The 72,089-nt window shown below is 37.9% G+C and overlaps 2 long non-coding RNA genes across 2 annotated transcripts; both read left to right on the top strand.

Moving 5' to 3' along the window:
• Window positions 1–36,025: 36,025 nt before the first annotated feature.
• LOC132345583 (uncharacterized) lies at window positions 36,026–49,424 on the top strand. Its single transcript, XR_009495037.1, has 4 exons — window positions 36,026–36,142; window positions 38,329–38,364; window positions 45,679–45,936; window positions 49,212–49,424. It is a non-coding gene; the product is annotated as an uncharacterized lncRNA (long non-coding RNA).
• Window positions 49,425–67,361: 17,937 nt separating this feature from the next.
• On the top strand, window positions 67,362–71,539 carry LOC132345582 (uncharacterized). The gene is made up of 3 exons (XR_009495036.1): window positions 67,362–67,528; window positions 69,007–69,067; window positions 70,411–71,539. It is a non-coding gene; the product is annotated as an uncharacterized lncRNA (long non-coding RNA).
• Window positions 71,540–72,089: the final 550 nt, after the last annotated feature.

Genomic DNA, 72,089 nt, shown 5'->3' with positions numbered 1-72,089 from the left:
ACTTATGAGATGTCTATGTTTTGGGGTGACTTTCAGCAGCCTGTATCTTGGAGCTCAGGGCTGTGTTCCTTTGTTGCTGGAGAATTTGCTTGGTATATCTTGCCCTGGAACTTGTTTGCCCTTGTGTGGTGCTTCGTTTCAGTGTAGGTATGGAGGCATTTGATGAGCTCCTGTCAATTAATGTTCCCTGGAGTCAGGGTTTGGACTTAAGCCTCCTGCTTCCAGTTATTGGTCTTATTTTTACAGTTGTTTCAAAACTTCTCCTTCTATACAGCACCACTGATAAAACATCTATGTTAAAGATGAAACGTTTCTCCACCATGAGGGTCACCCAGAGAGGTTCATAGTGTTACATGGAGAAGAGAAGAGGGAGGAGGGAGTAGAGGTGACCCGAATGAGATGAGGTGGATTCAATAGAGGAGAGAGTGGGCTAGCCAGTAATCACTTCCTTATGTGCACTCCACAACTGGACCGCTCAGAGATGTTCATGGAGTTATACAGAGAAGAGAAGCAGGAGGAAATTGACAGAGGTGGCCAGGAGGATAAAAGGGGGGAATGAAAAGGAAGGAGACAGATCCAGCCAGTAATCAGTTCCCTAAGTGTTCTCCACCGTCTGGAACACACAGAAATTCACAGAGTTGGATAGAGTAGAGAAGGGTTAGGAAGGAGACACAGGCGACCTGGTGGAGAAAAAGCAGAGCCCAGAGGGAGAGAGAGCAGTCAAGCCAGTAATCTCGCTCCCTAGTGAAAAATGGGTCCTGAAGATTGGGTTCTTAAAGGTACAAAATTGGTAACAAATACATAAAAGCAAAAATTAAAAATCTAGAGTAGAGTTTGGAATTTCAAAAACCCAATGTTAAAGAAAAGAAGAAGGAAAAGAAAGAGAGAAAAAACAAACAAAAATAAACAAAGTCGCAAAAATTATAAAGAAAATATAGGTACAAAATTGATAACAAATACCAAAAAGCAAAAGTTAAAAATCTAGAGTACAGTTTGGAATTTCAAAAATACAGTGTTAAAAAAAAAGGAGAGAAAAAAAAAAAGACAGGAAAAAAAAAACCAAAACCAAAAACAAACAAATTCACAAAAATTATAAAGAAAGTATAGGTACAAAATTGATAACAAATACCAAAAAGCATAAATTAAAAATCTAGAGTAGAGTTTGGAATTTCAGATATACAATGTTATATAAAAGAAGAGAAAGAGAGAGAGAAAAAAAAAAGTCACAAAAATTATAGAAAAAAAATATAGGTACAAAATTGATAACAAATAATAAAAAGCTAAAATTAAAAATCTAGAGTAGAGTTTGGAATTTCAAAAATACAATGTTAAAGAAAAGAAGAAAAAAGTCAAAAAATTATAAAATAAATATATATGAAGTTTGCTTTGAAAAAAATAGGGTCTTTTTTTTTTTTTTTGCTAATAGTAGGTTATAAAAGTGAAAATTAAAGGAACAATAGAGGCGTTAAAATTCTTTAAAAAATTTAAAAAAAAAGAAAGAATGATCGTAAAAATAGTAAAAATGTATCTAGGACTTTCAGTAGTTTTGTTGTGGGTATTGTGGGTTCAGTTCATTTTCGGCTAGTTCCTTGGTCTGACTTATATTTCTCAAGATCTATAGGCCCCTTTCTATGTAGTTGGTACTAAACACAGGGTTTTAATCTATTGCCTGTAGCTTCCAGGTGGGTCCTTCTGTTATAGCTTCTTCTGTTTGCTGGTCTCTTCAGTATCTGGTTTGCGCCCTGACACAAAGGGGACGGTGGAGGACACTTTTTTTTTTTTTTTAGGCTCACTTGTTCAGTCACACTGTGGGGAGGGAGGGACGCTGCAAACAAATAACACTGGCGTGTGCTCACAGTGTCTCAGCCACACTGGGTCTGCCCCCGTTCACGGCGCGTGTAGCCTCCCTGCCCACACTGCTCAGGCTCTAGGTTGCTCTGCTGGGAACCATCCGTGTCCGGCCCTGGGCTGCTTGCACCTCCCAGGTCCAAGCCACTCAGGTTCAGGCACTCGGGTAGTCCTCAGAGGCACAGACTTGTTTGGGCCTGCGTTTTGTGCCCTTCCCAGGTCCAAGCAGCTCAGGTGATAAGGTGTTTGGCGAGCGCAGTTGCTGTGACTTATTGCCTCCCTGCCACTCAGTTATCTAGGTGTACAACTGGCGCACCTTTTCAGGTGGATGTTGACCGTCCAGACCCCCAAGAAGTTTTAGTTAGCAAAGAAGCCTGCTTACAGTTTTATAGATAATGTCTCTCTGGGGCTGTGAATGCCCCCTTCTGGGTATGGCTGCCTGTCACCGGAGGGGGATGGTCTGTAGTCAGCTATCTCTGTTCAGTCCTTTGTTCCGTGCACAGGCCTGGCGGTATCTTAGGTTAGGGCTGGCTTTTCGCGTGGTAGATATCCCACAGTCTGGTTTGCTAGCCCAAATTATTTCACTCAGAAAGCGCTCGGGGTATTCAGGCCAGGTCCTTACTCTAAGTGATGCAGCCTGTGCCGCGCCTCCCTGCCCAGCCCCCGCTTGCTAGTAGGTGTGCAGGCGTCTGCGCTGCTTCTCCGCTGGGGGAGTTACCATAGGGCTCGTAATCTGAGGGTTTTAATTGTTTATTTATTTTTCCTCCCTGCTACGTTGCCCTCTGTGCTTCCAAGGCTCAGCACAGATTCGGCAGTGAGAAGGTTTCCTGGTGTTTGGAAACTTCTCTCTTTTTTAAGACTCCCTTCCTGGGATGGAACTCCGTCCCTCCCTCTTTTGTCTCTTTTTTTTGTCTTTTATATTTTTTCCTACCTCCTTTTGAAGACTTGGTTTGCTTTTCTGGGTGCCTGATGTCCTCTGCCGGCATTCAGAAGTTGTTTTGTGGAATTTACTCAGTGTTTAAATGTTCTTTTGATGAATTTGTGGGGGAGAAAGTGTTCTCCCCGTCCTACTCCTCCACCATCTTCGAAAAGCTTAGTCTTAACCACTGTATAATACTGCACTTAATCTCTCCTGTGTTTTGTGGAGTATCTTATATTTCAATGACTTGGATGATTTCTGTATCTACTTTCTATCTTGATCTTTTCTAACATCCTTTTGCTATTCTATATTTTCCCTTCAGACTCTTGCAGTTTATCTTTGGGGCTTCCCTGGCAGCTCAGCTTATCTTTAGTCAGCTTTAATTAATAAAAACAATTTCAAACTTTATAATTTTTTCTTGAATTTTCTTCTTTCCTAACATAATTCTCTAGCACTGGACATTTCCACTACAAAAATAGAATCAAGATATTTAAATTTTTTTCATTATACCTTAATGCCCCATTAAAATTAAAAAAATTTTCTTTTTCCTCCATTTTTGTGAGATTTCTAGGTCTTGGCATTATCTCTACCATTGCATACTTTGATCACTGATTACCTGCTTCTATCATAAGTCACTCTCCTGACTTTCACTGAAACAGCTTGTGCTGTGACATTTAGAGATATCTTTCATCTGCTACTTTGAACACAGCACATAGTATCTCTTGATTTCCAATTGTTTTCAAGACTTTCTGCTGTATTTTCTTAATTTTCTTATTTTAACATGTATTTATTTTTTCATGTTTCAGACTATTTATTCATCAGTGTAAACCCAACACAATACACCAACATAATTTCATACATTTAGGGGGAAAATATCTCCTGGTTAAGTGGGAAATTGTGTGGATTGTTTCTGGAAGAGCTTCATTCTAAGCAGCTTTACAGTGACACGTTACATTTAGAAGTTTGGACCTTCTTTCTTCAGTTTCTATAATCTGTATTCAGAGAGTAGAACTTGTACTGATCATTAGGACCGAGCTTGTTCTAGGGTTCTGGGTTATTCTTTCTGTCCCAACTGATATTGGGACTCAACGATGCCAGGAGCATGACATACAATGCAGCTCCAGTACCTCCCACTCCAATGAATATGAAGAGGGGGATCAAGCTAGGATGCTTCTTGGCATGACTGATGATCTGGCAGAGCAGGGCTGTGACAGAAGCCTTGAGTCCAAACTGAGAGGAAAAACTAAGCAGAAAGGCCTGGGATTAAGCAGTCACCCTATTTTAATATTTAGACTTCAGGTGTGGAGTTGGATTTATCACAGCCCTCAGTTCATAGTGTGTTATCATCAATAGTTCATACTTCTTTCAATTTTGTTTGCTATTTTTTCTTTTCTCTCATTTCCTCCCTACTGCAGAAATTCATTTTAATTGTATATTAAATGTTTTTGTATATCCATCCTTAAATAAATGTATGTAATGTTATTTTGTGTATCTATGTGTTTTTAATTTACATAAATGTATTATACTGTAGTTTTAATTGTCTTACAACATTAAAACTTGATACTATCAGATTTAAAAAATTTTTGCTCATCGAAAGGATATGAGTTACTTCATTGTTCTTTTAATTTGCATTACTCTTTAATACTAGCAACATTTGGCATCTTTATATACTTGTTAGTTCTCTGGAGTTCCCATTCTATGAATTGGCTATGTATAACCTTTGTCTATTTTTAAATTAAATACTCGAGTTTTTCATCGTATTTTTGAGAATTGGTTATATAATCAATGTAACTTTCTTTTGTCAGCTTTGGATATAGCACTTATTTCATATTTGATTTACAGAAAAATTGAGCGAGCAATAGGGTACATTGCCATATACCCGTCTCTTGCATACAGTTTTCCCTATTATTGACACCTTGCATTACTGTAGTATATTTGTTACAATTAATTAATCAATACTGATAACTGTTATTAACTAAAATCCATGACCTTATTATATAGTTCTATGTTTTTTGACAAATGCATATGTCATCTAATACCATTACTGTATCAAACAGAATAGTTTCACTGACCTTAAAGTCCCCAGTACTCCACATTTTCTTCCCTCTGCCCTAGTGGTTTAACCTCTAGCAACCACTAATCTGGGCTTCCTAGGATTTAATGGGTAAAGAATCTGCCTGAAATGCAGGAGATGCGAAGGACATGGGTTAGATCCCTAGGTTGGGAAGATATCCTGGAGAAGGACACAACAACTCATTAGATTGTTCTTGCCTGGAGAACCCCATGGACAGAGAAGCCTGGTGGGCTACATCCCACAGGGTCACAAAGAACTGGACACAACTGAAGTGACTGAGCATGCACACAACCACTGATCCTTTTGCTACTCCCATAGTTTTACCTTTTCTAGAATGTCATACAGTTGGGATTACACAATATGTAGTTTTTTTCACTTGAGTGTACATTTAATGTTCCTTTATGTCTTTTTATGGCTAAATAGCTCATTTCTTTTTAGTACTGAGTAACATTCCATTGTATGAATAAACAGATTATTCATTTACTACTGAAGGCCTTCTTAGTTGTTTCCAGGTTTTGCAGGTTATGAATAAAGCTGCTATAAACATATGCATGCAAGTTTTTGTATGTACATACGTTTTTGATTCAATTGTGAAAACACAAGTGTGACTGCTGGATGAAATGGTAAGACTATGTCTAGCTTTCTAAGACATTCCAAATCATCTTTCAAACTGGCTATACAATTCTTCATTCCCATCAGCAATGAATGAGATTACCTGCTGCTCTACATCTTCATCAACATTTGGTATTGGCAGATTTTTAGGTTGTAACCATTCTAACAGGTGGGTAAAGTTATCTTATTGCTGTTTTAAGTTGCAATACCCTAATGACATACAATGCTGATTATTTGTTTATATGCTTATTTGCCATCTATATATCTTCTTTGGTAAGGTATCTGTTCAGAATTTTGATTATTTTCTTGGTGTATTTTTTTGTTTTTCTTGTTGTTAGGTTATACAGGTACATAAGAGTTTTGCAAATATTTTCTTCAAACCTGTGTCTTATCTTTTCATTCATTTAAGAGCATCTTTCACAGAGCAGACATTTTAATTGTATAAAGTCCATCTTATTGGTTTTTCCTTTCATGAATTATGAGATATCCTTTGATATTCTAAAGTCACTGCCAAAATCAAGGTCATCTAGATATTCACCTATTTATCGTCTAGAAAGTTAATAGGTTTGCCTTTTATATTAAGTCTATGATCCATTTGAATTAATTTTTGTGAAATGTAAAGTCTGTGTGCAGCTTCTTTTGCATATGGATATGTAATCATTTTAGCACCATTTGTTGTAAAGATGATTCTATCTTCACAAAATGTTTTTGCTCCTTTGTCAAGGATCATTTGTGTATGCTTATGTGGGCCAATTTATAGGCTCTAAATTCTGTTCCATTGATGTGTCTATTCTTTAATCAATACCACTTACTGTACCTTTATGGTAAATCTTGAAGTTGATGAGCATCAATCCTCTGACTTTATTCTTCTTCATTATTATGTTATCTATTCTTGGTCTTTTGCTTTTCCATATAAACCTTAGAATCACTGTTGACATTCACAAAATAATGTGCTGATGTTCTGATTTGGGACGGCATTAAATTTATAGGTCAAATTGGGAAGAATTGACATCTTAATAATATCAAGTCATCCAATGCATGAACACGGATCTCTATTTTTGATTTAAAAATTTTTCTCTTATGAAATTTTTGTGATTTTCTTCACATATTCTGTACATACTTTCTTATATTTATGCCTAAGATATCTATTTCACTTTTTGTCTTAATGTAAATAGTGTTGTATATTTAATGTCAAATTTCAGTTGTTCATTGATGTTATCTAGGAAATTGCCTTATATTCTCTAACCTTGCTTTAATTGTTTCAGTTCAGTTCAGTTCAGTCGCTCAGATGTGTCCGGCTCTTTGTGACCCCATGAATCGCAGCACGCCAGGCCTCCCTGTCCATCACCAATTCCCAGAGTTCACCCAAACTTGCTCCAATAGGTATTTTTTTGTTGTTGCTACTGCTAATTCTTTGGGGTTTTTCTATGTAGACAATCATATTAACTGTGTAAAAAAGACAGTTTTATTAACATTTTTCAACTTTCTATACATTTTACTTTTCTTGTTTCCTTGCATTATCTAGGACTTCCAATACCATATTTAATAGGAGTAGAGAAGGGGCTTTGTTTCTGATTATAGGAAGAAAGCACCTGGGTTTTCAGTATGAAATGCGATATTAGCTGTAGGTCTTTGGTAGATGCTTCCTGTCATGTTCACAAAGTTACCCTTTATTCCTGGTGTGCTAAGAGTTTTGGTTTTTTTTAATCATTGATTTTGGATATTAACAATTTTTCTTCATCAATGACAAAATCATGTGCTTTTCTTCTATAACCTGTTGATGTGATGAATTATAACAATTTTCAAATGTTTAACTAGCCTTGCCTATTGGGAATAAATTCCACTTGGTCATGGTGTATTATTCTTTTTACAGTGTTGGATTAAATCTGCCAATACTTCATTCTGAAGTTTTTCATTTATGCTCATGAGAGATTTTGGTCTTGAGTTTTCCTTTCTTATAATGTCTCTATCTGGTATTATGGTAATGCTGGTCTCATTGAATGAGTAGTAAGTTCTCCCTCTGCTTCCACCTTCTGGAAGAGATTGTAGGGAATTTGTATAATTTCTTCCTTAAATCTTTGGTGGAATTCAATAAAGAAATCATTGGGATGGTGCTTTCTTCTTTGGAAATTAATTATTGATTCAATTTCTTTGAAGATATAGGTCTATTCAGATATTTTTCTCCTATATGAGTATTATCGACTTGTCTTTCAAGGAATTGGTCCATTTAATTCAAGCTATCAAATTTGTGATAAAGTTATTCATTGTTGTTGTTCAGTAACTCATTCATGTCCTATTCTTTGCAACTCCATGGACTGCAGCACACCAGGCTTCCCTGTCCTTCACCATCTCCCAGAGCTTGCTCAAACTTATGTCCATTGAGTCAGTGGACATAATCCACCTATAATCCAATCCCATCCTCTGTCATCCCCTTCTCTTTTTGCCTTCAATCTTTCCAAGCATCAGGGTCTTTACAATGCACATGAGCAAATGATGCAAATGAGCCAGCTCTTTGCATCAGGCGGCCAAAGTATTGGAGCTTCAGAGTTATTCATAATACTTTATTTATCCTTTTAATGTCAATGGATCAATAGTGATGATCTCTGCTCCATTTCTGGTATTAATAAACTGTGTATTTTCTCTTTCATCTTAGCCTTTCTAGAAGTTTGTCAATTTTACCATTTTTTTTCCAAAAAAGCTTTCATTTTTATTTTATATTATTTTTTAATTCTCAATCTTTTGGGTGATATCACCTTTAACATTTTTTTTTCTTTTTTAACTTTACAATATCATATTGGTTTTGCCATATATCAACATGAATCTGCCACAGGTATACAACTGTTCCCCATCCTGAACCCTCCTCTGTCCTCCCTCCCCATACCGTCCCTCTGGGTCGTCCCAGTGCACCAGCCCCAAGCATCCAATGAGGTACCATTTCACACTAGTCAGAATGGCTGCGATCCAAAAGTCTACAAGCAATAAATGCTGCAGAGGGTGTGGAGAAAAGGGAACCCTTTTACAGTATTGGTAGGAATGCAAACTAGTACAGCCACTATGGATAACAGTGTGCATATTCCTTAAAAAACTGGAAATAGAACTGCCTTATGACCCAGCAATCCCACTGCTGGGCATACACACTGAGGAAACCAGAAGGGAAAGAGACACGTGTACCCCAATGTTCATCGCAGCACTGTTTATAATAGCCAGGACATGGAAGCAACCTAGATGTCCATCAGCAGATGAATGGATAAGAAAGCTGAGGTACATATACACAATAGAGTATTACTCAGCCATTAAAAAGAATACATTTGAATCAGTTCTAATGAGGTGGATGAAACTGGAGCTTTCATTTTTATTAATTAAAACCTTTTCTGTTTTCAATTTCATTGATTGCTGCTATAATTTATATTATTTTTCTTTGTTTTGTTTTAAGCTTATATCACCCTTTCTTTCTCTAGTTTCCTAATAGGAAAGCTTAGATTATTGATGTTAGATTTCTCATCTTTAGAAATATGTGTATTCAACACAGTCAGCCAAAGAATGGCATATTTACAACATTTGACTAATTTGGATGAACTCAGTAGAATAATTGCTTTCTATAAGATTATGTAGCATTTGATTCTAAAATTAAGTACAGACATCTATTTTCACCTTAAGATATTCCACCTACTACACTGGATGATCCTGAGATTTCAAATTATTTGAGTCATATTTATACCATATTCTGAAATCTGAATTTTCTATTGCTTTAGCTTAAATGTGTTAATGGTACTTTTGTGATGTTGTGTATGATGTGGAATTCACTGCCTTTTCTTCTTTTTTCTATTTTTGTTTCATGAACTATAATCCACCAGCATAGTAGAATTCTATTACAAATAGTTGATCTGTAGTCCCTGAATATTCTTACCTTTGTACAATGGAATGTGGAAATAATTTGAAATTGAAATTATTATTTCTAATCTACAATTTAGTATATGAAGCTAAGTAGCCTGTTTTTAAATCAAATACTATAATTACAATTATATATTTCAAAATAATAAAAATTATTTTCAACTAGTGGCATGTGTACGTAATTTTAACTTAGTACATAACATAAATAGGCAAACTATTTAGCACAAATAGAAACAGTAGAGGACAGGGAAGCCTGGCATGCTGTGCTCCATGGAATTGCAAAGAGTCAGACATGACTTAACTACTGAACAACAATATTTAGTGAAAAGAGAAATGTTTTTTTCCATCTACTGTCAGTGATATGCATCTTTCAACTAAGATTCTTTCTAGATGGTGACTTAACAATTGATTGAAATGTACTATTTTATAAAGTTAATGAAAAGTTATTAGTTATATATTTTTCTTATTAGGCAAAACTTTTTGAGGAATTAATTCTTCATTCTATTTAAGCGCTGAGAGATACATTTACTTATGAATAGAGTCTAAAGAGATAATTTCCTTGCAATACCATTCAGAGATCAGAGTCAATTGACCATTTTGCCAGCGTTGATCTAAAGGGCAAGTTAAGAGGACAGAATGAACCAAAACCTTACCTTTCTTTTTTTTTCCCTTTCAGTGTGTGTGTGCGCAGTCTGTTGATTATGAAGTTAGCATAAGAGTAAGGTGCAAAACAGGACACATTGAAGAGGCTGATGCAAGAAGACACTAAAATTATTCTCTGCATCTTAAGAGCATCATCTTGAAAGGGCTTAAGGGCAGTGTTGATGTTGTTCCTGAGAAGAAGCAGTAGCTGTTCTTTTGAATTCACACTGTTGCTTTCTGGAAGATTTTATGAGCATGTATAAGGGTACTACAAAAGTACCCTCTGTAGGGGAAATTGCTTCTAGCAAGAGGCAAGGGTAGCAGATGTATAAAGCATCTTAAATCTGTTTACTCACAGGGTCACTGGAAGATCAAAACTGATTATCCCATTAGGAAGTCTAAGTTCATCCAGGAAATACCCAAACACTTTCTTGAATAATTGATTTTGTTAAATACATGACTACATTCTGTTCAATTTACATATATACCAGTAACAAATTTTGTTAGTGGTCATTGGAAATAACATTATTTATTTACCTGTTGCACAGTATCTGGAAGGGTGGGTAGACAGAATTTATTGGCAAAAATAAAAATAAAACTGTGCTGCCGCTGCTGCTGCTAAGTCGCTTCAGTCGTGTCCGACTCTATGTGATCCCATAGACGGCAGCCCACCAGGCTGTGCTAGAAATCAATTAGAAACACATAAGAATTTTCAGTGGTTGATACAAAATGAATTTTTGCTCTTTTGGTGGTAATATTACAGTCACCTTGGATGGATGCTTGATTCTCTGGAGTTTCTTTATCATCTGGCCTCCTACAGTCTCTTATTCCTAGTACCTTTTCTGAAGTTCTCTGATCCCTGGAGTCTTCGCTGCTTCTGAAGATTGTCCTTCCTGCTGGATTTGTCTTAGGATGGCAATAGTGAATCTCTTTGGACAATAATCATCACAATCTCCTATAATAGTTGATTCTGTAGAATGGGACATCTATAAGACAAGTTTTTATTTACCAGTGTTTACTTCCTTTCATAGGAAACTATCAATATAAGTTTGTACTAGAAGATCCCACTTTCATCACACATAAGGAGAGAAGAAATAAAAGGGGTGAGATACAAAAATTTCTATTCTGTTACAATTTTTAAAGAAGACCTTAGAAAGAAGATTGTCATCATAATCTGTAGCATTTTACAATATTCATATATAAGGCATTTGTCAAGGTATGGGTTTTGTGGAACAATAAAAATTTATTACCATCCTTTTTTGACCCAATAATGTATGGAACTCAAAATGTTCCTAGGAACCAGATATCATATAGAAGTAAAGACAATGACTAAAGCAAGTGGGAATCGAAGAGACCAAGCATTTTTCAAAACTGTGTTATGTAGATAACATATTTCAGAAATAAAATATTTTATAATGGTAGATCCTATAGATAAAGCTCTCAGGGACAAGATCCTTTTTTGAGATTTTAGTTACTAAATACTCTCTATGCATAGCACTTTTCTGTGATATAAAAGAAAATGCCAGCCCCTCCTCTCCCATTTTTTTTTGTGAGTAATATAGATACATATACTCTCAAATACATGAATTTAAGAAAGATGAAATGTGTCTTTAGGTTTGTTAACAAGCACTGTGGTTAGCTACTTTTTTATTGTAACAGTGCACATATACTGGAGAAATGTTGAAAAATGGAGTGGAGGGAGGGGGTCAGAGGTAAATAAGAAAGACTTTATAGTCAATGAAAAAAATAAATTTTAGCATCTCTTTTTAAACATTGAAAACTTTGCTCATAAAACAATGAAAGTGAATATGAGGCATATTATTATGATACATTAAACATTAAGAGATAAAAATGGATAAAGCAAGGAAAGCTCTCCTTAGCTAAATGGTTAATTCATTTAACTGCTGAAGATGCAGTTTGTTAATGAGTAGCTGAGATGAGACATAACTGCATAAATCCCAATCTTATTGGTATGTACAGCTGATGGTCTCATTAAGAAATGGTCCCACAGGGTCACAGAGGTGAATGTATGAGATCGAAGCAGATAACTCCATTAGTTCACTATGCTTTTCACAGATTATGCATGTCAAAACAGTGTGAACAAAATGATCCTTTGCTTAATGAATGCTTATGGGAAGGAGAGGAGAGTTAGGATAGCTTACATTAGAAAACCTAGGACTCTTTAGGAAAAACTTCAGAACTATAATGGGAATCATACTAAAGAATGTTTCAAAAATAGTTTTTTTTTTTTTTTGGTTAAGCAGTTAAAAATGGCAAGAGGCATTTAGTAAGTTGTAACAACTCTTATAAGAGTCTCTTTTGTACTGTTAGACTAGTAAGCATCTTGCTCACCCAGGATTACAATTAGCTTTACCTTACCACTTAGGACTAAACAATAACAGCAACTACTTAAGATAATAACTGGTGAAAAAAAATCCATTGGAGAGAACATAATGTAGATAAGTAAGCTTAAAGTTGGCTATGAGTTGGTAGTTATGATAAAGTAGGTTCTACCTAGGGAAAGAGCTTGCCCTAATTCTGATAGAGCAAAGACAAGCTAATTATTGACTGAAACCCATCGTTTCCACTCCTTCCTCCCTCCTCCCTGAATACACAGGCTGCCCACTCTTCCCAGCCTCCTTTGTAGTTAAGTGGGACCATGTGATGGACATCTAGTGGTGAAATGTAGGTGGACATGATGTCTGTCATGTCCGGAAGTGGCCCATTTAAATCTCTCACGTTTTTTTCCTATTCTCTCTCTTTCTCCTTCTGGCTAGATGCACACTTACAGGAAAGAAGAGTCCGGAATTTATACTGATCTCTGAACTGCTGCATGGTATAGGACATGCCACTGTTATACACTGAGTTTTCTAGGAGCTAAGAATAAAGTATACTGTATTAGGCCATTGAAAATTTTTTTCATGTAGTTCATATATTTACCCTACTATAACTAGAATCTTCTTTAGTGATTATCTTTTATTTATATACCTGTTGAAGAAGTATTTATTGTATGATCCCTATGTGTCACGGACATGGCTAGCAACTAGGAATATGAGCTAGAAGGTGGCAAATACAGGTGGAATACCAACATTAGAGTTTAGGCATTTCTGCTGTGTTCATGGATCAAGGATTTTGCTCTGAGGTGGTTTGCTTGGGCCAAATTCTTCATCTCCTTTGTATTCAAAGAGAACTGAGCACTTCTTTCCTGTCTAGACTTACTGTTTGTACTATTGATATTGGCCAAAATTTAAGTTAATCTAATCTAATTTAATCTAATCAGAGAACATTGGTTTACACAATAAGAACATTTATTTGCTTTCAGCTTGTTAGTTGGTAAGTCATGTCTGACTGTTTGTGACCCCCATGGACTATAGCCTGCCAGGATCCTCTGTCCATGGGTTTCTCTAGGCAAGAATACTGGAGTGGGTTGCCATTTTCTTCTCCAGGGGTTTTAAGCTTAGGTATACACTAACTAAAGGTTTTTCCTTTTGTAAAATTCACATTATAGAGAACTCTTCTTCTTTGTCTACAAGGCTGTCTTTTCTGACACAACATTATTCAGTTCAGTTCAGTCACTCAGTTGTGTCTGACTCTTTGCAACCCCATGAACTATAACATGCCAGGCCTCCCTGTCCATCACCAACTTCTGGAATCTCTTCAAACTCATGTCCATTGAGTTGGTGATGCCATCCAACCATCTCATCCTCTGTCATCCCCTTCTCCTCCCACCTTCAATCTTTCCCAGCATCAGGGTCTTTTCAAATGAGTCAGTTCTTTGCATCAGGTATTGGCATTTCAGCTTCAACATCAGTCCTTCCAATGAACACTCAGGACTGATCTCCTTTAGGATGGATTGGTTGGATCCCCTTGCAGTCCAAGGAACTCTCAGGAGTCTTCTCCAGCACCACAGTTCCAAAGCATCAATTCTTTGGTGATCAGCTTTCTTTATAGTCCAACTCTCATATCCACACATGATCACTGGAAAAACCATAGCATTGACTAGATGGACCTTTGTTGGCAAACATTATTAACCAGACATAAATGAAACTTTTTATCACTAACCCAGAATCACAATGTTATAAATAGGTTACATCCTTATTCACTATCACTTAGCTTCATTTCTTCCCTTGTTATAACTTTTTTGTGCAAAGACTACCACACAACAATGTAGACTTACAATATTTCTGGTGAAATAGTGACAGAATAAAATTACAGGTGATCTCAGCTATAAAAGCTTCTTTCTTTTTATGGAAGCAAAATCTGTGATAGACAGAGAATAGAAAGCAGAGGGTGCATTTTGTGGGCAGAAGTTTAGCTATTTCCCATCCGTGATATGAATTTTGCATTCAATTGATGGAATGTTCAGATCCAGACTCCTGATGCTAGATTGATGATAAATGTGCATGGCATTTTACTTCAGAAACAGGTGATAATTTAGGAAGTGAAAAACTTACAATAAAAGAAGCTGAAAAACATTTTAAGGGCTAATTCTTCTTGTCATCAAGCAAATGACTTGCTGTCCTGACCATAGTAAATGAAGTCTCCAATAGAATAAATCAATTGCAATTAAATGAGTTTGATTCCTTTAGTCCAGTGATCCAGAAATTTGGGAGAGAGTTAGGGAGCTTTTGAAAATTTGATAAAGGTTAAACATCTCCACCCCAGATAAATACAGAAACACTCTACACTTTATGTATAATTCAGAGGATTCTTGATCTGCCACTGCCAACGGCTCCAAGGTAATAAAGAATCCCTGCTTTTGTACAAATAGGCTTGAAGAATCTGCCTTTCAAACAAGCACAAGACCTCCCTAAGACCCAAACTGAGTCAGTATTTGAAATATCTAATGGTGTATGAAGCAGTAGAACATTCTGCAGCATGAGCCACTTATTTGGTGCTTTTCAAACCTTCATGTACATGAAATCCATTTAGAGATGACTACAAATAAGGCCAGATTTCTGGGCTGCAATTCTAGATATATTCATTAAGTCATTCTGAAGTGGAACCAGAAATCTGCATTTTAAATAATCTTAGTGATTCTGATGTAGATTGCACATGGGCCACAAATTGAGAAATCCTTTCTAACCTTTACTTGGAAGCCCTTCAAACCCATAGCCACCAAGGCAACCACCTCTTTGCCTTCAAGCTTGGAGCTCCTATGTGTCCTGCTTTCCGCAAAGAGCTTGCTTAGGCTCAGCATCATTTCCCCTTCTTCACTCCCCCCAGTGAACAAGATACAATATTCTAATTAGCAAAAGGTCTTTGCAGAGCTAACATGTTTGGCCAAACTAACACAGTCTACCATTGTCAATAACTGCAGAGGATATCATTCTTAATCACCCTGACAAGTTTCTTAATATAATAACTATCAATTACTGTTTGAAAGTAACAGATGACATCAATTAATGGATGGTTTGATAAAAATCTCTGGAGGAAAATGGAAAGACGAATCTAGCCTTTTTAGACATTACTGTTTCTTCCCTCCACATGTGTTTCTTTGAGGAAAAAATTGAAGAAAGGAAGAAAAATCAGTATTTAAACTTGATTGTGGTGAGAAAATGTCCATGGCTAAAACAACAGTTTTCATTTTACCTTCAAATACAGATTAGGATTTCTATTTTCTAACAAAAGTTTCTTTCTGATAATTAAATCTAAATTAGTATTGTGTGTCCAAGACTGTGTGTACATGTCTTTAGGCCTGTCTTTGAATAATAATTCATTAATATATTCATAATTATTCATTTTAGCAATATCAAATATAACTTAGTAGGAATTAATACAGTATTACCATACTATATAGTATTGTGGTATTAAACATTAACAGAACTACAAATGTAGCAATAATATTATTTACACATTAATAACAATAATACATTATTCACTTTCTTCCCATTTTACTTGTTTCATTTGTCATCTATAGAAGAGGCACTTTGAAATAAAAACTAAGCATATAAAGCATATGCTTCATAAGTCTTGAGAGTGGAAACTACAGGGTTCTCTTACACAGAGCTTCACAATCCCAGGCTCTTTCTAAGGAAAGAACTCACCCACAGAATTTTCATCTACTTAATCTCTACCAAGTACCTTGTTGTTGTTGTTTAGTCACTAACTCATGTCTGACTCTTTTGTGACCCCATGAACTGTAGCCCGCCAGGCTCCTCTATCCATGGAATTTCTCAGGAAAGAATACTGGAGTGGGTTGCCATTCCCTTCTCCATGGGATCTTCTTGACCCAGGGATCGAACCTAGGTTTCCTGCATTGGCAGGCAGATTCTTTACCACTGAGCCACTTGGAAAACCCATTAAACACCTAATGTTCCCTTTATTGTTTAAATGTGTAGGCTGTCAGACTCAGCTGTGGACTGAGCAGAAACTTGGTTTGTACATTTTGTTATGTTTCTTTTTTACCCAAAATAACTAAATCTTTTTAATAATCCAGGGGAAAAGAAAAAAATGTTGCCTTTTGAAAAAAAAAAAAAAAAAACAACTTTTTCTAAGCATAAATAATATAGAAACTCCAGAGGTTGAAAAGATCTTTAGTAGATATACTAAAACACGTTTGGTAAGAGGTAGAGTTTGGTAAATCAATCTGGATAAAAGCTAAAGCAGATGATCATTTAAGGAGCATACAATCTCAAAAGTGCATTGTCCATGGCTGTTTTCACATTCCAACAACAGATCTGAGTAGTTCCAACAGCAGCTAAGTGAACCTCAAAGACTAAACAGTCAATATCAGGCCTTTCACAAAAAATATTTACTGACCCCCTCTTCTAAAATTGAGTGGATTTTTAGTGCAGGAGGTTGCAAAGAGTCAGACACAACTTAGTGACTGAACAATAAGTAAAACAAAAACTCAAAGCTAAGTTTTGCTAAGTCTAACCATTTAGCTTAGTCAATAACACATATCCACATAGAAGTTTATTCCTGAACAATTTTAAAGGTAACATATCTTTACTTACAATTTTTTCTAAGTATATAAATCATTGGTTAATATACACACTGATATTTTGGCAGAGTGTTAATTTCTTCCAGGGAGACTAAATAGGGAATCATAAGGGTCTTTAAATCTGAGTTTCACTCACATAAAGACTCATCACTGGATACCTAAGAGCTTTATTCCATCTCATGGATGGCAGCTATTTAAATCTGGTGTGTCTGCCTTTGAAACAAATTTGATTTTTAGGTGTTTCAACATTCAATGACTCAAATAATGCAATCCCTGTAAATAAACAAAGCCACAGGGAGGTTTGTCTTAGTGGAGAAGCAGGAAGGATTCTAATCAAGTAGTGGTATTTGCAAAGGATTAAAGGGGGAAATGAACAAATCTCATGACAAGACTGCAAACAACCTGCTTGGCAGGATCAATGACCTACTCCAGGGCTTCTTCTTAGGTGGGACACATCATTTTGTTTCTTTCATTTCCCAACCCAACAGAGAATATACTGAGAGAACATTCCTGAACCTCTCCTCCTTAGTGGTTCTCCCCACTGGAAGTGGAGTGATTGATCTGATAACTGAGATTAGGGAGACGGGTTCTATCTGATCAAACTGGTTTCACATTGGTTCTGTTTCCAAGTTGCCTGCCTACAGGCTGAGTGTGTTCTCTTTCCTCCTGCCTCCCATATGTTAGCACAGGTCACCTTCTATGAAGGAGAAGAGAGTGGCATGGGCATCAAAAGTCAATATTGGCCTCTGCTTTAAATTACAGTCCCCGATTTTTTTGTGAGCAATAAAGTTTGTACTTCGTTGTTTCTCTGAATCTGATATCTTTTACTCAAATGATTTAGAATTCAAAGAGGAGGATGATTAATTTGCCTCTTAAAACCTCAATAGTGTTTAGGAGGGCTATAGTTTATAGGGGATGATGATGGCCTATATTACGGAGATCTGTAGAGATATATTTGGGCTTCTCTGATGGCTCAGATGGTAAAGAATCTGCCTGCAATGTAGGAGACCCGGGTTAGATTCCTGGGTCGGGAAGATTCCCTGGAGAAAAAAATGGCAACCCACTCCACTATTCTGGCCTGGAGAATTCCATGAGCAGAGAAACCTGGTGGGCTACAGGCTACACAAGAGAAACCTTGCAACCATGGGGTCATAAAGAATCAGATATGACCAACTAACACTTAGAGATTTATTTGGGCCTGGACTACTTGTGAGACTGAAGCAGGGAAAGGATTGGCTTTGATTGTTTCAGAGTGGAAGAATCTGCCCCATGGTCCAGCCTTTACAGTGAAACCAAGGTTTCAAATGACCTTTTGAGTCTGAAATGATGAACTACAACGAAAAAGACATCACTGAACAAGAATTAATGCTTTGTATCAGAAAAAAAAAAAAAATCAAACCTCCACAAACAATAACAACAAAAAATAATAATTCAGAATGAGACTGTGTAATTTGCAGTGATGTGGATGGACCTAGAGACTGTTACAGAGTAAAATAAGTCAGAAATAGAAAAAAATTTGTATATTAACACATATGTGAAATCTAGAAAAATGGTATAGATGACTCTATTTGCAAAGGAAAAACAGACACAGTTATAGAGAACAAATATATGGGTACCAAGAAGAAGGGGGAAGGTGGCAGGAATTGGGAGATTGGGATTGGCACATGTATACTATTGATACTATGTATAAAATAGATACCAGGCTTCCCTGATGGCTCAGCAGTAAAGAATCTGCCTGTTAATGCAAGAGACATGGGTTTGATTGAGACATGGGTCAGGGATATCCCCTGGAGAAGGAAATGGCAACACACTCCAGTATTCTTTCCTGAGAAATCCCATGGACAGAGGAGCCTGGCAGGCTACAGTCCATGGGGTAGCAAAAGAGTTGTACATGACTTAGTGACTAAACAACAAAAACCACAATAAATAGATAACGAATGAAAACATACTGTATAGCAAGGGAACTCTACTTAATGCGCAGAGGTGACCTGATTGGAAAGGAAGTCCAAAATAGAAGGAATGTATGTATATGCATGGCTGATTCATTTCGCTACTCAGTGAACCTAACACAACATTGCAAAGCAACTATAGCCCAATAAAAATTAATTAAAAGATAATTTACTTAAAATATTAATTTAGAGATAGAATGGGGTAAACCAAGACAAAAGAAAAGCTTATATGAACACATGAAGACACAATTGAAGTATAAAACAAGAATATTATATGGATATCACCAAAGCTGAATGAACTTTCAGATCAGATCAGTCATTCAGTTGTGTCCGACTCTTCGCAACCCCATGAATCGCAACACGCCAGGCCTCCCTGTCCATCACCAACTCCCGGAGTTTACTCAGACTCACGTCCATCGAGTCAGTGATGCCACCCAGCCATCCCATCCTCTGTCGTCCCCTTTCCCTCCTGCCCCGAATCCCTCCCAGCATCAGAGTCTTTTCCAATGAGTCAATTCTTTGCATGAAGTGGCCAAAGTACTGGAGTTTCAGCTTTAGCATCATTCCTTCCAAAGAAATCCCAGGGCTGATCTCCTTCAGAATGGACTAGTTGGATCTCCTTGCAGTCCAAGGGACTTTCAAGAGTCTTCTCCAACACCACAGTTCAAAAGCATCAATTCTTCGGTGCTCAGCCTTCTTCACAGTCCAACTCTCACATCCATACATGACCACAGGAAAAACCATAGCCTTGACTAGACGGACCTTTGTTGGCAAAGTAATGTCTCTGCTTTTGAATATGCTATCTAGGTTGGTCATAACTTTCCTTCCAAGGAGTAAGCGCCTTTTAATTTCATGGCTGCAGTCACCATCTGTAGTGATTTTGGAGCCCAGAAAAATAAAGTCTGACACTGTTTCCCCATCTATTTCCCATGAAGTGATGGGACCAGATGCCATGATCTTCGTTTTCTGAATGTTGAGCTTTAAGCCAACTTTTTCACTCTCCACTTTCACCTTCATCAAGAGGCTTTTGAGTTCCTCTTCACTTTCTGCCATAAGGGTGGTGTCATCTGCATATCTGAGGTTATTGATATTTCTCCCGACAATCTTGATTCCAGCTTGTGTTTCTTCCAGTCCAGCGTTTCTTATGATGTACTCTGCATATAAGTTAAATAAGTAGGGTGACAATATACAGCCTTGACGAACTCCTTTTCCTATCTGGAACCAGTCTGTTGTTCCATGTCCAGTTCTAACTGTTGTTTCCTGACCTGCATACAAATTTCTCAAGAGGCAGATCAGGTGGTCTGGTATTCACATCTCTTTCAGAATTTTCCACAGTTTATTGTGATCCACACAATCAAAGGCCTTGGCATAGTCAATAAAGCAGAAATAGATGCTTTTCTGGAACTCTCTTGCTTTTTCCATGATCCAGCGGATGTTGGCAATTTGATCTCTGGTTCCTCTGCTTTTTCTAAAACCAGCTTGAACATCAGGAAGTTCACAGTTCACATATTGCTGAAGTCTGGCTTGGAGAATTTTGAGCATTACTTTACTAGCGTGTGAGATGAGTGCAATTGTGTGGTAATTTGAGCATTCTTTGGCATTGCCTTTCTTTGGGATTGGAATGAAACTGACCTTTTCCAGTCCTATGGCCACTGCTGAGTTTTCCAAATTTGCTGGCACATTGAGTGCAGCACTTTCACAGCATCAGCTTTCAGGATTTAGCATAGCTCCACTGGAATTCCATCACCTCCACTAGCTTTGTTCGTAGTGATGCTTTCTAAGGCCCACTTGACTTCACATTCTAGGATGTCTGGCTCTAGGTCAGTGATCACACCATCGTGATTGTCTGGGTCGTGAAAATCTTTTTTGTACAGTTCTTCTGTATATTCTTGCCATCTCTTCTTAATATCTTCTGCTTCTGTTAGGTCCATACCGTTTCTGTCCTTTATCGAGCCCATCTTTGCATGAAATGTTCCTTTGGTATCTCTGATTTTCTTGAAGAGATCCCTAGTCTTTCCCATTCTGTTGTTTTCCTCTATTTCTTTGCATTGATCGCTGAGGAAGGCTTTCTTATCTCTCCTTGCTATTCTTTGGAACTCTGCATTCAGATGTTTATATATTTCCTTTTCTCCTTTGCTTTTCACTTCTCTTCTTTTCACAGCTATTTGTAAGGCCTCCCCAGACAGCCATTTTGCTTTTTTGCATTTCTTTTCCATGGGAATGGTCTTGATCCCTGTCTCCTTACAATGTCACAAACCTCATTCCATAGTTCATCAGGCCCTCTATCTATCAGTCTAGGCCCTTAAATCTATTTCTCACTTCCACTGTATAATCATAAGGGATTTGATTTAGGTCATACCTGAATGGTCTAGTGGTTTTCCTTACATTCTTCAATTTAAGTCTGAATTTGGTAATAAGCAGTTCATGATCTGAGCCACAGTCAGCTCCTGGTCTTGTTTTTGTTGACTGTATAGAGCTTCTCCATCTTTGGCTGCAAAGAATATAATCAATCTGATTTCGGTGTTGACCATCTGGTGATGTCCATGTATAGAGTCTTCTCTTGTGTTGTTGGAAGAGGGTGTTTGTTATGACCAGCACATTTTCTTGGCAAAACTCTATTAGTCTTTGCCCTGCTTCATTCCGTATTCCAAGGCCAAATTTGCCTGTTACTCCAGGTGTTTCTTGACTTAGACAACCTTAATAATATAGAATGTCTGGATAATGGAAGTAATTATCCCACTGTACATTACGGTGGTCAAACCACATTAGATTATTTGTAATGTTTTTAATAAGAACCCCAAATACCTTGAATGTCTTAATAGAGATTATCAAGATGAGGAATTAGATAATATGTCATTGAGGAATAGCTGAAATAATTTTCTCAGAACAAGAAAAGACTAAAAGAAAAATTCCTTTTTCAATATTTGAAGTGGAAAATATTAAAATATTTTTTTTATAGATGGAAAGATATGAGAAGTGTATTTCAAAACAGAGCATTTTATAAGTTAAAATAGTCCACAGGTGAAATAGCTGAGTTGTGAAGCAATAAGATCCTGACCCATTAGTGAGCTGAAAAAACCTTTACATACAACATTGTACATACAAACACTGTAATGTTTGTATGTACATGCAAACACTGTGTACATTTTTGTACAATACATAATTTTGTGTGTACAATACAATTTGTACAATACATACAAATATCACATACAAACATTGTAATGAATGTAATCATTAATTACAATGAATAAACAGCATTGTTTATTAATTCTGTTTTCCTGTCATTACAGGAGGACCTTTATAACCTATATATCTCCTTTATAAATCTAAAGGAGATATACTTGAAACAATTCCTTCTTAGAAGATTAATGAACAGGATAATCATTCTAGAGCCAACCCTGACTCTTTAATTGAAGACTCCTGTGTGCTAATACTGACTGTACCACTCTAGAGACAGCCTTACCAGTCAGCTTGTCTAGGCTTCAGTTCTTACCTTTCTAGAATGGGTAGCAATGTTATCCATCCATGTATCCCAAGATTGCTATGAAAACGAGTGTTAAAGTGCTTTGAAAAGCACCTAAATAGAGGCAGTCTGCTATTATAGAGTGGAGACTTAAACAGTAAATGATAAAGTGATAAATGCGAAATGTGAGATAGGATAGAATATTTTTAAACTTATTTATTTTTTTAATTTAAACTTATTTAAATTAGAGGCTAATTACTTTACAATATTATATTGGTTTTGCCATACATCAACATGAATCCACCACGGGTGTACACGTGTTCCCAATCCTGAACCCCCCTTCCACCTCCCTCCCTGTACCATCCCTCTGGGTCATCCCAGTGCACCAGCCCCAAGCATCCTGTATCATGCATTGAACCTGGACTGGTGATTTGTTTCTTATATGATATTATACATGTTTCAATGCCATTCTCCCAATTCATCCCCACCTTCCCTCTCCCACAGAGTCCAAAAGACTGTTCTATACATCTGTATCTTTTTTGCTGTCTCGCATATAGGATTATCGTTACCATCTTTCTAAATTCCATATATATGCATTAGTATACTGTATTGGTGTTTTTCTTTCTGGCTTACTTCACTCTGTATAATAGGTTCCAGTTTCATCCATCTCATTAGAACTGATTCAAATGTATTCTTTTTAATGGCTGAGTAATACTCCATTGTGTATATGCACCATAGCTTTCTTATCCATTCATCTGCTGATGGACATCTAGGTTGCTTCCATGTCCTGGCTATTATAAACAGTGCTGCAATGTCCTATGGAATGGTTTTTAAATGCAGATTTGTGTCAGTAGGTTGAAAGTAGGGTCTGAGAGTGTGCATTTCTAGCAAGTGCCAAGGTGATGCTGATGCTGGTCCGTGGACTAGGCTTTGTTTGGCAAAGATATAAGACTAGGGTCATGTCCTTGCATGCATACCTAAATAGTTCGTGGTTGGCTAGGTCTTTTACTTGGATTCTATCCTTGCAAAGTTCTTGATGAAGCAATAAATGTAATTTATGACTCTGGAACAGGCTGGCAATGAGGAAGTTGCCAACACATCAATAAACTGTATTTATTCACTTTCAGATTGACTCTATTATGACTACTATACTTTAATTAGCTGTTTGCTATGATAACATATATGTGAAACAATGGTTCATGACATATAAGTATCAAAGCTGTTTACACAATGAATCAGATGACTCAGAAGAAAAGTGAGTTTTAAAATGCTACTCAAACATATAATTTGCAAACAGGTAGTAAAAGTAGACTCTGGCTAGTTTAGCTGAAGAATTTGTTAGATGTATATTGGGAGAGGGTTCTAGGTAAGGCTGAAGATAGACTGGCAGCTGTAGGTTTCAAAAACATGAAATACTCAGTAGTCAATGTTATAAAGAATAAACAGCATTTTTTATTCATTCTGTCCTCCTGTCATTACATTCAAGAGTCAAATTCTCAGGAATAAATTTGAATGGTCCAGCTTCAATCAAGGGCTTACTTCCTGTCACACTGGGACAGGGAGGGAAGGATCTGGTGAAAGAAACCTCTGTGCTGCCCAACTAAGAGCAGAATGTAGAAAGGATAAGGACCAATGATGCTAAAAAACCAAACATCAATATGAGCATAACTCTCTGAAGCATACACACACACACACACACACAAATATACAATGTATGCCAATTAATATTATGCCCTGTAAAGAAATATTTTTAAAAATTCAGTACTAAAAGTATTATTCATATTTGTTTATAATGTCCATATTTTATGAAATTCTTTTCTATTTACCTATTAAACCTCAATAGTTTTCCTATCAATTCCCAGTAGCTCTTTGTATAATAAATCATTAAATCTTTGAATGTAAAAAGAAAAGAAGTATCACATGTAAATTCTATTTTTAAAGGTAGTATTTGTTACTGTTTTGTTTTTAGAGGGGTAGAAGGAGCTGAAGGGACTGTTGGAAACCACTGTCTTAAAGACGGAGGGGCCTGGTAGGCTGCAGTCCATGGGGTCACTAGGAGTCGGAAACGACTGAGAGACTTCACTTTCACTTTTCACTTTCATGCATTGGAGAAGGAAATGGCAACCCACTCCAGTGTTCTTGCCTGGAGAAACCCAGGGACGGGGAGCCTGGTGGGCTGCCATCTATGGGGTTGCACAGAGTCGGATACGACTGAAGCGACTTAGCAGCAGTAGCAGCAGCAGCAGCAACCTAAATACAATGAAATTATATAAATATAATGAAATACTATAAATATAATACAGCAAGATGTCTCATTCACAGAAACAGCAGTGTGAGAGAAAAATATTAAAAAACATTTAAAATCTCTATTTGGTGTCTCAAGAAAACCAAGCTGAGAAGGAGTGGGGTAGTTATAACACATTCTAAATGTTTAGCAAACACCTTAAAATTTCTCTGCACATCAAACATTCAAGTTTCCAACCAAGAATTACTCCAAGGTATAGATACAGCTACTGTGTGTTTTTCTCTGAACTTCTACACTTACTATATTGTAAAAGGAAAAAAAAATTTTTTTCCCTTTGACTAACCACACAATCCCACTGCTGGCCTGCTGATCTGGTTACTGCCAACCTAAGCAGAGCACACTGCACTTCAAAACAGAACCCACCTCACTAGACTTGACTCCATGGGGAGTGCAGGCTAGTCTCCAGCTCTCCTTCTTCTTGATCACATTTCTGAATAACAAAGGCTAATCTAGACCTGAACAATGGGCTAGAAAGCAGAAGCTTAGCAGGAAAAGTTCTGTGTATTCATTTTCGTGACTATTGGCTGTTGCATTCCTGAGATTATTTTGAAAGCTGAGAAAACCAGCAGCATACCTATTGAGTAGATGTTGCTTTAAATTTAAAGTTCTAATGGCTTTGAATGTCTCTGATTCTCCAGAATTCAAGCATATCCACTACAGACAGGCAAATTTGCCTATTTTTAAAGAATATTGCTGAGAATGGGTCTCTCTATAGATATTCCATGATAGTAATGTTATTAGTGAAGATGTGTGTCTTTACTGGTTAACTTCAATCTTTGGAAAAGAGGAAAAAGTTTTACTTTTGTACCGTTCAGAAAAAAAAAGAACTGATGAGCCATGCACCTAAATCTCAGTGATGTTTCTGCATCACTAGGGCACAGTACCCACAACATTGTTCCTTTCAGAGATGTCTTTCCTTCTGTTTAGCTGAGCAAGAAGGGTGATGGATATTCCCAACCAATCAAAATCCTGGCAGCTTCAAACTTCACTGAATTGTTTAGAACAAAAGAGAAACATGCCTTTACAACTGTCTCTGAAGGAACTTTTAAATGTAGGCAAAATAAACTCTACTTAGTGCTAATATAGTGTTAATAACTGTTAATATTATTTTCAGTTAGAAGAAAATAGTTTTAAGATAAATGAAATAAAATACATGTAGTTTACACATTATGCTCTAGTTTCCTTCCAGATGAGTGAAAGATGATTTGAGTTAATTTACTTTTTTTTTTTTTGCAGTACACTCTGAGGCAGAAGGTGCTAAAGTTCAAGTAACTATTAATATTTACAACCTGTGTAGAATTATTTCCAAGGAACAGGTGACCTAGAAACTTCTCTAATTTACAAAAAGAAAAGAAATAACACAAAGGCTGGTAAACATAGGGACTGTGGCTTAAAGCAACTGTCATAAGAAATGTAGTCAATTTCAGATACCTGGCAAAGTAATTTGAAAGACTGAGGCTATTAGAGTATAACAGCGGGACCCTATTGGGCCAGGACAGGCCTTCCTCCATATCCTTTGCTTTAGCTCTTGTCTTTATCTTTACCTAGATAATAGTATTTGATGCAAAGTTCCTGAGTTGTTTTGAAGATACAAAAAGTCCCCACCAAATGGAAGAACTACTTGATGATGATCATGAGCACAGGGCCCCAGGCCTCCTGGACTGATAAAGTTAACCCCTGTGACACCCCTCTGCTGCTTCATCAGCCAGTCACAGAATTGTGCACAAGTCGATCATGTACCCTGTGAACCACCCTTCACCTGCCCTTTATATATGCTTTGCCAAAACCCTTTGGGAAGCTCCAGGCTTTTCAGGGCAGATCCACCTCTCTCCTTGCATGGCTTTGCAATAAACCTTACTCTGCTCCAAATTCTGATGTTTCAGTTTGTTGGGCCTCACTGTGTATCTGGCACATGGACTTGCGTTAATAAGAAAGAGAATAAGCAAAATGTACTTGGAGAAAGTTCCTATTTAAGTGAATTTTACTTCCTCTATTAAGGGTATGTTTGATTATCTGATGGGACTTTAAGATAAGCCCACAGTGTTCAACACATGGTTTTCTCCAAAGCCATGGTCTGTGTAGATGGAGTAGGCTCCAAGCAGCACATCTCTGTTATGATCTACTACCTTGCACTATCTCTGCTGCATGCTTCCCTCATAGTTCAGTTGGTAAAGAATCTGCCTGCAATGCAGGGGACCCAGGTTCGATTCCTGGGTTGGGATGATCCCCTGGAGAAAGAAATGGTAACCCACTCCAGTATTCTTGCCTGAAGAACCCCATGGGCAGAGGAGCCTGCAGGCTACAGTCCATGGGGTTGCAAGAGTTGGACATGACTTAGCGACTAAACCACCACCACCATCTCTGCTGCACACTCCACTCCCATTTGTAGCCATGCACACCCTTCAGTATCCCCAGGCTACTGAATGCCCAAGTTGGATGAACAAAGACAAATTTTAATTTTACAAGAAAATTTAGCTCCACAAGATTCATAGCACAACACTTTATAATCCAGACTTTGGAGATAGGATTGAATTGAAGGGCTTCCCTTCAGTTGTTAAAGAATCCACCTGCAATGCGGGAAACCTGGATTTGATCCCTGGGTAGGGAAGATCCTCTGGAAAAGAGAAAGGCTACCCACTCCAGTATTCTGGTCTGTAGAATTCCCTGGACAGTCCACGGGGTCGCAAACAGTCAGACAGGACTGAGTGACTTTCACTTTGATTTGAAACTCTACCACCTTTTTGCTGTGTGGCAATGGGGAAGCCACAGTTTTTTGAGCTGTAATAAAATACTAATATTAGACAGGATTTCTTTGTGAGGACTAACATCCTTGTAAAATGTGTAATATGGTTCTTAGGAATGAATAAGCATGCAATAAATGATAGCCATCAATATTATTGTGGTATATTATTATTATCAATCCATTCTACCTTTCTCCTACATGTCTACTTGTCCTTCTTTTGCTGAAGTGTGATGACACCTCTCCTCATTCCTTACATCTGCAAATAAAATCACCATTCACACAATCTTCAACTGACACAGTAGTGATAACTTTGTTGGAGGGGAGGGGCAGGGAGCAGGTAACAGGGATGAGAGAATTCCTTAAAAATATGTACAGAGTGGCTTCATAACTTGCACAGATACAGATTCTAATAAAGGAACATAAGTGGTAAAGTTTGACAGAGCTTCTTTCTACTATGAAGAACAGGGCTATTTCTTCTATGGGCAAGTGTCTGGTTGCAGAATCAAACATAACTGGGAAGTCAATCTGGTAACTGGTCAGGTACTAATTTAATTATTTTTAATGACTCAGGAATCCACTGGGGATAGTTTGCATTTGCAATAAACAATTTACCAGCCTACAGAAGACATGTCGTTTTTCAGACTGACATTCTCCTCTATGGTTGTTTCTCTCACATAGCCCTAATAATGCTAGTGTGGGTTTTGAAAAGTCTTAGGAAATTTTATTTAGAATTGTTCACATTTTTTTCCTGTAATATTATGGAACACACTATTTGCTCAAGTCCAAAAGAAATAGCACTGATCTTGCTTTTAGTAAAACCTCAGCTATTTGCTGTAGAAACTTGGGCATATTTTCAACCTCTTCCTGCCTTATATCCTTCATGATTAGAGAAGGGATATTTGTGTGTGTGTTTGTGGTAATATATATCAACATGGCTACGACTTTTGAAGGAGAATTAGAGATACAGTTCTGTTCATTTTTGGTTCCTTTTCAGTTCTAGCATAGTTCCTGGTATATGTCAAAATATGATGTATTCAATAGTGATAAAATAACTATCATTTATTAAACATTTACTCTATGCAGTGTTCTGGACATGCTAACATCAAATAAATCATTGTTGAATGGTGGACTGAATGCACTGTGAATAAGTCATTTATTTGCATTCCATCAGTCAACCTTATTAAAAAAAAAAAAAAAAAAAAGGCAGAACAACAATGTACTAGGTAGGCAGTATCATGATGTCCATTCTACAGATGAAAGATCTGAGGCTAAGAGAGGTAAGGCCACTGTCTTAGGATAACACAGCTAAAACATTTTGACATTGGAATTAGGACTCAGAATTGGAGAGTAAGGATGAAAGAAAACAAACTTACACAAGAATGGGAAACCAGCAGCAATAATAGTGCAACAGCATAGAGCGCAACACAGGACATACTTTTCCCCCAAACAGACCTCCCCTCATTTTCCTTAGCTGGCATTGCAATGACAGACACGTCAGTCTATGTAATATCCATTTCACAGCCTGTGTTAATGGTAGCTGCCAAAATGATTTGTAGCAGAGCTCCACTTCTTCAAATAATTATTGCAAGCTAAAGCAAGCAAATTTAATTACCTTCTGAGCTGAAACAACCTCAGAAGTACTGCTGCTTTGTTATCTTCCTGCTCTGAGTGATGGACTATCCATGATCTGCCAGAATTGGACATGACTCTACAAGTGGAAGGAGGGAAATGAAACTGAGGGTGTAAAATACAGCAAACCCATGCAGATATAATCCTGGCTAACAAAGAATTTTGCAAAATGTATTGCCCAGTGTGTGTGTCCACTCTGTGTGTGTGTGTGTTGCAAGTTTCACATCAGGCAGTAAGTCTTAAATACAATCTGGATATCTAATGCTACTGATGCTTAGGTATCTAGAGTAAGATTAATCTCAGAACCTAATGATAACAAGAAGACATGAAGAGAATGAGAGTACTCCCATCTGGAAACAATGACCACATGACAACTTTTGCCAAACTACAGTGATTTTTAACAAAACATTTGTTTGCTAATTATCAATTCATTTATCCTACTTCAGAGGCCCATAAGGTGGATACATATTTCAAAAACAATTAGACTCTTTAAAAATGTATTCAAACATTTCACTATATAGGACTTGTACTCTGTTTTGCTGGAGCAGCCGTGAAGAGATACCCCACAACCAAGGTACAAGAAACCCAAGTAAGATGGTAGGTGTTGTGAGAGGGCATCAGAGGGCAAACACACTGAAACCATACTCACAGAAAATCAGCCAATCTGATCACACAGACCACAGCCTTGTCCAACTCAATGAAACTAAGCCATGCCGTGTGGGGCCACCCAAGACAGACAGGTCATGGTGGAAAGATCTGACAGAATGTGGTCCACTGGAGAAGGGAGTGGCAAACCACTTCATTATTCTTGCCTTGAGAACCCCATGAACAGTATGAAAAGGCAAAATAATAGGATACTGAACGAGGAACTCCCCAGGTCAGTAAGTGCCCAATATGCTACTGGAGATCAGTGGAGAAATAACTTCAGAAAGAATGAAGGGATGGAGCCAAAGCAAAAACAATATCCAGTTGTGGATGTGACTGGTGATAGAAGCAAGGTCTAATGCTGTAAAGAGCAATATTGCATAGGAACCTGGAATGTCAGGTCCATGAATCAAGGCAAATTGGAAGTGGTCAAACAGGAGATGGCAAGAGTGAACATCGACATTCTAGGAATCAGTGAATTAAAATGGACCGGAATGGGTGAATTTAACTCAAATGACCATTATATCTACTACTTTGGGCAGGAATCCCTTAGAAGAAATGTTGTCCATCATGGTCAACAAAAGAGTCTGAAATGTAGTACTTGGATGCAATCTCAAAAACGACTGAATGATCTCTGTTCGTTTCCAAGGCAAACCATTCAATATCACAGTAATCCAAGTCTATGCCCCAACCAGTAACGCTGAAGAAGCTGAAGTTGAACGGTTCTATGAAGACCTACAAGACCTTTTAGAACTAACACCCAAAAAAGATGTCCTTTTCATTATAGGGGACTGGAATGCAAAAGTAGAAAGTCAATAAACACCTGGAATAAGAGCCAAATCTGGCCTTGCAGTACAGAATGAAGCAGGGCAAAGGCTAATAGAGTTTTGCCAAGAGAACACACTGGTCATGGCAAACACCCTCTTCCAACAATATAAGAGAAGACTCTACAAACGGACATCACCAGATGGTCAACACTGAAATCAGATTGGTTATATTCTTTGCAGCCAAAGATGGAGAAGCTGTATACAGTCAGCAAAAACAAGACTGGGAGCTGACTGTGGCTCAGACCATGAAGTCCTTATTGCCAAAATTCAGACTTAAATTGAAGAAAGTAGGGAAAACCACTAGACCATTCAGGTATAACTTAAATCAAATCCCTTATGATTGAACAGTGGAAGTGAGAAATAGATTTAAAGGACTAGATCTGATAGAGTGCCTGATGAACTATAGACGGAGGCTCATGACATTGTACAGGAGACAGGGATCAAGACCATCCCAAAGAAAAAGAAATGTAAAAAAGCCAAATGGCTGTCTGAGGAGGCCTTACAAATAGCTCTGAAAAGAAGAGACGTGAAAAGCAAAGGAGGAAATGAAAGATATAAGTATCTGAATGCAGAGTTCCAAAGAATAGCAAGGAGAGATAAGAAAGCCTTCCTCAGGGATCAATGCAAAGAAATAGAGGAAAACAAAGAATGGGAAAGACTAGAGATCTCTTCAAGAAAATTAGAGATACCAAGGGAACATTTCATGCAATGATGGGCTCAATAAAGAACAGAAATGGTATAGATCTAACAGAGGCAGAGGATATTAAGAAGAGGTGGCAAGAATACACAGAAGAACTGTACAAAAAAGATATTCATGATCCAGATAATCACGATGGTGTGGTCACTCACCTAGAGCCAGACATTGTGGAATGTCAAGTCAAGTGGGCCTTAGAGGGCATCACTACGAACAAAGCTAGTGGAGGTGATGGAATTCCAGTTGAGCTATTTCAAATCCTGAAAGATGATGCTGTGAAAGTGCTGCACTCAATATGCCAGCAAATTTGGAAAACTCAGCAGTGGCCACAGGACTGGAAAAGTCAGTTTTCATTCTAATCCCAAAGAAAGGCAATGCCAAAGAATGCTCAAACTACCGCACAATTGCACTCATCTCTCATGCTAGTAAAGTAATGCTCAAGATTCTCCAAGTCAAGCTTCAGCAATACATGAACTGTGAACTTCCAGATGTTTAAGCTGGCTTTAGAAAAGGCAGAGGAACCAGAGATCAAATTGCTAACATCCGCTGGATCATGGAAAAAGAAAGAGAGTTCCAGAAAAACATCTATTTCTGCTTTATTGACTATGCCAAAGCCTTTGACTGTGTGGATCACAATAAACTGTGGAAAATTCTGAAAGAGATGGGAATACCAGACCATCTGACATGCCTCTTGAGAAACCTATATGCAGGTCAGGAAGCAAGTTAGAACTGGACATGGAACAACAGACTGGTTCCAAATAGGAAAAGGAGTACGTCAAGGCTGTATATTGTCACCCTGCTTATTTAACTTATATGCAGAGTACATCATGAGAAACGTTGGGCTGGAAGAAGCACAAGCTGGAATCAAGATTGCCAGGAGAAATATCAATAACCTCAGATATGCAGATGACACCACCCTTATGGCAGAAAGTGAAGAGGAACTAAAGAGCCTCTTGATGAGACTGAAAGTGGAGAGTGAAAAAGTTGGCTTAAAGCTCAACATTCAGATAACTAAGATCATGGCATCTGGTCCCATCACTTCATGGAAAGTAGAGGGGGAAACAGTGTCAGATTTTATTTTTCTGGGCTCCAAAATCACTGCAGACGGTGATTGCAGGCATGAAATTAAAAGACGCTTACTCCTTGGAAGGAAAGTTATGACCAACCTAGATAGCATATTCAAAAGCAGAGACATTACTTTGCCAACAAAGGTCCATGTAGTTGAGGCTATGGTTTTTCCAGTGGTCACGTATGGATGTGAGATTTGGACTGTGAAGAAAGCTGAGCGCCGAAGAATTGATGCTTTTGAACTGTGGTGTTGAAGAAGACTCTTGAGATTCCCTTGGACTGCAAGGAGATCCAACAAGTCCATTCTAAAGATCAGTCCTGGGTGTTCATTGATCGGCTGATACTAAACCTGAAACTCCAATACTTTGACCACCTCATGCGAAGTGTTGATTAATTGGAAAAGACCCTGAGGCTGGGAGGGATTGGGGGCAGGAGGAGAAGGGGACTACCGAGGATGAGATGGCTGGATGGCATCACTGACTCGATGGACATGAGTTTGAGTGAACTCCAGGAGTTGGTGATGGACAGGGAGGCCTGGCATGCTGTGATTCGTGGGGTCACAAAGAGTTGGACAGGACTGAGTGACTGAATTGGAACTGGAACTCTGTTTTAAAATTGGTAAACTCATAAGATATTGTGAAGCATGAAACATTCAGTCTTCAGTGTTTTATAAAAGTTTCTTAAAATCTCTTCTGAATGTGTAGTCCATATTCTTACTATGAAGGCATATCACAGTCTCTTTCTCCTTCTCTTTAACTGTTTGCTTCCCTGACCTGCCTCCCCTGGTGGCAGAGTTCATTCACTGCCTTGTGGATGTATCCCAAGATCCTAAAATAGTGCCTGGAATACAGTGGGCTCTAAAAAATGTTCACAGAATGCATCAACAAATCTTAATTTTTACTTTTACATCTCAAATGCTTGTGTTACATTATAAATCTCATTCTTCATCTTCTATTATCCCATTTCATTATTTTTTCCCATAAAGTTCATTGCTCTTTTCTGAGCATTTTCTCTTTTTTTGCACAGTATTATGTTTCACCTACCTTGGTTTCAGTTGTGCTCCTTTGTAATTTTATGTTCTTAGCCTTCAAAGAGTATATAGGACTTTGCCACCTGCACAGTGATGGATGGTACTGCTGCTCTGGTTTTCTTAATACGCCATCTGAGTTTATGTTTGTTGATGGCTCCAGATCCTGGTTTCTCACTTTGGGGCTTAATTTTGACATTCTCTTTGTATCAAAGATACCAGTTAGAGTGGTATTTTTGTATTTGTGAAATGCTATTCAAAAGTTGCTAGCAGTGTTTTGACTCTAAGGTTGAAGGCATTATTTGACCTCTAGAAAAGGTAATATTTATGTTAAAAAAAATCCATCAAAACTTCCATTAAGTTTCAAAAGATTCAAAAAAAAAAAAAGGAGAAAAGAAAGAAATTCTCTCTCTATGGCTTGTGAAGAAACTGATTAAAATGAACGATGACGCTTACCTATGGAGGCAGAGACATGATGCTTTAGAGCAGTGATACCCAAATGTTTTGTCTCACACCTCAGATCCTTTTCCAGGGTAAAGTTAGACAAAAATAAGGAGAGAGAGAGGACAGTAGAAAATGAGAAGATTAATGCAGAAAAGTCACAAAACAAAAAATGGATCTCCAGTCTTTGCTAACTCGTTCCTACTTGGATCAGACAATTGTGCCTATCTTGTTTCAGGTTCTGGCTGTACATGCAAAAGACAGACCAGTAAATCCTACTAAATTTCTAGCATTATTTATTTAAAAAAAAACATGGCATAGTCAGAAGCTCAAACTGACTTTGGGAAGAACAGAGAAATTTGGTATGTACTGTGGATTTATATAATCAAGTTGTAGTTTTAACTGTCTCCCCCCACCCCCTTCCTTTTTTGAAAGTATAAGAAAGTTAGCTTAAAGCTCAACATTCAGAAAACTAAGATCATGGCATCCGGCTCCCATCACTTCATGGCAAACAGATGGGAGAACAGTGGAAATGGTGGCTGACTATTTTGGGGGGCTCCAAAATCACTGCAGATGGTGATTGCAGCCACGAAATTAAAAGACACTTACTCCTTGGAAGGAAAGTTATGACCAACCTAGACAGCATATTAAAAAGCAAAGACATTACTTTGCCAACAAAGGTTCGTCTAGAGAAGGCTATGGTTTTCTCAGTGGTCATGTATGGATGTGAGGGTTGGACCAGAAAAAAAAACTGAGCACCTAAGAATTGATGCTTTTGAACTGCGGTGTTGGAGAAGACTCTTGAGAGTCCCCTGGACTGCAAGGAGATCCAACAAGTCCATCCTAAAGGAGATCAGTCCTGGGTGTTCATTGGAAGGACTGATGTTGAAGCTGAAATTCCAATACTTTGGCCACCTGATGTGAAGAGCTGACTCATTTGAAAAGACCTTGATGCTGGGAAAGATTTGAGGGCAGGAGGAGAAGGGGAGGACAGAGGATGAGATGGTTGGATGGCATCACCGACTCAATGGACATGGGTTCGGGTGGACTCCAGGAATTGGTGATGGACAGGGAGGCCTGGCATGCTTCTGTTCAGGGAGTCACAAAGAGTCGGAAATGACTGAGCAACTGAACTGAAGAACCTTCAGGACAACCGAACTTATTTCTAAGATTGCAGGAAAAAACATATTTCCCTTATTGATCTAATCACCATATTTATTTAACGAATGTGCTTCAAGCAATATTTTCTCATATTATTTTTAAATTTGTTTTTAAAGTGATCTTCAAAATAAAGCTTTTAAAATTAAAGGGGAAAAAAAAAAAAAGGATTCAAGACAGCGACATAGGATGATACAGAACTCATCTCCTTCCAGGGACACAGGGATTCTGCAGCTGTATATGGAAAACTGTCTCTGAAAAACCTCTTCATATCCCGCAAGTGAAACGGAAATCACACAGAAGACGGAGGAGAGGCAGAGATCTTGCCAGAAACCGCACTGTGGCGCTCAGACCCACAAACCCCAAGGAAACTCAAAACCCGCCATCTCTCCACGAAGAGTGAAGGATCTGTATCCTACATTAGGCACCTCAAATTTTAAAACCTGTGCTTGAGAGCCAAGACTCCGTAACATCTGGCTGTAAAAATCCATAGAGGTATTGTCCGAGACTCTCGGGGCTCTGGTGGAATACAAAGGTTTCTTACAAATCAGAAGCAGACTTACCTGCCTCAGGGTCTCCACAGAAGCAGCTCTTTGAGAAGCACTCAGACTTTCTGTGAAAGTGGCTCATATGCTAATTTTAAAGTTCGGTTTTGAGGGGAAAGGTCGGCTGGGGTTCAGTCCAGGGACAGAGGCTGGTGGGCACCACCTCCCCGCTCTTGCTCGCGCTCTCTGCCTTGCTGGAGCAGGAGGGTGCCATTTTTTTTTTTTAAACACGTTTTTCATTTCTTCCTTTCTCCCCCTTCTTTTCTTTTTCATTTTTTGGCAAGTGCTTTCGTAGCTCTCCCTCTCTGCGTCCTTGCAGTTAGCGGGCACCATCTTCTGCTTTCCTTCTACTACCAAAAGCGCCAGCATCTCCTGTAGCGGAACTTCCAGTGTTTCTGGCTGCCACTGAGGAGATGCCCATTGCTTGCCTGGTTTGTGTTCTTGGGTCCTGTGGGAAGGAAATGACTGGAGAGACAGTCTTTGGTGTGCTCCAGGGCACAGCACAGACGACCAGGGCAACACTCCCAGCCTTCCTGGGAAAGAAGTCTGCTTGCTGGGCCTGGAGCTTAACCTGAGGGTCTGACTTCCGGTTGGGCGGGGTCTGGAAGATTCCAGTGTTCTGGGGGAATCCTGACTAGGGCCGCCATCTTTAAGCTCTCAGCTTTTAGGGCTTGCTGGTATCTCCAGGCAAAGACCTTCTATGGTCAGCTGGAGCGGTAAGTTTTGTAACTGTCGACCAGGGAAAATCTCTCTCCTCAAGAACACCTGGCTCCGGCTGCTGTCAGGACTAACACTTCCATCCCACCAAATATTTGCATTGTTTAACAGCTGCTGCCTGAGAGGGTGACTTCCAAGCCTTTTGTATCTAGGTCCTGAGTGAAATCCTCCTCTATGGAAACTGACTGGGTTGGACAGCTCCTCCACTACATGGCAACCCATTCCAGTACTCTTGCCTGGAAAGTCCCTTGGACAGAGGAGCCTGGTAGGCTTCAGTCCATGGGGTCGCTAGGAGTTGGACGCGACTAAGCGACGTCACTTTCAGTTTTCACTTTCATGCATTGGAGAAGGAACTGGCAACCCACTCCAGTGTTCTTGCCTGGAGAATCACAGGGACGGGGGAGCTTGGTAGGCTGCCGCCTATAGGTTCGCACAGAGTTGGACACGACTGAAGCGACTTAGCAGCAGCAGCAGCAGCCACTACTGAGAGCTGTTAAAAATAAAATAGGCTGCTCGGAGAATCACAAAGATTTGGGAGCGAACCAAGAACTGGAGCAAGGCTGAAAATCAGGTAGAAAAGAAAATTTTCTTTTCTTTTTGTAAAGAAAATCAGGTAGGCTCTGATTTTCTTTACAAAAAATAAAAGAATGAGAAGAGTGACCTGCTGTAAGTGAAGTAGTTAAATAATGAAAACTGGTGACCTTTTGGCAGATTCTGTTTACAGCAATAGATACAATATTATTTATTTCTTCCAAATATTGGTTTTGGCTGAATTCACTCTGAAAACCATTGTTTGTGCTTTGGAGAGGTGTTTTTTATGCATTGATTTGCTCACAAGTGATTGTGTGGCAGCGTCTCCCCAGGATGAATGTTCTTTGTACCTTCTACTGCAGAAAAAGTTGTGAAAAAACATACAGGCCTTGCATGGTCTTCCTGACCTTCTATACTGGTGCTCAGTCCACAGCCTATGTATTAGCCATTTGGTCAATGTGGGGCACTGGTTAAGCTTGGGTGGCCCATTTCATACATACTACAAATAGGGCTTCCCCTGAAGGAAGTTTATATTTCCAGCTGTCCATGATTGGGTTGAAAAGTGAGGTGAAAGTTATATAGGGAGATAGGAATTTTTATCCTTTCTCACAGCCCAAAAAATAATTGTGAGACTGACTTAAGATATGCGAAGCAGTAAATGGCAGCTTGCAACAAGCAGCAGCGAGTGGTAGCTGGAAGCAAGGTCTTAGTTTCCTGGACTAGGAATCCTAACCACTGGACCACAGGGACCGCAGTTAGGGCTATAGTCTGTAGTCCCTTGCCTGCCTAACCAATAATGAATAAAGGTAAGGAGGCTGAAGGTAACGAAAAAAGTAAAGAAATTTGTTGAAAAGAGAAGCAAAGGCACAAGGGCAAACTCAGAGAAGAGAGACTTTTGCCTTTGAGAAGTTTAAATTCTTTATAGTGAATAGTGAAAGTCTCTAAGTTGTGTCCAACTCTTTGCGACCCCACGGACAATACGGTCCATGGAATCCTCCAGGCCAGAATACTGGAGTTGGTGGCCTTTCCCTTCTTCAGGGGATCATCCCAAACCAGGGATCAAACCCAGGTCTCCTGCATTGCAGGCAGATTCTTTACCAGCTGATCCACAAGGGAAGCCCAAATCCTCTATAAGGGAGTCAGTTTTTGTTTTTCCTCAAGCCTTTTTCCTTGCCTGGTTAATTTGTCTCAGGACCCTCCCCTGGGGTGCACAGGCACCCCACAACCAAGATGGATCTCAAAGTAAAGGCTCCTTATAGCATGGAGTTATCGTCTGACTTTTGACCCCAAGGAGCCTTTCTGTACATGTGTAGTGTCTCCCTTGTCCTGAGAAGAAGGGAGCAGAAATCTCTTAATCCTTTACTCAGACAGGATTTTGCCTGTCTTTGTCCTTGCTATGATTCTTACCTTGAGACATTTATAAGAGACATAGACTGGCTATTTGCATTGTTTCTGTTGTTACTTCCATTTTGGAGGGTAAACAGGACACTGATTGTAAAAATTCTTCAATTAGAGCCCGCCTGTCTCTTGTCTCAGGAAATGTAAACATGAGACCGGCTGATTGTAAACATCCAACCTGGAGCCTATCTATTCCCTACCTCAAGACTAGGACTTTGAAGTATAGAAATATTTTACAAGTTTTTTTTCTTTGTAGGATAAAGTTGGGCCATACAGTAGACATCTAGTACAGGTAAGTTACCCACTGTGTCAAACTTTTATTATCCCTATGACTGCCATAAAGAAACATCCAGAGGACTATCCTTGTATGTATGGTGTTTGCTTTCTTTAAAGCATCTCTGCTAGCAATGACAGTTCAGGTCAAGGAAAAAATAAAATTCAACTTTCAAATTCTAGAACTGCAAATGAGATTGGTGAGTATGTGTGCTATTTGCCTCTGTTTCTCTTTTTCTCTCTCTTGCATATTTCTTTTTTTCCTTTCTTATCGTTCTCCTTTGCCTTCTGGTTTCTTCTCTTTTGCCTTCTCTTGCCCTCCCTCCTGCCTCTATTCCTTTCCCTTGTTGTTAGTTTCGCTCTTCCGAGAAGACAAAATTAGATGTGCTAGAAATTTATTAGGAAAAACATCTGTGAAGAATAAACTAGAAAAGGAGCAGATTTTCCCTCTGTTTTTTGGTCATGCAATTCAGCTTTCAGGATCTTAATTCCCCAGTGTGGGAAAATCTTGACCCGGCATATGGAGACCCCAGAGCAAAATCTCCCCGTTAGAGGAATCTTACATTGGGTAAGGTAGCCCAGCTCCATATCCCTGCCTTGCTCAGTCATTGGCTGGAAACAGCCCAGGAGAGCATTAACTTCTATGTGAACACTGCAAGCAGTTCTGAAGGTACAGCAGTTGGAGGCTTTCAGCCAACTGTTTTCTTTGCAGCAGGTTATCTTGAAAGGAGGTCTAAGCAGCACAGTTTCATGACCACCATGTTGTCTTTCTTCCCTTCTCTTCTACCTTCCTCTTCCTTCCTTCTCACCAAAAGGCCTCAAAGTTCCCCTCATGTTAACAAAAATTTAGATAGCTTTTTTCCTGACTCTTGGTGCCTGACCTTCATTTTCTTAGTGCCTGTACTTAAAAACTTACCATTAGAAATTAATTCTCTGCCCCTTGAGATGTAATTTTTTCTAAGGGCTCTTTCCAAGTTTGTTCCAGGGATGTCTTTCTCAAGGACCTGGGAACCATTCCTTTGAAATGCATTCATCAGGAAAGGCCATCCTCATCTCTGTCAGATTCTGTAAGAGGGAAGGAGCCTAACTTCTGTGGGTAACTTGCTCCAAATTGCAAAACTACCTGCTGTCATGAAGATGTGAGAAAGTTTACTTTTCCCTTGGTTAACACCAGTCAGCAAACCCAGATGGCCTTTGTCATCTTAGCTCTTAAACCCATCCAACCCTTTGTTTTCTTTCATGGAGTTGAGGTCACACTGTATTCTGGACTCTCTTCCTTATCACAGTAATCTTGAATTAAAGGTTTTCCTTGCCTGCTGAAATTTGTCTATTGCAATATTTGCTTTGGTAGTTCCTGCCTTCCCTTTTTCTTTCCTTCTATTAAATATTGCTTGCTAATAATGTGACAGGAATTAGATTAGCATTAGATATATTGGTGAAAAAGATTGTTGTAGTTATGTTCCTTCAAGTAGACAGAAAATAGATGAGTAAACAAATAATGAAAAGTTTGAAATGCAAATTTCCTTTATAGAAGGAAAATAGGTTGATGGTATAAAAAATGAGAAGTAGCCTACTTTACATAAAATATTCAGGACCTCAGAGACATTCTCCTTCTTCAGGTTAGAACCCATAGTTTGGGGTCTAGCAGTTTTTCTCCATATATAATTTTAAGCATATCATCTGCAATCATTATGCTAGCTTTCCAAACCTCATCCTTCTCAGTTATAAAATGAGGATAATAACAAATCCTTTCTTGGAATTATTTGAAGAATGAAATGAGGTAATATATCTAACACACTTAGTGTTTTTATTGCCTGTGTATAATAAATGTTCGATAATATTCATGATGAAATAATTTGCAAAGATAGTATTCAAAATGTAGATATTTTGTGGTTTTAAATTTTATTTAGTATCAGAAAATTAAAAAAAAAAAAGAACTCTTTTAAAATATCTCCTGAAATATAGTTAGAGGAATTCTGGTCTGTACTTTTCATTTGGTCACTTACTCATATAATGTCCATAATTATGATTCAACAGTTTAACATTACATGTCTTGCTTCTCTCTTGAAATTATAGTTTTTTTGAAAGCACTGATGAAAAATTACATGCTTTTTATGTTCCCACAGCACTTAGTATAAGTACATTGAATATACACAATAAAAGGTTATTGAATTGAAATTTATACTAATAGTGAAAAATAGTTATTAGTGTGAGTTACCAATTCAAAGTTGTTTCTGTTTTTATAAATATTTTCTTCTTGAGAATCACCTAAGAATATTTGTTTATTCCAAAATATTTCATACTGGTAAGGGGTTGTGTGGAGCAGAGAATAGAAACATTTTTTTCCACTGAATAGAATGGAAATTGAATTTCACGTAACTTTGTGAAATGTGGCTCTAATTCTTCTTCATTGTGGAATATGAGATCCTGTGCTCTTTATTGTCTTACTTTTAAAAACAGACATTGATTTAAGTAAGCTCTCCCAAACAACATTCTGTATTTCTGCTTTTTGGTTTACTGCCAGCAGTTGGTCTCTGAAGCAGCGTTCATGTACGGGCAATGTAGATAGACTATCAGCATGAGCTGTAGAATAAGACAGACTTGGTTTAGAGTCCCAGCATTTTGTCCTTGAACAATTACCTCCCTTCCATCTTCATCTGTAAAACAGGAATAGTAATAGTTCCATCAATACAAGGTTACTGTGAGGATGAATGTTACATATATAAAGTAGTAGATTACTAACGTAAAATACCCAGCTTATGTTCGTGTTCATTCATTCATGTAGGCTCAGTAGTGTTCAATTCTTTGTGCCCGCCTGGACTGTAGCCTGCCAGGCTCCACTGTCCATGCAGTTTTCCAGGCAAGAATACTGGAGTAGGTTGCTGTTTCCTACTCCAAGGGATCTTCCTGAGGCGGGGATCAAACCCATGTCTCCTGCATTGGCAGGCAGATTCTTTACCAGATTCTTTCTGCACCGCCTGGGAAGCCCAGTTTACAGGAAACACTAAACAGACTGCACTGCTATTACTTTTCCTATTGCATATGGCATTATTTGGAATTAATTCACTTCCTATCATGTCTTTCCATAAACATATTTTAACACACACATTTTGCTCAGCTATAAATGTGGCCGTGTATATTTAACCATTTTGAATATAGGATCAGAATGGAAGTAAAATTACTAGATTGTCTGCAGCCTGTCATTCTATAATTTAAAAGGTCAGTAATTTAATTAATTATCCTCTATGGAAAAGGAGTGCGTCAAGGCTGTATATTGTCACTCTGCTTATTTAACTTATATGCAGAGTACATCATGAGAAACGCTAGACTGGAAGAAACACAAGCTGGAATCAAGATTGCCGGGAGAAATATCAATAAGCTCAGATATGCAGATGACACCACCCTTATGGCAGAAAGTGAAGAGGAACTAAAAAGCCTCTTGATGAAAGTGAAAGTGGAGAGTGAAAAAGTTGGCTTAAAGCTCAACATTCAGAAAACGAACATCATGGCATCTGGTCCCATCACTTCATGGGAAATAGATGGGGAAACAGTGGAAACAGTGTCAGACTTTATTTTTCTGGGCTCCAAAATCACTACAGATGGTGACTGCAGCCATGAAATTAAAAGACGCTTACTCCTTGGAAGGAAAGTTATGACCAACCTAGATAGCATATTCAAAAGCAGAGACATTACTTTGCTAACAAAGGTTCGTCTAGTCAAGGTTATGTCTTTTCCTGTGGTCATGTATGGATGTGAGAGTTGGACTGTGAAGAAGGCTAAGTGCCGAAGAGTTGATGCTTTTGAACTGTGGTGTTGGAGAAGATGCTTGAGAGTCCCTTGGACTGCAAGGAGACCCAACCAGTCCATTCTGAAGGAGATCAGCCCTGGGATTTCTTTGGATGGAATGATGCTAAAGCTGAAACTGCAGTACTTTGGCCACCTCATGCGAAGAGTTGACTCATTGGAAAAGACTCTGATGCTAGGAGGGATTGGGGGCAGGAGGAGAAGGGGACGACAGAGGATGAGATGGCTGGATGGCATCACTGACTCAATGGACATGAATCTGAGTGAACTCCGGGAGTTGGTGATAGACAGGGAGGCCTGGTGTGTTGCGATTCATGGGGTCGCGAAGAGTAGGACACGACTGAGCGACTGAACTGAACTGAACTGATGTATTTTAAGACATTGTTGTGTCCCTTCCCCAGGCATGGGCCTTAAGATTTTCATTAGCCTTCGATCAGTGATGTGTCCTTGAATAACGCCTTCTTTTTCCTGGAAATCATTAGAGCTTCTTCACTGGGACAGTGAGATGCAGGTTGCAGAGATTTTTTCGTATCTTTTCTAAAACTGTTAGTTCCACAAACCACTTCATTTCATTCACTCAGTTGTGTCCAACTCTTTGCGACCCCATGGACTGCAGCACATCAGGCTTTCCTGTCCATCACAACTCCTGGAGCTTGCTCAAACTCATGTCCATGGAGTCAGTGATGCCATCCAACCATCTCATCCTCTGTCATTCCCTTCTCCTCCTGCTTTCATTCTTTCTCATCATCAGGGTCTTTTCCAATGAGTCAGTTCTTCACATCAGGTAGCCAAAGTATTAGAGTTTCAGCTTCAGCATCAGTCTTTTCCAATGAATATTCAGGACTGATTTCCTTTAGGATTGACTGGTAGGATCTCCTTGCAGTCCAAGGCACTCTCAAGAGTATTCTCCAACACCACAGTTCAAAACCATCAATTCTTCAGTGCTCAGCTTTCTTTATGGTCCAGCTCTAACATCTATACCTGACTACTGGAAAAACTATAGCTTTGACTAGATGGACCTTTGTTGGCAAAGTAATGTCTCTGCTTTTTAATATGTTTTCTAGGTTGGTCATAGCTTTTCTTCCAAGGAGTAAGCATCTTTTAATTTCATGGCTGCAATCACCATCTGCAGTGATTTTGGAGCCCAAGAAAATAAAAGAAAAAAAGAAGAATGTGGTAAAATGTTGGAAAATGTTATTTCTCTGTTACCCTAGTGGCAATTTATTTTAACCAGAAGTGCAATGTGTGTGTGTGTCAACTAATTTTAGCTCAACCTCTAGAGGTGATTAGTCAGTATGGACCTTCTCTGCTTAGGAACCCACACTCCAGTGGTGGTTTGCAATTAGCATTAGCAATACTGGTAATAATTTTTCATTCATGAATAAAAATCTTCCAAACTCAGCTAGCCCTTTGCTCCAGAGCTCAAAATTAAAAGCTGTAATTCTGTGTCCTCCTACTTTATGAATATCTGTTGATAGAGCTGATTTGATGGTTGTCAAAGCTATGATAACTCACTGGGTCAATTTGCAAATAAACATCTGAATGTTTGGTAGACTTTTGTCAAAAGCTTGCAGTTCTTGTAATGATCCTTTTGGTATTAAAGCAGTAAGGAAAAAATGTGTATCTCTTACTTACTTCTAATTACTGAACATTATCAAAAGAACTCCAAATATTTTAGTTAACAATAGCTATAAAATATATTTCTCCTTTGGGAATTCATAAAATGCATGAAATCTCTCAATTAGGAAAAGTTGTTTTAATTTGTTTCTTAGTTAAACAAACTTTTTGTTTTCAAACTTATTCAAGCACAGATTTCTGTTTTCCTTAATAAATGTCTATTTACATGATATTTTATTGCCGGGGACCAGCCCCGGCTGATCCAGGGTATTCGAAGGAGAGACGGCGTAGGCGAAGATCAGGAGACAATTGCTTAATTAAATGTTAATTAAGGATATAAAGAGTAATAGAATGAGGATACCTCAGTGAGGAAATTTAGTGGAGAAAAGCGGCTGAAATAAGGATAGCTCAGTAGGAAAATTCAGTGAAGAAAAGAGGCTGAATAAAATTCCAAAGCAGGGAATTAATGTCACCTACGAAGGCCGCAGGCGTCCTCCTGTTCTCCCGAAGGAGAGGAGACGCTAAGGCCTCCCTGGTCGGATCTTAGAAGCCCAGGCAAAATTAGTAGGCTTGACAAGCTTCCCCGCCTCAGAGGAAAAATTCAGCCAGAAGGTGAAAGAAAGAACGACATGGGGAGACCAAATTCCGGTGAAAAAAAGGACATACTTTATTTTCCAAAGCAGTTTTATACCTTAAGTTGTGCATAGAGGATAATGGGGGAAGGGGTAAAGGCATGCAAAGACAGCAGTTCCTGATCCTCATCGAAGTCAGGCTTTCAAACTTATATGCAAAAGTTTAGGTGATTTACATCATCTTCTGGCCAGGAAGCCTGTTAACATTTTAAGAAACTTATTTTTCTCTAAAGGTGATTATTCTAAAGTCAGGCGCCAGCCTCCAAAAAGCATTGGAGAAAGTTGCATTCTTATAGGGCAAAGGTGAGGTGGGCTCAATCAAGAAAAGAATTAACTCAAGGGTCCAAGATTGCAAACATTGAGGCAACTGCTTACATTTCTATACACCCATTATATCAATCAATACACCGCCAAGGACACAATAGGTAAGGGATATGGAGACTTAGCAGCAAACATTGGCCCAACAAGTGAAAAACCCTTCACCAATACAATTTCTAATCAATCTTTTAACTACTCAAAGGAATCTGTGTTTAGACAGTTTAGAACATCTCCTGCCTCTCACAGTTGGGAGGCTCTGAACAATCACATGTTGCCAGAAAAAACCTATTCAGGCAGGCTAGAGGACTTCCAAAAGAGTTTGTAGGTTGAAACACTGTCACACCCAAGAATTATTAACTGCAGCTGTAAGCTAACTCTTTTTTCAGAGAGAGGTAGTGGGGGACAGCCCCCCGTAAAGTCAGAGGTGTAGCTGAAAGCACAAAGCAGAAAGTAGGCAGACTCTGGTTTTGGGGGTAGATAGCTCGAGAATTTCCAGGGAGACTCCTGAGGCTTGATCCCGCCTTTGCGTATGCCAAGCCTCCTTCCTCATGACCTTTGCCAGGGACAGAGCTCGCTCCCCACATTTTATATACTGTTTATACCTGTTTATATACTATTTATGTAGCAATGATCAAAAATTTGAAAATGTTATTTTCAAATAACATTTCATACATTCTATCCTTTCATACATTGTTTTTATCAAAATTTATTTGCATTATGATCTTTTCTGGGTCTTCCCTGGTGGCTCAGTGGTAAAGAATCCACCTGCAATGCAGGAGCTGCAGGAACCAAGGTTCGATCCCTGAGTCTAGAAGATCCCCTGGAGGAGGGCATGGCAACCCATTCCAGTACTCTTACTTGAAGAATCCCATGGACAGAGGAGTCTGGTGGGCTACAGAGCATAGGGTCACACAGAGTTGGACATGAAGCAATCCAGCACGTGGTCTTTTCTTCTCTTTCAGAGATCATTCACTCTGAGGGAATCCAACTGCCATGTCTTGAAGAAACTCAAGAAGCCCTGTGTAGAGGCTCATATGGCAAGAAGCAGAGACTCCTTGGTAATGGCCCTGTGTGTCCTCCAACTTGGAAATGGATCTTTCAGCTCCAGTCAAGTCTTCACTGCCTGCAGCCCAACTGACATCTTGACCGTAACCTCATGAGTGACTCTAAGCCAGAACCACCCAACAAAGACGTACTCAAATTCCTGACCCACAGAAATGGTGAGATAATAAATGTTTGTTATTCCAGTCACTAATTTTAAAGTAATTTCTCATGAAGCAAAGAATAACTAATACACCCTGGTGGTTCAGACAGTAAAGAATCCACCTGCAATATGGGAGACCTGGGTTCGCTCCCTGGGAAGATGCCCTGGAGAAGGAAATGGCAACCCACTCCAGTATTCTTGCCTGGAGAATTTGCGTGAACAAAGGAGCCTGGAGTGCTATAGTCCATGAGGTCACAAAGAGTCAGATATGACTGAGCGACTAAGCACACACACAATAAAATACCAGATTAAAAAATTGTATCCAGAAGTTTTAATGATGAAAAGTGACTCGATTTTGCTTCTTGAGATATTTACTTTTTAGCTGTTGTTTTCTCTATAAAAATGAGCTTTGGAAAGAAAGTTTTCAGATTGAAGAATCAGTGAATCCTCAAAGCATGCCACACAGTTGACTGGCTAGTCTGTCCTCACTTAAGGTTCCTCTGCTAATTCCCCTGAATTCCCACTCTCTTGTCACCAGCTCCCCACAATTCAACTCTATACTGTTGCTTCCAGTCTCCTTTGCCCCAATGCCTGATGAAAATATTATCAAATACTGCTACAAATATGTTTTTATATCTTTGAGCAACTTAAAAGGAAAAAAAAATGGGTCATATATGCTATATATGCAAATATATTTTTACTACCTAAAATGGAAGCACTATTATGAATCTGATGCGGTAGAATCAAAGACAGAAGAGTGGGGAGATTGGAAGAAGAGATGGAAATGATAAAGCTTCTCCATAATCTCCATCAGCCTCCATCATGCCACTTCAGTAAACATCCTTCTAAAAATTGTACATACTTCTTATATGAATAAAACCTTAGGGCTAATCCTTTAGACCCTATTCCCAGAGGGACTGAAGCCACTAAACCCCTCAGATGTATAATTTCTAAAGATGCTATTGCTAACCTTTTATTAGTCTTATTATTTAATGGTATCCTCAAAAACAGCACCAGTGCCAGAATACCAAGTAATAATAGGATGATTAACCACTCATAGTAATTAATATTTTGACCAGCTTAGTTGCTGTGTCAATGATAAATTTAATTCTTTTTTGATCAATTAAATTTTCTAATAATTATCCCCCAAGTTTGGCAGTAAAAGATGGTTTAAAATAGTTAATGTACAGTGATGACACACTTTGAAAGAATTTAATGATTTGAAGCACTTTAGAAGTTTTGCTGTTGAATTATGAATTAATTGGTATCTAAGTTTGAGTTATGCATAACCAAATAAAAGATATTAATTATATAACCATGACATTATATGTAGCACTTAGTCAGCATCACTGAATATTTCTTCAATTAGAATATACAATCCAGAATACTGGGTCAGCTCAGTAAATGCTGAATTTAAAGAATAGCTATAGTTTCCATTGGCTGTTTACCAGAACTTTCTCTTGTGTACCTGAATAATTTTCAAAGGACTCAAGAATTCTTTTGCTTTGATGTTAATTAACTGCCTGCTGGATCTTCCCATTAATCAGTTTTCAAGCAATTAATTTGATTAGAAATGGAAAGTACTGACCAAATTAAAGGCAATTTCCAGAATTAAACTATGGTAATTAATTTCCTGGATTCTGTGTTAATAACTTGTCATAGATTGTTTGGCAGACATTGATTAGAGGCTACATCAACCATGCAAATTAATGCAGGGCTAAGGCCTCCCTGTTGGAAAAAATAAGGCTGGGCTTTAAAAGGAAGGAGATTAGGGATAAAGTCAGAGCCAAATACCTATTAGGGAAGCTAGATCGTCTCCCTCCCAAAGACACGTCATTACTAGGGACTGTCAAAATCCTTTCCAAGTCTCCACAAATTCAACTTAGAATACTCTTTTGGATCCCCTGAATTCAAACAAGTATAGTCACATTTCTAATTTAAGGCATAGGAGGATTTTTATGTCTTAGGAAATTTTTGTACTCTGCTATCAGTCTAGTTCAGTTCAATCACTCAGATGTGTCTGACTCTTTGTGACCCCATGAACTGCAGCACGCCAGGCCTCCCTGTCCATCACCAATTCCTGGAGTCCACCCGAACCCATGTCCATTGAGTCGGTGATGCCATCCAATTATCTCATCCTCTGTCGTCCCCTTCTCCTCCTGCCCTCAATCTTTCCCAGCATCAGGGTCTTTTCAAATGAGTCAGCTCTTCGCATCAGGTGGCCAAAGTGCTATAAAATGACAATATTATATTAAATTATTTGAATTATTTTATAAAATATAAAATGTTAATTCATTTAAAAATTATAGGCACTTGTATAATTTATTTTTTTCATCTTTTTTTCCCTAAGATAAGGCATTTGATGTATCTTCAGTTGCTTAAAAGTGGTTTGCACTTCACGGTTTTAATAATATATTTTCATGTATGAAATATTTCAAACATGATAAAATACAAAGAATAATGGATTTTTCTCTAATATTTTAACTTTCTCTAATATTTCTCTAATATTTTTACTTCTAATACATTTATTTTAAAATAACAAAATGAAACCTTACAGATATAGCTAAAAATCACCTACATTCTTTGTTTCTTCTATTTTGCTAGAGATTCAATACCTTGAAGTTGATGCATATTATTTCTGTGAAATATTTATCATCTTTCTTAATTGATATATAGAGCTGTTAGGTTTTTCACATATTTGACTTAATTTCTAAATTAAGCACTAGTTTTATGTATATTTAAAAGTCTGTTAGAGAACATAGATTTAAATGTATACGTGTGCGTATATGTATGTGTTTGTTTGTATATATGTATATACAGAAAGGATTACATATATATGTATATGTGTATGTATAGATTTATGTATATATAGGTATATATGTATATTCTTATGACATATAATGGACCTTTAAAATGTTACCAGTATTGCAGTTTTAATTTATATTTTCAATAATGAATTTAATATTTTTCAAGTGTTTATTGAATATTTATTTTTATTCATCTGGGAACTCACTACTGTTCATGTCTCTGCCCATCTTTTCTATGGAACTGTTTTTCTTATCTATATAGAAATGCTTTACATACTCTGAATGCTAGCTTTTCATTTATTCTATACAATGAAAATCCGTTTTCAAGTCTGTGGCTTGTATTTTTAACTTTGATTGCTTTTTAATTAAAAATTTAATTTTAATATAGTCATATTTATAAATCTTTTGTTTTAGTTTTCATTTTTCATGCCTTGTTGAATAACTTATTTCCTAATAAGTTATAAATGTTTGCTTTTCTCTTTAGATGTTAGATCTTCCAATTTTCTGTAATTTACAAAGGTATGTGGTGTGAGGTTTGCATCCAGTTTGATCATTTTCCATATAGATGACCAGTTGTTCCAGCATCATTTATTGAACTGTGCGTACTTTTCCCATTGATAAATAATACATCTCTGTCAATTACCCAGCTCCCACTGACCATTTTTAAGTTTTCTATTCTGTTCCACTCGTGTTTCTAAGTATTTCCTGTAGCAATACCATGATAAATAAGTTATTATAGATCAATAGTTGAGAAGACATATATTCTTTCTTCTTCAAAAGTGACTGATACATTCCTACAAGTTAATGTAGCACTTTAAGACTGCGTTTTCAAATTCTGTTAAAAACTGGGACTTTGACTCATTGCATTAAATATGTAGTTAGATGTCAAAGAGGAAAGGCCATTCTTACAATATTGAGTTTTCCTGTTCATTAATACAGTATTTCTTTTATCTAGGCATTCTTTTTTATTTATTTATTTATTTTTACTTTACAATATTGTATTGGTTTTGCCATACATCAACATGCATCCGCCACGGCATTCTTTTATGTGCTGGAATATTTTCATTTCATCCATTTATATCTTTTGCTAGATTCATTCTTTAGATTATTATAATTTTTGTTGCCGTAATTAATTATACATTTTTAAACATTACATTTTAAAATTGGTTATTACTGGTGTGTAGGAATACTACTAACTTTTCATATTGATGTAGATTTAGCAACCTTGTTGAGCTTTCTTATTATTTCTAACAATTCATTTTTAGAGATTCTTTGGTTTTCTGTACAAGCAATCATCACATCTGTGAATAATACTTTGGTTTCTTACTTATATATACAAGGTATTAAAAAGAGAAAGGCATGAAATACACTTTGTTAATACAAGCAGAGTTTGAGAAGTTGAGAGGCTGGTGCCTGCTGAAATTTCAGTGCTGGGAGCTACCAAATGCAAAAGTTTCCCACTAATTTCCATCTACCCTCCTGCTATAAAGTCTCTTCCCTATCGTCTTGTAAGTTAGGCATTTTTACTTCAAATATTTAACATAAGCTGTGGGCACACACACTGAATGTGATCATTGGAAGATGGAAGATAGGAGTAAGTGTCCCTCAGAAACCCCAGGGTCTGCTCCAGGCCAAATTGAGATCCACTTCTCTTCTGTGTTCTGAAACAGAGTAGGAACTCAGTCATTTTTTGTGAATTGCCCAAATATCTTCTTCTGTTTATCTGTCAAGGCTTGAAATGTCACTGTTAGAAACTCATTTTTGTGGAATTTAGAGTTTGTTCAATTAACAATCTTTCCAGTAAACATCGTTAGGCTGTACTTTATTTTAATTTACTATGCCTACAGACAAAACTTACTCTTATCTGCTTCCTATTCTATTCTAGTACTGACATATATTATTTGACAAGTTATACCTAAGTTTCCTCATCTCTTCAGTTGGCATAATAAAAAGAAATTATAGTGTTGTGAAAATTTAAGTGAAGCATATAGAAATTTAGGATAGTACTTGGTGTATAATAAGTAATAAATGTTACTTTACATTAATAAGTCATCATTATCAGTGAATTCAAATGCATAGGAAGAAAATAATTTCTGATCCCACATTTGCCTTTTCATTTATATGTAGGACAATATACTGTCAAGACAAGTAATTTTCCTATACAAATAAGAGTTAACACTGTATGAATAGAAGTAATATAATCAAGTAGACATATATATAAAGTATCAACTACTTTTAAAGATTATGTTTAAAATATTTATGTGAAGTAATATTCCTCATTAACTTGGATCAGAAAATTTCTGAAATGAGCAACTAGAAAATCTGAATACAATAAAAAATGTATTTGAGAGAATTAGAGTGGTGCCAAGATAGTCCAGTGTCAAAAAACCTAAGATTTTGTATATGTGCTGCTGAAGTGAGCACATGAACCTAAGATTTTGGAGAGAAGGAAAAAAGCATTGAGGGGAGTCTGACATTTTGAATTAATATGCTTTGCAAGCCATTTTGCCTATTTGAAGTCTCAAGAAAGAATAATAAGATGATCAAAAAAGGGCAACTAAAGTTGAAGAGTCTGAGAAGAGTTTTCAGCATTCTTAAGAGCTTAAAAACACCAAAATTCAGGGTTTTTCAGGATTGAAAATGTAGCTAAGACTTAGAGCAGGAGAAATTCTTAGAGAGAAGGGGTGTAAGGAGAAGAGAAGGAATGAAACCTCACATTTGAACTGCTTTTGCCATAGAGGCATTTTCTGATTCTTAAGTAAGAGTGAGGCAAAAGTCAGGAAGTCAAGCAGAGAGCAGAAACTACATGACCAAGAAGATGAACTAAGATTTAAAAATCTCATGTGGTTTGGAGAGATAAATTTTGTAGTTTAATATCCTCTAAGTAAAGCAGACACTTGTAAGCATCCTAAGCTTTCAACTGAGATGTTCATTAGCTAAGCTACATGATTAAGAACAAACCAAAAGTAAGCCTTCATAAAGATTAAAACTAAATTTGGGAATCATTTTAATTTGGGGTGGAAGTGATTTGCTCCTGCATTTAATGCTCTGCCAAATGAACAGTAAATCATCATTAACAGAAAATAATGTCATCCAGAGCCACACAATTTTTTTGCATGTAACGTACAGCAGACAATAAAATTGGACATGGAAAGAGATAGGAACAAGAAAACAAAATAGACGTGGGGAGTAGACTCATAGGTGTAAATATACAAAGATTCATATGCAGATTAACACATATAAGAAAATAAATACTTAGATGAAGAATTTCAAGATAAAACAAAAAGGATATATGAAAATTCCAAAGAGAAGTTTTAGAAATTTAAAATATAGTCACTTAATACCTCAGTAGAAGTTTTGCAACTAGTGACTTACAAAACAAGTCACATAGTAGACTGAAGCATGAAGTAAAAAAGGAAAGAAAAATCAGACTTGGAAATATGAGACAAATGGATATAAATATGTGTAACTGGAGCCCAAGAAAGAGCAATGGAGACAAAGTGATAGAGGCTGTAATTTAGAAGATGAGGAGAACAAATTTGTTTTAATTAAGAAAAATCTCATGGAAAGGAATAAATTATGAGTATAGGCTTAACAGATACACAAGAATATATATAACATGGATAAATAATAAAGATTTACTGGAAAGCACAGGAAACTATATTCAATATCTTTTAATTTTACCTATAATGGAAAGTAATCTGAAAAAATGTATATATATATAACTGAATCACTTTGCTGCATACCTAACTATACACAACACAATATTGTAAATCAACTATCCTTCAATAAAGAAATAAGAAAAATCTCAGATAACAGATTTAAGGTGTATTATAAATTTCAATCAGGGTAAATATAAAGAAAACCATACCTAGGGGTACCATAATAAGCATTTTAAAATAATTCAATATATATTTGTTTTTGTCATTAAGTATCTTTTTTAAAAAAATGTACTTTGAAAGGTCTTCTATTCCTAGACCAGATAACTTATAGTTTGCTTACAATAGAAAATTTGGAATTTGTAATCATTATGCAATTAGTAGCTATGCAATTAAATCTACTCTTTATTGTCACTAATGACACTGAGTTCCAGAAAACATGTGTGACTTATCTAAAAGTACTTCACCATAAAATGTAATATTTTTAAAAATAACGGAAAATTTAAAATGTGGTAAAAGAACATTTAAAAAGCAATCTTGAGAAAGAAGAATGGAACTGGAGGAATCAACCTGCCTGACTTCAGGCTCTACTACAAAGCCACAGTCATCAAGACAGCATGGTACTGGCACAAAGACAGAAAAATAGATCAATGGAACAAAATAGAAAGCCCAGAGATAAATCCACGAACCTATGGACACCTTATCTTTGACAAAGGAGGCAAGAATATACAATGGATTAAAGACAATCTCTTTAACAAGTGGTGCTGGGGAAACTGGTCAACCACTTGTAAAAGAATGAAACTAGAACACTTCCTAACACCATACACAAAAATAAACTCAAAATGGATTAAAGATCTAAACATAAGACCAGAAACTATAAAACTCCTAGAAGAGAACATAGGCAAAACACTCTCCGACATACATCACAGCAGGATCCTCTATGACCCACCTCCCAGAATATTGGAAATAAAAGCAAAAATAAACAAATGGGACCTAATTAAACTTAAAATCTTCTGCACAACAAAGGAAACTATAAGCAAGGTGAAAAGACAGCCTTCAGAATGGGAGAAAATAATAACAAATGAAGCAACTGACAAACAACTAATCTCAAAAATATACAAGCAACTCCTGCAGCTCAATTACAGAAAAATAAATGACCCAGTCAAAAAATGGGCCAAAGAACTGAATAGACATTTCTCCAAAGAAGACATACAGATGGCTAACAAACACATGAAAAGATGCTCAACATCACTCATTATCAGAGAAATGCAAATCAAAACCACTATGAGTTACCATTTCACACCAGTCAGAATGGCTGCGATCCAAAAGTCTACAAGCAATAAATGCTGGAGAGGGTGTGGAGAAAAGGGAACCCTCTTACACTCTTGGTGGGAATGCAAACTAGTACAGCCACTATGGAGAACAGTGTGGAGATTCCTTAAAAAACTGGAAATAGAACTACCATGCCAGCATGCTGGGCATGCATGCTGAGGAAACCAAAATTGAAAGAGACACATGTACCCCATTGTTCATTGCAGCACTGTTTATAATAGCCAGGACATGAAAGCAACCTAGATGTCCATCAGCAGATGAATGGATAAGAAAGCTGTGGTACATATACACAATGGAGTATTACTCAAACATTGAAAAGAATACATTTGAATCAGTTCTAATGAGGTGGATGAAATACTTCACTTCTATTATACAGAGTGAAGTAAGCCAGAAAGAAAAACACCAATACAGTATACTAACACGTATATATGGAATTTAGAAAGATGGTAACGATAACCCTGTAAGCAAGACAGCAAAAGAGACACAGATGTATAGAGCAGTCTTTGGGACACTGTGGGAGAGGGAGAGGGTGGGATGATTAGGGAGAATGGCATTGAAACATGTATAATATCATATAAGAAACAAATCGCCAGTCCAGGTTCGATGTAGGATACAGGATGCTTGGGGCTGGTGCACTGGGATGACCCAGAGGGATGGTTCAGGGAGGGAGGTGGGAGTGGGGTTCAGGATGGAGAACACGTGTACACCCGTGGTGGATTCACGTTGATGTATGACAAAACCAATACAATATTGTAAAGTAATTAGCCTCCAATTAAAATAAATAAATTTATATTGAAAAAATAAAATTTTAATATAAATTCTAATTGTCATAGAAATCCTGATTTATTTACCAAAATATAAAAAACTTTTAGTTTTTTATACTAAAAGCTGGACTCTGATTTTGGAATGTCTGTGTGTAATTGTTGGGAGACATTTCTCCATGAATGTTTTCTCATTTCTGCATGTATGGAGACTTCTGAGCAATCACTGACAAGGTTTACTCAAGGGTGATTGAATAGCAAAGTATCTTAAGACCTAGCAATAGTTTATTTCTTAGGAGGAATTTAGAAAATGTATCTCCCCAAAGGCAATCATTTATGTTCCAGGTTAAGACGCATCTCTCATCTCCAGAGAACATTTGTTTACATTCCAGAGTAAGTCTTTTTTTTTTTTTTTTCCTGAAGGAGAATATGGATAATTATGCCAGAATTCTCTCTGTAAATTCTGAGTGTCAAAATTTTGACCCCTGTGATGTAAATGCATTGCATATGCAGGTAGTATCTTAGTTCTTAGTCCTGTTGTTCTGTGAGAACTTGGAGTATGGGGAACTGACTTAGTCTGTGAGTAATTATTATCTGAAACTGGGAGCCAGAAGCCCTGAGGCTCCCACCAGTACTAAAATATAAAATTTTGACAGGATAAGTTATTTGCTTGTAAGTATGGTAAAATCTTCACAATTTTTCTTCCTTCCTAGTATACGATTGACTAAACCAATATTGGTAAAAGCCAACTCTCAGACCACTTATTCCTCTGTCTCTGAAGCTGAAGAGGGCTGAGAAAACACATACTCGACTATTACCTGAAATTTGTAGTCCATTCACTTTCTATTCTTTTAGATGAGGTTTTATTCCTTCTCTCTTTTCTAATATCTAACATCTGCTCTACAAACCACCACCTCAACTACTTTCATGGTCAGCTGATGAATCTATTTCCTTCTCATTTCATGGAAAAGAAAAAACAATTAGAAAAGGACTTCCACAGTTCCCATGAACACATCTACCCCTTTACCTCTACCTTCTCTTTTGTTTTTATGGATCGGTTTTACTATCATCACACCTAAGACTAACCCCTACCCCACCTATATATTATTTTCTATCTCCTTTTTATATTTAAAGGCATTGTTCTATAAATGTTCTCAACTCTTTTGAATCAAAAAGTTTTCTTTATTGGATTATTCTCATAACAGCAGAGCATGTTGTTCAAGAGATGAGCCAAAGCCTGAAGAGATTTCCAGATCACTAAGTATGAGGAAAACTTAGAATGATAGAGACGGATCAATAAACAGAGACAAAAGGATAAAGTATCCATCTCAGGAAACATCCACAAACACAACCGGTGGCCAGGGACCAAATGCCTCTTCGGATTTCCTAGCTTACACACATATTTTAAGACATTTAGATGCAACTCTAAGACAGAAAAGGAGTTAAATAAAACTTTGAAAAGATTAACAACACTATTAACTTGATTACAATTGATCTGGTTATGAGAGGAATGGAAAATTTGATGGTTAGTTTTATCTGTCAACTTGACTGGGCTAAGGGATGCCCAGATAGCTGGTAAAACATTATCATAGGTGTGTCCATGAGAGTGTGTCTAGAAAAGCTTAACATTTGAAGAAGTGGATTAAGTAAAGAATATGCCTTCACTAGTGCTGGTGGGCATCATTCAATCCATTAAGGGCTTGAATAGAACAAGAAAGGTGTAAGAAGGGCAAATATGCTTTCTCTTGAGTTGGAATATCCATCTTCTTCTGCCCTAGGACTTTTGTGCTCCTGACTCTCAGGCCTTGGGTTTGGACTGGAACTATACAACTGGCTTCCCTGGGCCTCCAAGGAGCAGATGACAGATCATGGAACTTTTCAGCTTCCTTAATCATTTCAGGCAGTCTCTCCTTCTATGTATCTATATATATCCTACTGGTCCTGTGTCTCTGGAGAACCCTGCCTAATACAAGACCAAATATCAAATAGTTACATGTAAATAAAATAATTTTTAGTTTTGAGCAGAACATCTGAATATGTAATCTCAGATCCTGTATACCCAAGAGTTATTTTACAATTTTACCTTATTTTTTTTATAGAATTTGAGAGTTTGACCAAAAATCTTATAAACTTAAAATTCTAATGTAAAAATAATCAATCAAATCACTAACCAAAAATAAGATACACCATTTAAATGTTCAAAGAGAAGCTTAACAACAATAAGTGAAGAGTCATATGGCACATTAGTGTATATTCTAATCAGAAGTCATAATAGGGCTCAGCAGGTGCTTGGGAAGCCAGAATTTCATTGTAAGTGCATTATACTGAATTTAGAATGCAAATCAAGTTGAATTTGTTGGTTCTCATTTTAACTGAAACTAAATGCGTATCCCAGTGGAAAAATTGCTGACAAAATTTCATATTCCAAACTCCTAAATGTCTTGCTTTTACTTAATTTTAATTACTTTTTAAAAACTTTAATTTTTTGCTGATGTAATCTTGAGTAGAATGCAAAGATGTTTACCTGTATGTCTCATGATGTTCAAAACGAATGATTATGTGTCTCCATTCCCTAGTGTCCAGGCCAACAAGGAACAAGCCTAATTGTATGCTTTCCTTTATCACTTGACTCATTTTCACAGCTTGATGTACCATCAATTTCAAGATTCTTCTAAATTTAGAAAATGAGTTTGACCATAACTTGGCATAGATGAGATTCTTTTCCTTTAGTTTCTAGAAACATGACTACTGAAGCAAATAAAGTGCTATCCTATTTGCTTCTAAAAAGAGAGAGGAAATAAGTGGAAAGTACATTGACTGTTTTACTTCCTCAAAAATATACTCTCTTGGGGTAATCATTGTGCCGTCTGCTAATGAGTTTGAGAGTATAATCTGACATTGATGTTCTTTACGCATCATTTAATTGTTTCATGTTTAATTGCATTACAACAAAGACAACATCTGTGGCAATGAAGATATAAAGGATATTGTGTAAACTCAGAATGGAGTCACAAAACAGATTTCCCCATGGAAAAAAAATTTCCATGAAGTAGACTAACCATTTTGATTATGTTGAAGACAGAGGAGACCATAAGAAAACAACAACCAATGAATTAGTAAAAAAAAAAAAAAAGAAAAAGAAAAAAAGAGAGAGCTTTTGAGAACCAACAATAGATTATAATTGTTGAAAACATAAATCACTTTTTTTTTTGGTTTTAAAGTAGAAGGTTTAAGTTTTATCCCCTGTCTTCCATCAAAGGTTACATATACTATTAATGAAGTATCACAAAATTTTCAGATAATAAAATGCACTATAATAAGATTATCAATATATTGATATTCATTTTTGGTGGGTACAGTGACTTAATTTCTCCTCTATGAAATGAAGAATTCATTTTTAGCTGACCTAATTCTAAGGTTACTATATGCATTTTCACTCTGTGGAAATACTTTTTTTTTTAATAGACAGAAATGAAATATCTGGTATGTGGTAGAGAGATAGGGCTTCCCAGGTGGTGGTAGTGGTAAAGAACCTGCCTGCCAATGCGGGAGACTTAAGAGATGCAGGTTCATTCCTTGGGTTGGGAAGATTCCTGGAGAAGGGAATGGAAACCCACTCCAGCATTCTTGCCTGAAGAATCCCATGGACAGAGAAGCCTGGCAGGCTACAACCCATGGGGTTGGAAAACATTGGACACAACTGAAGTGACTTAGCACACATGCACTAGAGAGATAATGTACATTTAATAAAAAGAAAAAAAAAATCAATTGTGTTAGAGACTGGAATGGTGTGTGCAATGAATGCACTAGGCCAAGATACTGAATTTGAAAACAAGCATGAAATCCTGAAAGTAAATTTTTAATTTAATTTAGTATTTTTTAAAAAGATCAGATCAGATCAGATCAGTCGTTCAGTCGTGTCCGACTCTTTGCGACCCCATGAATCTCAGCACGCCAGGCCTCCCTGTCCATCACCAACTCCCAGAGTTCACTCAGACTCATGTCCATCGAGTCAGTTGATGCCATCCAGCCATCTCATCCTCTGTCGTCCCCTTCTCCTCTTGCCCCCAATCCCTCCCAGCATCAGAGTCTTTTCCAGTGAGTCAACTCTTCGCATGAGGTGGCCAAAGTATTGGAGTTTCAGCGTCAGCATCATTCCTTCCAAAGAAATCCCAGGGCTGATCTCCTTCAGAATGGACTGGTTGCATCTCCTTGCAGTCCAAGGGACTCTCAAGAGTCTTCTCCAACACCACAGTTCAAAAGCAGCAACTCTTTGGCGCTCAGCCTCCTTCACAGTCCAGCTCTCACATCCATACATGACCACAGGAAAAACCATAGCCTTGACTAGACGAACCTTTGTTGGCAAAGTAATGTCTCTGCTTTGGAATATGCTATCTAGGTTGGTCATAACTTTCCTTCCAAGGAGTAAGCGTCTTTTAATTTCATGGCTGCAGTCACCATCTGTAGTGATTTTGGAGCCCAGCAAAATAAAGTCTGACACTGTTTCCACCGTTTCCCCATCTATTTTCCATGAAGTGATGGGATCAGATACCATGATGTTGGTTTTCTGAATGTTGAGCTTTAAGCCAACTTTTTCACTCTCCACTTTCACCTTCATCAAGAGGCTTTTGAGTTCCTCTTCACTTTCTGCCATAAGGGTGGTGTCATCTGCATATCTGAGGTTATTGATATTTCTCCCGGCAATCTTGATTCCAGCTTGTGTTTCTTCCAGTCCAGCATTTCTCATGATGTACTCTGCATATAAATTAAATAAACATGGTGACAATATACAGCCTTGACGTACTCCTTTTCCTATTTGGAACCAGTCTGTTGTTCCATGTCCAGTTCTAACTGTTGCTTCCTAACCTGCATACAAATTTCTCAAGAGGAGGTCAGGTGGTCTGGTATTCCCATCTCTTTCAGAATTTTCCACAGTTTATTGTGATCCACACAGTCAGTAAGCAGCATTATAAAAATTATTCTTAAATGGCCACAAGGAAAAGATTCAAGGGTAAAAGGTGTGATTAAATCAATGTCTCTTAGACAAAGTTGCTATATATATGGGCCTAGAAATTATGATCTCATATAAACACACTTTCAACAGTGGCTCCTCTAAGTTATTAGCATATTTTTATTATCTAAATTTCTACAATACTGAGAAGTCAATTTATTTTGAAGTATTTCCTGTAGTGCAAAGGAACACTAAATTTTTGATTTTAGGGAAAGTTAAAACATGCAGTAAGTCTTACAATTTTGCCATCTCTTTGAGTAAATAACTGACCAAGGAAGTCAAAAAATTACATTATTGGCCTGCCACACTGATAGGTTAAGCAAATACATATTTCTGCCTGTATGAAGTTTATGAGTTAGAGCAGAAGACAGATATGAAACCAGATTTAACATCTGCTGAGCATATAGTGCTGTTGGATGTAGAAGTAACCTGTTCAAGGCACTTGTGAGAATTCTTTGAAAATGACATTTGAGACTTGAGTAATGGGAAGGAGTAATAACTAGGAAAGGAGAAATAGGGGGAGGAAACAGGGGCTCAGGCAAAAGGAAGAGTGAGGCAAAGATCTTAAGAAATGAAGAATATGAAACAAGTCGAGCATGGTTGCTGCATAGATGCAGGCAGAGAGTGGAAAGAAAGGAAATAAGAAGGTGGAAGTTCACCGCCTCTCATTACAGTATACTATGTGAAAATCATGAAGCTTAAAACATTGCATGAGTCCCTCAGAATGATCCCAGAATGTGTCACATCAATAGATGTCTATCCACAATCACATCCTCTTTTTCTGTGGCTTTCTTCTTCTGGAAAGCTACCTCTTCAATTTCCCCGCCATAGTTTCAGCTAAGCTGTGCCATAGCTCTGGGTGATGAGACGTCTGGAAAGATGCCCCAGGGGAGGGCATCACTTCTAAATAAAAGCTAAAGGCTTATTAGGATAAATCATTTTTACCCTGTTTGTCTTTCCCTACTTCTGTTGTCTGGAAGGTAGATATGTGATCTGGAGATGCAGCAACCATATGATGACATAAGAATCAATCCTTGCATCTTAAGGATAGTGATGGGATAGATGGAACCTGAGATGAGGGAGAAGAGGATGAACCTTATTTTGCAGTTGATGTCACTGGCAGCCCCTAGTATCATGCACTAGGTAGACTGTGCGGCCACATGAGGATTCCTTGCCTTCAATCCCTTATAGATGCCATTGAGCCCCTTTATCAGAACTAAGCTGATATTCCCATATCCATTTAAGCCATCAGAGTTGAGTGTTTAGAGAACTCTTACCAATCACATTTCTAACTTCCAACAATGTTGAAAAAATGAAAAGTGAAAGTGAAGTTGCTCAGTCGTGTCTGACTCTGTGACCCCATGAACTGTAGCCTACCAGGCTTCTCCATCCATGGGATTTTCCAGGCAAGAGTACCAGAGTGGTTTGCCATTTCCTTCTCCAGGGGATCTTCCCAACCCAGGGATCAAACCCAGATGTCCTGCATTGCAGGCAGACGCTTTACCCTCTGAACCAGTTATCTTTCACCTATTAGGGGTCAAATATCTATGTTGACAGCCTGTATATTACTTGAGAAAAAATATTTTTGATAGTATACTCTTTCTATGTGAACATATAATTACTGTTGGAGTACTACTTTCTCCTCAGGCAGTGTTCTTGTAAACAGTCAAATTCCTCAGAGAGTCTATCCCTATTGCTTTCAAGCAAAATTAGTTTATCATTTTCAGGGCTCCTAAGGAACCCTAGATATTGACCCTTTTACATTCTCTTATAGTTCTTCTATCTCCATCTTTGCTATCAGCTTTTGAGTTGGACTTTTAAAATATTTATTTTCTCTCCGTATTGCCTGCAATATTAGCCTAGAATATTCACACTAGTAGTAATATTTGTTATTCTCTAAGCTACATTCTCTAGGCTTCCCTTGTGGCTCATTCAGTAAAGAATCTTTGCTGCATTGCTGGACATCTGAGTTCCATCCCTTGGTTGGGAAGATCCTCTGGAATAGGAGGCATGGCAAAGCACTCCAGTGTTCTTTCCTGGAGAATCCCCATGGACAGAGGAGTCTGGCAGGCTGTAGTCCATGGTGTTGCAAGGAGTCGGACATGGCCTGAGGAACTAAGCACATTCAAGCTACATTTAAATTTTATTTAATGAGCACTCATATACAGTCCATGGGGTCGCAAGAGTTGGACACGACTTAGCGACTAAACCACCACCACCACCACCATATAGTGATTACCATATTCCAGACACTATTTTAATATTTTACAGGCATCATATGATTTAATGAATTTAATACTCATAACTACCCATTGAGGTAGGCACTATTACCATCCTTGTTTTATAGATGAGGAAACTGTAGCCTACAGGATTGATATAATCTCAAGGTCACAGATCTAGTAAGTTATGGAGCTTGGATTAAAACCCAGATAACAATGTTTGTGTTTGAAATAGAATCTCAGAATCAAATTTCAGATCAAAGGAACCTTAGAAATAATCTAGTCTTCTTTTATGTACAAGGAAATGTTGTGTATGATATGCAGAAATGTAGTGATATAAGGTAACTTATCTAGTGTTAACTGTTGTAAGAGCTGAGACTCTGGTCCAGATCTCCAGATTTACAGCTTAATGCTGCTTAATTGGGCTCCTAAAATTGATTTTGTATCAAAATTACTTTGGAAACTGTTGTGATAATCCAGATTCTAGAGCCCACTCTCTAAAGATTCTGGTTTGAAATATAGACCTTTAAAAATAATCCCAAGATAATTTAGCTGTAAGACAGGTTTGGAAATTTTGAGTCTGCTGTACATGTGTATCTATCTATGTTTGGTCAAGAAAATAGGACCACCACAACTATCATGGGAAAAAGGTATGTAATATAGGCATTAAGGTTTGGATGAATTACGGAGAAGCTGGGGTAAAAAAGGCCTGAAAAAGACAGAATCAGAAAAATTCTCTGTAATTAATGTAATTAATGACTTTGGTGAGAAGCACTGGAGTGTGTAGAGCGCTGGAGTGTGTGGGGAAATCTGAGAAGCTGCATAACTATAACACAAGAGCAGCTGAGGAGTACTGTAAAGTCTCTATGTCTGGGTGCCACAGTCTTCCATGGATAGTGGCTTTTGTTTCACTGCTCTTGTCCAAATCACACAAGTTCCTCTCCCTGGAAACTCTAACCCAAAGTCATAAACAAAAGCTAGAAGATTCTGAGGGTCTAGTTGGCTGTTTAGAAGGGAGATGTGGTGCCAAGTGACCAACAGATTCCCTGCCTTTATGATCTTCAGCTCCTGTGTTCACATCCTTGTATGATCCCTTCACCTAAGAGTGGGCAGGATCTGCGACTTGTTTCTACAAAATGTGATAAAGGTAATGGGATGTATGTGATTATATTTGTGTGATTACATAAGCTTGTAGTACCTCTCTTGCTGGAGTCTCTACATCATTGTCTTTGAAGAAGCCAGTTACTATGAATTCCACAACTACAAGAAAATGAATGTTACTAACAACTACATGAGTGGGCAGGTGGCTTTTTCCCTAACTGAGACTGAGACAAGAGCCTGCCCTAGCATTTTGGTTGTAACTTCATGTGAGAACTTGAAGCAGTGAATCAAGCTAAATTGCGAGATAACAAATGTGTATTTTAAGAGTTGTAATTTATTACAGAGAACTAGATAACTAGTATGATATATGGTCTGGTACAACAATACCTACTATTGGATGCTGATATTACTAAAACCTGAAGTGTGTGTCATTAGCTTTAGGAACAAGTGGTGAGTGGTTAGGGATTTTCATTGGACATGGAAAAATGGGGAGCTGTTTTAGTTAGTGGCAACATTTTTGGTAAAACTCTACCACACTCTAACTTAGAAGAAAGTATATAGAGTGAATCATCTCGTAACTTTATTTTAACTGTTGCAGAGACAAAATGATGAAAATGGGAGCTGGTTGCAACCAACTGTATTTGACAAGGCAATTAAGAAAGAAATAAGCTCGGGAGAAACAAAGTGTTTTTAAACAGAATTTGGAACTAATCTAAATAATTCAGAAATTGCAGTATTGTAAATGGCACCACTTCTCAACAAATCCAGAGTGGTGCCATTATGGCATAGCTTCAGTTTAAAGACCAAATCCAAGCTGTAACTGATGCAGCCTTTGTTAGGACCTGGGAAGAGTTTAAGAGGATATTTAGTAGATTCTTTCAACTGTTAAAAAGGCTTCCAGAAAACCTTAGGATCAGATCAGATCAGATCAGTCACTCAGTCGTGTCCGACTATTTGCGACCCCATGAATCGCAGCACACCAGGCCTCTCTGTCCATCACCAACTCCCGGAGTTCACCGAGACTCACGTCCATCGAGTCAGTGATGCCATCCAGCCATCTCATCCTCTGTCGTCCCTTTCTCCTTTTGCCCCCAATCCTTCCCAGCATCAAAATCTTTTCCAATGAGTCAACTCTTCACACGAGGTGGCCAAAGTACTGGAGTTTCAGCTTTAGCATCATTCCTTCCAAAGAAATCCCAGGGCTGATCTCCTTCAGAATGGACTGGTTGGATCTCCTTGCAGTCCAAGGGACTCTCAAGAGTCTTCTCCAACACCACACTTCAAAAGCATCAGTTCTTCGGCGCTCAGCCTTCTTCACAGTCCAACTCTCACATTATGCCATACATGTGGCCATACATGACCACAGGAAAAACCATAGCCTTGACTAGACGAACCTTTGTTGGCAAAGTAATGTCTCTGCTTTTGAATATGCTATCTAGGTTGGTCATAACTTTCCTTCCAAGGAGTAAGCATCGTTTAATTTCATGGCTGCAGTCACCATCTGTAGTGATTTTGGAGCCCAGCAAAATAAAATCTGACACTGTTTCCACTGTTTCCCCATCTATTTCCCATGAAGTGATGGGACCGGATGCCATGATGTTCGTTTTCTGAATGTTGAGCTTTAAGCCAACTTTTTCACTCTCCTCCTTCACTTTCATCAAGAGGCTTTTGAGTTCCTCTTCACTTTATGCCATAAGGGTGGTGTCATCTGCATATCTGAAGTTATTGAAATTTCTCCCGGCAATCTTGATTCCAGCTTGTGTTTCTTCCAGTCCAGCGTTTCTCATGATGTACTCTGCATATAAGTTAAATAAACACAGTGACAATATACAGGCTTGACGTACTCCTTTTCCTATTTGGAACCAGTCTGTTGTTCCATGTCCAGTTCTAACTGTTGCTTCCTGACCTGAATACAGATTTCTCACGAGGCAGGTCAGGTGGTCTGGTATTCCCATCTCTTTCAGAATTGTCCACAGTTGATTGTAATCCACACAGTCAAAGGCTTTGGCATAGTCAATAAAGCAGAAATAGATGTTTTTCTAGAACTCTCTTGCTTTTTCGATGATCCAGCGGATGTTGGCAATTTGATCTCTGGTTCCTCTGCCTTCTAAAACCAGCTTGAACATCAGGAAGTTCACGGTTCACATATTGCTGAAGCCTGGCTTGGAGAATTTTGAGCATTACTTTACTAGCGTGTGAGATGAGTGCAACTGTGCTGTGGATGTGACTGGTGATAGAAGCAAGGTCCGATGCTGTAAAGAACAATATTGCATAGGAACCTGGAATGTCAGGTCCATAAATCAAGGCAAATTGGAAGTGGTCAAACAAGAGATGGCAAGAGTGAATTTCGACATTCTAGGAATCAGCAAACTGAAATGGACTGGAATGGGTGAATTTAACTCAGATGACCGTTATATCTACTACTGCAGGCCGGAATCCCTCCAAAGAAATGAAGTGGCCATCATGGTCAACAAAAGAGTCCGAAATGCAGTACTTGGATGCAACCTCAAAAACGACAGAATGATCTCAGTTCATTTCCAAGGCAAACCATTCAATATCACAGTAATCCAAGTCTATGCCCCAACCAGTAAGGCTGAAGAAGCTGAAGTTCAATGGTTCTATGAAGACCTACAAGACCTTTTAGAACTAAGAGCCAAAAAAGATGTCCTTTTCATTATAGGGGACTGGAATGCAAAAGTAGGAAGTCAAGAAACACCTGGAGTAACAGGCATATTTGGCCTTGGAATACGGAATGAAGCAGGGCAAAGACTAATAGAGTTTTGCCAAGAAAATGCACTGGTCATAACAAACACCCTCTTCCAACAACACAAGAGAAGACTCTATACATGGACATCACCAAATGGTCAACACCGAAATCAGATTGATTATATTGTTTGCAGCCAAAGATGGAGAAGCTCTATACAGTCAGTAAAAACAAGATGAGGAGCTGACTGTGGCTCAGACCATGAACTCCTTATTGCCAAATTCAGACTTAAATTGAAGAAAGTAGGGAAAACCACTAGACCATTCAGGTATGACCTAAATCAAATCCCTTATGATTATACAGTGGAAGTGAGAAATAGATTTAAGGGCCCAGATCTGATAGATAGAGTGCCTGATGAACTATGGAATGAGGTTGGTGACATTGTACATGAGACAGGGATCAAGACCATCCCCATGGAAAAGAAATGCAAAAAAGCAAAATGGCTGTCTGGGGAGGCCTTACAAATAGCTGTGAAAAGAAGAGAAGCAAAAAGCAAAGGAGAAAAGGAAAGATATAACCTTAGGATATAGTCCTTCAAATGCCTCATGTATCCAAAGTACCCATAATTGAATCTACAGAAAGAAATATGTCAAGAAAAACAAATGTGGGCTAGAACTGGGCACATATAATTGAGTAGAATCAAATATGTGGAGACGTGTTTGAGACACAAGTGGGAGAGCTATATTACCATCCTAAACACAAAGAATCAGAGATGTATTTGACATTGAAAAGAACCTCTTGTTCCCACAGAAAAGCATACATCCCCCTTGTGCTTTTCAGAAGTAAACGTCCAAAATGGTGAAAAAGGAAGCACCTTGCAGAGAGCAGATTTGAAAACTATGGGTAACAATGTGGCGCTATTCCAGACACAATAACTGGAGCCCGGAGAAGGCAATGGCACCCCACTCCAGTACTCTAGCCTGAAAAATCCCATGGACAGAGGAGCCTGGTAGGCTGCAGTCCATGGGTCATGAAGAGTCGGACACGACTGAGCGACTTCACTTTCACTTTTCACTTTCATGCATTGGAGAAGGAAATGGCAACCCACTCCAGTGTTCTTGCCTGGAGAATCCCAGGGACGGGGGTGTCTGGTGGGCTGCCGTCTATGGGGTCGCACAGAGTTGGACATGACTGAAGCGAATTAGTAGCAGCAGCAGGAGCAATGAAGGAATAGGACCCTCCTCAGAGTAAAACAAACTTGCAGCATTTTCCAGCATTATTTAAGAAGTTTTGGAGAGTGGTGATTGCCATGTGCTGGGAAGTCTCTTGCTTTTTGGATGGAAATGTTATCATCTATGTCTTTCACATTGGATATTGGGCATATAGCTTGCTTCTTTAGTTCCTATGTCTCTGGATCAAGAAGAACTGAATTTGGATTCAGCTGTAACCCCGCCCCCCTCCCCTGCCGCCCCAGAAGATGTACAGATATATCTATGATATATATATATCTATGATATGTATATCATATATCTATATCATATCATATGAGATATATATATATATATATATATATATATATATGTACACATATATATCACAGCATTCTGGACTTAATGTCTGATGCCATGAGTGGATGTGACATTTGAGATGTCTTATTTTGGGAGTCATATTTTGCATGAGGTAGGCACATACATAAATTTGAACAAGAAAGTAGAGTGCAGTGGATTATATGGTTTAGCAAATAGTCACTTGTTTTCACCATGTATTCTTCAAAAAAGTGTATTTCCGTGCCCCTTTGTTTTTGGACTGGCGTTATTACTTAATTGGTCAAAGGAATGTGAGGAGAGGTGGCAGTGTGTCAGTTATAGGCCTATACTTTAGAAGGCACCAAGTACTTCTGCTTGTTCCTCAGGAAGCTCCAGAATACTTTAATGGGAAGAACATGGTCCCACGTGGCTATTGTCCCTTCAGCCTTGGTCCCGAATGACTATACATGGAGCAGAGCTACAGGCCTGTGAGTGGAGGAATAAATGTTTGTTGTTGTATGTCACCAACTTTGGGGGTGGTTTATCATCAAAAAACTACCTGACACCAAGCTTAGTTAAATTGTTTTATTACACTTGGCTTATTCAAAATTTCCTGGCCCATGTCCTAATTGAAACACCCAGTCAGTCACTCTAATTCTTAGCAGATACTTAATGCTATATGTGTAGATTCAAATGTATAAAAGAAACCATTATTCTTTAATTCAAAAGTGTACTATACATATTAAGTGCATAAGAGTAAAGGCCTATGATGGATGAGACCAACTCTCAAAGGTTAAAAAAAGTGTATATATGTATGTATGCATGAATATGGAGAGGGAAGTAGGGAGGAAGGGGAGGAGAGAGACTAAATTTGGGCTACCTAAATCTTCACTGTCATTACTGCATCATCAGTGTGTACAAGCCTAGGGGTGGGTAGGGGAGAAAACAAAGGTACAAGGAACTATGAAATAGAAAGTTAGAATGTTATAAGCCAGGGAATCCACCTGTAGTTATACTTGAAGCAATTTAAGTGTCCTCATCTTCATATACCTTGGGATGGATACAAGTACATAGACTGAATTTGCTCTGATTTCTTTTGTTAATGAATGTTGTTAGTGTACTTCCTGAACAAGGGAAAAAAATTCTGCCTCTTCTTGTCATGTTGACAGCTTTTGCTACATAAATAGATAGCTATGTAGGCAGATACCAAAGTGTGAACTTCCCCCATGCATTTTAATTGGATGCTAGACTTGAAGTGTGGGATTGAGCATTTAAATGGTAAGGGTGCCCATCAAAGAAGCCCAGATATTTGCTTTAAGTCAGTAAAGTGGGCACTGCATAGTTAACAGTGGAAATACTTTGCTATATATTAGTAACTAACTAGTAGATCCCAGAAGCAGTCCTAAAGAGGGGTGTTTTTGTTATCAATAGCAAAAACACATCTCTTCAAATTTTTATTTCTATTAAATCTTTCCTAGAACAGACTGCTTTGGGAAACTGAATTTAAGCTTCCTGCATGCCAGGGATAAGCCTTTTGATTACTTTTTCTCTAAAAGTTTTTGTTTTTGGCACTAATGACAAATATTAATTTATCCATGATTAATCCATTGATTGAACAAATATTTACTTAGTGTTTACAAGGTTATAGGTCCTGGAGTCATCAGGTAAAAAACACAGAAATGGCTGCTGTTATCATGAAGCTTTTCTTTATGGAAAAAGCTTCAATAAATCAGTAAAAAGAGACATGTATGTGATGATTATGAATTGCAGTGTATTGTAGAAACCAGGGACTAAGACAGACCAAAGAAGTAGTCCTTAAAAAGATGAAATTTAACCCAAAACCTAAGGTGGGAGAAAGGGGCTGGATGTGCATGTGGAGAGGATTTCAGTATAAAGGGAAGTGTGTGCAAAGGACCTAACATGACATTTCTCATGCTCCATTTTTTTTTTTTTTTTTCTACTTTAGAATTTGCTGCCTATTGAATATTCTTATAGCTCCAGACCTGGACTGCCTACAAGTTAGTCAGGTATTAAAGACGTCAAATTTATCCTGAAGAAAGGATGTCTTTTAAATACACTGAAATCGTATTGTAGCCTTCAAGAAGCTGTATCTTTTCCTTGTTGCAAGAAGTATTTCTATATTTCTTATTGCATAAGGAAAGGAATCCCTTAGGGCCAAGAACATCAATGCCCACAGTAAACGTCTAACCTGTCTCAACAGGACATAGAGACAATTGCTTGGCCTTTTTACTCTTTCATTTCTTCCTGTGCTTCTCTTTGTTGACTGCTATCTGCCATTCCCTTAAATTGTGCTAACTAATCCAAAGACTGCTAAGTCGCTTCAGTCGTGTCCAAATCTGTGCGACCCCAGAGACGGCAGCCCACCAGACACCCCCGTCCCTGGGATTCTCCAGGCAAGAACACTGGAGTGGGTTGCCATTTCCTTCTCCAGTGCATGAAAGTGAAAAGTGAAAGTGAAGTTGCTCAGTCATGTTCGACTCTTCACGACCCCATGGACTGCAGCCTACCAGGCTCCTCCGTCCATGGGATTTTCCAGGCAAGAGTACTGGAGTGGGGTGCCATCGCCTTCTCAGAATCCAAAGACTAGTCTTTCTGAAAACAATTTAAACAATGTAAATATTTTCCTTTGTATTCTTGGGATACTCCCAGTCCCCTCCCTAATGGGCAACTTTTTTTTTTTTTTTTCTTTTTTCCCTTTGAAACAATTGACTCTCCGTTTCTTTTATTGTCAATTTATTTTATAATCATTCTGTGTTCCTCCCACTCCAGAGAGAAATATTCTTAAAGTACAGGGAAAAAGAGGACCTCTTGAGGTTTCTATAGAAGTTATCAATTTTCAGTTTCCAATTGATGATGGCTTAGATTTGTGATGAGTATATAACTATAAAGTTTTAGATTGGGGCTCATGTATTATGTGCATGAAATAAAGGATTATTTTCTGTTTATTTCTAATAATTCTCTAAACCACATGCTAAGTGATTAGAAAAAAAAAAAAATATATATATATATATATTGCATTTGTTCACTGTCACTAACTTTCCAGAATAGAATAAGCTTAAAAATAATTAATGTGTAGGCAAACCAGTAGGAATGATGAGAGAAGCTGTAAAGTAGGTTAGAAGAAAATCTCTAACGACTCTGTCATTTGAGCACATTCTGAACTTCATTGGTTTTGAAAAAACTCTTTTTGGATTGAGAGAAAAATATTTTATTCAAGTATGATTGACTTAAAGTAATAGTTTCAGGTATACATTATAGTGACTTAATATTTTTATATATTATGAAAGAGAAAATGTATTAAAATGATGTCAACTGCCAACTAGTTTCTTTTTCTCTGTCTTTGGTCTAGTTGCAGGAAAACTGGGACCATGCCAAATAAGGATGCATCCTTAGAAGAAAGTTTGTAAGTCAAAAGACCTGACTCTAAAATTTTTTAAAGAAGTATCGTGAAAATGCAGATCAAGTAATATCCTAGTATTGAAGAAATGGAACTGCATAATTATGAAAAGTAGAGAAGATAAAACTTTTAGAAATATATGTCTCCACTTGAGAGAATCTTAGGAAGGCTGTGGTTACACTATTAAAGAGAGAATTAGAAATTAGATGACAAGTTCTATGTGAATTTAGTTATGGGGTATATTACAGAGTCAGCAAGTCCGTCTGTCAGTAGAAATTATGAAATGAATGCATGGCTATACAAATGAAAATAAGAATATCTAATGTGAAGAAAGCTGAGTGCCGAAGAATTGATGTTTTTGAACTGTGGTGTTGGAGAAGACTCTTGAGAGTCCCTTGGACTGCAAGGAGATCCAACCAGTCCATTCTAAAGGAGATCAGTCCTGAGTGTTCTTTGGAAGGACTGATGCTAAAGCTGAAACTCCAATACTTTGACCACCTTATGCAAAGAGTTGACTCACTGGAAAAGACTCTGATGCTGGGAGGGATTGGGGGCAGGAGGAGAAGGGGACAGCAGAGGATGAGATGGCTGGATGGCATCACCGACTCGATGGACATGAGTCTGAGTGAACTCCGGGAGTTGGTGATGGACAGGGAGGCCTGGCGTGCGGCAATTCATGGGGTTGCAAAGAGTCGGACACGACTGAGCGACTGAACTGAACTGAACTGAATGGTAGCTATAGTAGTGGACCAAGAATAGAAAGAATGAGTTCATACCTTCTCTTGATTGTATTACCAAATAACCATTAACTGGAATATATAAATGAACCCTAATGGTCATTGAAACCCGATTTTTACCTGTAAGCAATTGCTTCCTCTGGAAAATATAACTGATCCAGAATAACTTGACTTTAGTGCCTTTTTGTTCCCACTTGTAATGCCCTGGCGATGACCCTCCTTTATCAGTCATTAAGCTCTTATATTCAGGAATTTTCAGTGAAGGGAGAACTCTTCATTGCATTTTCATCCTGCTTCATGTTATGGTACAGATAGTCTTGTTTTATAAATGTTTATCAAAATTGTCAGTTACTAGAGATTGAAACTGGCATTTCTATTCTTTACTCTTCAGTGACTCACAGCAACTTATCCTTTGACTCATCCATATATTTAAATCTTTTCACACATTAAAAAATGTTCTAGAAATAAAATGTAGGTTATTTCTGTTCTTTCCAAAATTAGTCCGAGAAGTAGGTACAATAAAGCTACTTGTGCTGTATCAGCACTCTCCAGATGGAGAAAGGAAAATCAAGTGCCCCATCCACATGCCCTCCTTCCTGTCCCCTTTTTGAATATTCAGTATAATAATAATCATTGGTCTGAAAGTTGGAGATATGTCATTGGCCTTTAATCTGTATTGAAAACAAGCATTAAATAAAAAAAATGATACTATTCAAATCACCTTTTATGAGGGGAATATCTGGGTTTTTCCTCCTTCTGTGGAGAACTCAACCCATTTTAGTTTAGTTACTTCCAATAAGACATCAAATTCCAAATTTTCTTGCCCAAATTGCCTTCTCTTTTTTGACTTTAGACCGGCATATCCAATTCCTTTCTGATAGCCACATTCATAAT

Source organism: Bos taurus, chromosome 6 (assembly GCF_002263795.3).
Source record: "Bos taurus isolate L1 Dominette 01449 registration number 42190680 breed Hereford chromosome 6, ARS-UCD2.0, whole genome shotgun sequence".
Taxonomy (NCBI): Eukaryota; Metazoa; Chordata; class Mammalia; order Artiodactyla; family Bovidae; genus Bos; species Bos taurus.
The sequence above is the reverse complement of the archived record's forward strand: the minus strand, read 5'-3'. Positions and strand labels throughout refer to the sequence as shown.